Source organism: Hypanus sabinus, chromosome 2 (assembly GCF_030144855.1).
Source record: "Hypanus sabinus isolate sHypSab1 chromosome 2, sHypSab1.hap1, whole genome shotgun sequence".
NCBI classification, from domain to species: domain Eukaryota; kingdom Metazoa; phylum Chordata; class Chondrichthyes; order Myliobatiformes; family Dasyatidae; genus Hypanus; species Hypanus sabinus.
The window spans coordinates 6468514-6540602 of NC_082707.1; the positions used below are offsets into that span (position 1 = coordinate 6468514).

Below are 72089 nucleotides of genomic sequence, written 5' to 3' on the forward strand. Positions count from 1 at the left end.
ATAAAAATATTTACAAACAGTTAAGAGACTTTTAGATAGGTACATGCAGCTTAGTAAAATAAAGGGATATAGGTACGCATAGTAATTTCTAAGGTGGAGACATGTTCGCCACATCTTTGTGAGCTGAAGGGCTTGTATTCTGCTGTAGACGTTCTATGTTTCTATGTGTTCGGCAGCATGAGCGCTAGGGGCTCTGGAGATCGGCGTATCGAGGGTCGGTGTCACTGCCGGAGACTCGTGAGCCATTGGGGAGCCCTGAAAATCCTTCGCTGAGGGCCCGAAGACCCGAGGTCGTTGCTATCTGCGGAGCTCGAAAAAGGAGACAAAACGGACTTTTGTGACCATATACCAATGGGTTGTGTTTATGTCTCCTGCTCGCTGTGGAAATAGGGGGATAACCTCCACTCTTTTGCCAGGCAGAGGGAGAACCTGTGATTATCGAATTCCGGATGAAATGCAATGCTTTTGGGGTAACTTCGGTCTGTGTTTTTTTGTTATTGCTTACACACGCTTGAGATCGATGTTTGGACCGATGCGCGTTTATGCTTGCTGGTGACGGGAAGGGGGTACTTTGCTTGCTGCCACTTACGCGCGAGAGGGGTAGCTGGGGGAACTTTGGGGTTATCAAGTTTTACTGTCGTTCATTCTTCGGGGAACTTCTCTGTTTTCGTGAATGTTTTGGAAAGGGACAGCAAAATGTATACATTGCTCTGACATTAACCTTGACCTTCGAAATTTTGAACCTTTGAAATGCATGTTCATGCACTTTGGTAGCAGAAATAAACGTGTGGACTATTTTCTATCCAATGAAAAAATCCAAAAATCTGAGATAGGAAATGACTTCGGGGTCCTTGTGCAGAACACCGTGAAAGTTAACTTGCAGATTGAGTCGGGGGTGAGAAAGGGAAATACCATGTTAGCATTCATTTGGGATGTCGAGAAATAACCAGCAAGGATGCGATGTAGAGGCACTAGAAGGTACTGGTGAGGCCTTACCTTGACTATTGTGAACAGTCACTGGCCCCGCATCTCAGATCAGATTTGCTGACACTGAAGAGAGCCCAAAAGAGGTTTAACAAGGATAGTTCCAGGAATGATTGGTTTACCATACGAGGAAAATCTGATGACTCTGGGGCTGTATTCGCAGAAACTCAGAAGGATGAGGAGAGAGCTGATCGAAACCTTTAGAATGTTGAACGGTCTGGACCAGGCATGGACAAACTACGGCCCGGGGGCCATATGCGGCCCGTTATGCTTTTTAATCCGGCCCGCAGAACTTGATGAAATTAAATTAATAAACCTTGTTAACGTTTTTCCCCGCAATTCTGGCGTTTTCCCAATAGATGACGCACTCTATATACATTTGTGGCGACCCATTTCCTGGCACATCCGAACCGACTCACAATTAGCCAGCTTTCCGGCTAAGGGACATAGCCTGTGGGGATTTGCGAGCACAGAGCTTTGGAGCCTCTGCGCCACGAGGGGCAGGTTGAGGGAGGCTTAAAAGTGAGGCTGGGGATTTCGAATAAAGTTTTTTTATTTGACTGCAGTTACCGACTCCGTGTCGTAATTTTAGCGCTGCATGTAGCACACCGCTACACATTGACTTTTGTTGAGGTGCAGCGTATTACTCCACATTTGCGCTTTACTCTTTGTTCGGCTCGACCTATTTGTGTGAACAGGCGTTCAGCATCATGAACATCAACAAAGCCAGCCACAGATCCAAGTTAACTGACCAACACCTCAGATCCATCCTGAGAATCGCCACAACAAAACTAAATCCAGACTTTGATGCGCTGGCTAAAAAGGGAGACCTACAACACTGTTCCCACTGAAATTAAAAATAGGATTCTTCGTTGTATTATGTAAAACATGCATTTGAAAATATTTTTTTCAATAAGCCTTACATGTTACATGTCATTTCTGTTAAGTGATGGACATGAGTAGTGCGCAGGTGCACGTACGTTCTCAAAATAAAAAATGCGCTCCAGATCAAATAACGCGCTCCGCATACTGGCGCGCTGTCACTGTTCTCTCCTTGTGCTGGTCCTTCTTGAGTTTCGGCACAGGGGAAAATTGAATAAGAAGGAGCAGGACAAGTCGACCTGTATCTCCTACCGTTTTTGAAATAAAGACAAGCAGGAGGAAAGTGACGATGATAATACCTTGAAGGATAACAGAATTTTCAGTGCTTTAAAATAATAACTGTTACTATTCAAAAAGCTGTATTTTATTCATTTAATTTTCAGTGTTTTAAAAGTCATTTCAATAAATAGCTAATACCATGGGACTTCAAAGACAGATATTTTGCTGTAATGCATTTGTTCATTTTTAATTGAAATTAAAGCACATGTTTTCTACATACCCATGATATTTTATTTTCTCTTATGAGGTGTATTACCAAAACACTCCGTCCATCTGCTCCTGGTCCGGCCCCCCTGTCAAATTTTAGAACCTTTTGTGGCCCACAACTCCAAAAGATTGCCCACCCCTGGTCTAGACAGAGGAGAGGTGGGAAAAATATTCGCCATGGTGGGAGAGTCTAGGACAAGAGGGCACAGCCCTGGTTTCAAAACAGATATACGCATGTAACCCTCAGGCTCGGCCAGCTCGTGTTCGTCTTGGACAAGGAGCCTCTGGCCCCGCCAAACTGAGAAATCACGTTTGTTTGGATGCTGTGTAATCAACCGGCAAGTTGCAAACCAACGACGCAAAATATCAGACAGTAAACCATATGCTATTGGTTTATGACTGAATGTTCAACGCAAATAATTGTACTTTATGAAGATAAGGTTAGTAATTAAAATATAAAACGTAATTAAAATATAAAATATATATTTTATTTGACATAAGGACGGATATAAGATAAAATATAAAATATAGAACTTTTCCATTTCAAGGAAACGTCAAAAGTGCACGATGGGGCTCATTCATTCGCCATTCTTGCACCATCGATCTCTTCCAAGCGTTGCCCGCTTGGGGCCTCAGATGCCATTCCACTCCTTTCGGTGTTCTACCAGCTCTCTTCACACGTGTCTTCCCACTTCATCTCTCCTCGACCAAAGACCGGGATTCACAGGACAGAGTAGCAATCTCTTCTTGGCTAACATGCATACACAGTCATGTTATCTCCAGCCATAACACAAACATTGCTGCTACAGAGAAACCGTTACTTCAGCAGTGAACATTACAGGGAAGTTATTACATTAGCAGTCAATCCTTACTGCGCGTTACACTCTCCCCACACCAAATTTAGTCATGTCCTCATGACGTTGAGATAATTCGCCAACCCATCCTGCAAAACACAAGTCCCAATCCATGTGCAAAAGGCAATGACATAGCTCCCAAAAGCGTTACAGATAACGCCTTATTCCCCACGCGCTACATAGGCCAAGCTATCCGGTGGTTTCCTAATTCTCTGAGAAAACAGTTCCTCTTCACCTAACATTTGAAGCTCAGACGGGACTGGGGATACTTCACTCTACCTGGTGATCCCTTCACAGACATATCACTCGTTCCTCCTGTAACTCGGAGCCCTCTGTCTGTGTCCTTGTCCTGCTTCCTCTCCTCATGGCCCTGCTGTAACCCAGGCTGCCCACAGATAACACACCCGTCCCCACTTCACCGGATTTAGTGGGAGAAGGGTCAGGAGGCACTTCCTTCTTCTACGGAGAAGTTAACGAAAGGCAGTATATGCCACACATCCAGATCCTCATTCTCCGAATCAGGATCCCACTCATGAGTGTGGCCGACCCAGCCTCTCCTGTTGTGGGCCCTCCAGTCGCCCTACGTTTTAGCAGATCCCTGTAAATAGGTGTAGGCTACGAGTTGGGCTCTGATTCTACCTGCACCTCTTGTCCGAGGGGCAGCAGGTGGATCCAATGAAGAAACCTGGCAGGCCCATTCCCATCCTCTGGTAGGTTTGGTATTTGACTCTCCAACACGTATGGTGTGCCACCCAGTGGTTAGCCCACTGTTCTTTCCAGCTTGCCCTAGATTCCTTATAGGAAGCCAATCCCCCGGCAGGAGCTGGGAGAACCTCACGTTTTGATAATTCCTCCTCTTATTTCCTCGATTCAGCTTGGTGGTTGCGACCCCAACCAATTCATAAGCCTTTTTCATTTCTCTCTTCATATCAGATACATACTTTAGATAGGTCTTCGGGGGGTAAGTTACCTTGGTCAATACCAAAACAAAAGCCAGTGGGCAACCTCGCCTGGCGCCGAAAGATCAGCTAATATAGCAAGAATCCAGAAGCTTCATTTTGTGTACTGTTGTAAGTGAACCTGATGCCAAATATGTTGACTCCATCTGGTTTTCAACTTGATCACCAGGATTCTGAGCATGTCTAGCACGGTCCGAATGAACCTCTCAGGCTGGTCATCGACTTGCGAGTGATAGGACGTGATCCTCGACGTCTGCTGTGCCTGCTGTGTTACTGGTGAATCCCAAATTGCAGGAGCCCGCGGTTGTAGAGGAGAATACGATGGCAGTGATTGTCAGGAAAATGACGAAGAGGGTGGTCACCATCAAGTTGGGGATACACCAAGCGCATCTATTCTTGGGGACAGTCATGTCTAGAGCCTTGTCAGACAAGCGAGGAATAAACTATCTGGAAAAGCGGGAATGTTGACCGCTGATTCATTCAACTTTGCGGCCTCCACTGTTCCTTGAGTTGGAAAGGAGGCTGAAAGAGAAGATATTGAAGTTGGAATCCGTTTTTTCATTCAGAAACTTGATATGGGTTGTTTGAAGAGGACTGTTCACACTTTCCGGATGACCGAGGCCACACTGTACAGATTAGTCGTGACAACTGGCCCCTGCAGAGGTGGAAGACTTTCGACAGCATTTCTGTAAGTTGAAGGATGCTCGGATCACCACTGCGTCCAGAAGCTCCTATGCGTCCCCAGTATTTGTAGCCAGGGAGAAGAATAGGAATGTACGGATGTGTGTGGGCTATACCACTCTGAATAGGCATATCATGTGCGACCAAAATACGGTAACAACGATCGAAGTTGCGCTGCTCTGTCTGAGTGGTGCGAAGTGGATCAGTGTGCTGGGCTTGAGGAGTGGATATTAATAGATACCCATGAGTGAGGCTGACAAAGAGAAGTCGGAATTTATATTTTCACCAGTGTTCTTCCATTTCGAAAGGATGTCCCAGGGAATACAAAGAGCCCTTGCGATCTCCGAATGTTTCTTGGAGAAAACGGTGAGGGATATAAACCTGCTGGAGGCATTAGTGCATCTGGGTGACGTCGTAGTATTTGGGTCCACATTGGAGGAACATGACGCATTGCTACTGCAGGTGTTAGGCCGCCTGAAAACGTTCGCTGGACAAGAGCCATTTCTGCAGGGCGTACGTCAGCTATTTTGAAGACATAGTCTTAACGGAAGGAGTAGCTAACATCTGTCTAAGATAGATAGGATGCCTTATGGCCAAGGCCCCTGACTGTGAAATCTTTGCGCTGGTTCCTTGACTTCTCTGGGTACAATCGGAAGTTCGTGAAGGGCTACGTGGAAGTGAGCCACAGTTTAAATCAGCTTCAGTGTGCTTACCCTCCCTTGCAGCAGAAAGAGAGGAGCACGAATGAAGAGGATGGTAAAGTGTATCCTAGCCCTTCGACGCTTTTGTACGGTGGTAAGACGCGAAATCTGTAGACTTTTCAACTACCGAAGGAGCTGCTGACCCAGGCGCCTGTGCTACCTTTTGCAGAGAGCCGATTGCCGTCAGTGCTGCATACAGATGGCAGCCGAGAGGGCTTAGAGTGTGTCGTGTGTGGAGTCAGGACACCCGGTTGAAACCTGTTCCGTTTGCCTGCCGGAGTCTGTTGCCGTGAGAAAAGAAGTCTCCTACAAACAAGCTGGAGTTCTTGACATTGGAACGGGCTGTGGAGGATAAGTTGAGTGAGTAGCACTATGGTGCCGAGTTTGAGATAAGGACGGATAACAATCCCCTAACTTATATCCTGAACTCAGCGAAATGCCACAAGCCAACAGTGGTTGGCGGTGTTTTCTGCCTATTATTTCAGCCTGAGAAAATGGCCGGCAAGGAGGAACATTAATGCTGATGCTCTGTCCCGCGTGCGCAGGAAGGGCTGGGCCGGGACGAAGAGTGGGAGAGTGTTCCTGCCCCAGGATTGAAACCCGTGTGCCAGTTTGCCATCACAGTGAAGCAGGGATAAGGCAAGAGCAGGATCGAGAGGTCGATCGATTAGGAGCTTCTGATGACGCCATTTCACAAGTTTACTGTAACCTGACTGCCGTAAAGAAAAAAACAGTTACTGGCATTCAGTTCTGGGGAAGTGACAGCTGCTCAGCGAGATAACCCGGTTATCGGTACCATTTGATCACCGGACGAAAAGGGATACCTGGTCCATCGAACTTTGTTGTGGGATTGGCGAGTAAGACCTACCACGGAAGACTTATCTAAAGTAGGTCTGATATGAGAAGGGAGCAGAAAAAGGCTTATGAATTAGCTGACGCCGCGGCTACCAGGCAGAATCAAGGAAATAAGAGGAGGTATGATCAAAAGGTTTGGTTCTACTAACTCATGCCCGGAAACCGAGTCATCATAAGGAACTTGGGGCTACCTGGAAAGCATAAGGTAGCATAATGTAGCTGATCGCTGGACTGCTACGCCCTGTGTGGCAGAGTGTCAGATGCCGAACATCTGACCAGAATGTGAACGGCTGATATCAGAGGTTCTGACAAGAAGCGGTCGGTCAATATTCTCCATCGAAACCACCTTCTGCATCTGTGACAGGAAGGACGGGTTGATCCAAAGCCCGACCTGGATCCTACACCTCGGAAGAAGACTCTGCGGAGTCGCGGGATGACTGAGGGACCAACAGCAGGGGGAATTCGACCGGACCACCCCCCCCCCCACAAATTGGATACTGAGTCAGAGAATGAGGAAATGGGTTCTGGTGTGTGCTGCCTTTTTCTAACTCCTCGCTGATTGAGGATGAGATTCCCAACCCTTATCATGCTGAGTCAGGTGAAATCATGGACAGACTAGGGATAGACGTGGTTTCAGCAGGACCCTGGAAGGGAGAAAGCGGGATTCATCCAAGGGACAGAGGAGTCCGGGTTGCAGGAAAGCACGAGTGATAGACCTGGGGAAGCCTCGCCATGTAGACCCTAAGTATCTCAAGGCGTGTCTGAACCGGAAGAAGTAGATGAGGGAGTAAGGAGATCCTAAAGAATCAGGAGACCACCTGAAAGGCTGGCCTATGTATCGCAGGGGTATCAGAGTGTGGCCAAATTATTTCTCTGTCATGAGGACATGAGTACATTTGGTGATGACAAAGTCAAACACCCTGGGAAAGGTCTCACTGCTAATGGAATAGCCTTTCTGTAGACGCTGTGATTGGGACATTGTTAGAGATAACAGAATGTGAGCGTCCAATGACCGGAGGGTGTTTTCGTGTCTTCTGCCTGACAGCAGGATGATCTGGGTCTTTGTGTCGCCGGCAGAGGAATAGAGAAGATACCGGAGCGGAGGCATTACCCGGCGAAGGCGGGGGAGACAGAAGGAGGATCGGGGAAGGTGAAACCGTGAATTCCAATTTGTGAATGTAACACTGTTTCATTTAAATAAGCCCTTTGATTTTCTTTGCCTTCTCTTCAATAACCCTGTAATTAAATTAGGAATTGTCAAGCTAAATCGTTTAATTGTATGGCGTCTCCTGTCTGTGATTTCGTGGTACTGATTCATAAGAGGGTGACAAATCACCAAGCATCCACAATAACTGGGGGTGGGGGGGGGTGGTTAGCTGTGCACTCGCAACACAGTCTCACCAGTTTGGCAGGGCCGGAGATTGCCTGCTCCAGACTCAACGCAGCTGACAGAGAACGTCAGTTAAATTCCACGCATTTAGATACACAGTTTGAGTACCGTATTGCTATCCTTCCGATTCTGTATCCTTGATGTCTTTATACTCAGCCGTTGGCTGTAACTAAATCCCATCAGTTGCCTGCCTTTCCTGACAATCTGACTGCACGCTATCATTACTTTTTTGCCATCCGTCCTGTCTTGAGGCCCTATACTTCTGTTCCAACTCCGCTGCCAAGTTAGCTTAAACACTCTCCAACAGCTCTAATGAACCTGCCCGTGGGTACATTTGTCCCCCCACCCCAACTCACCGCGTTCCCTTGCAAGCCGTAACATTTGAACAGGTTATACCGCAACCAGAAGGGATCCCAATTATCAAAGAATATGAAGCCCTGCCCGCTGACCTCGCTTCTCAGCCACACATGTATCTACCAATCATCATATTTCTACTCTAAAGGGCACAAGCAGCATTGCAGAAAATACTACCCGGGAGGTCCCGCTTCTCAGCTTTCTCAGCGAGCTCTCTAAATTATCTTTTCAGGACCTCATGCTTTTCATTCCCATGTCATTGTGCCAAGACATGTGGCGTTATCTGATACATCACAGACCCTGACACCTGGGAGACAAAGTACTATATATTTGTCCCATTCACGACCACATCATCCCCTGTCTATTACTCTCACTTTCGAGTCCCTTATCACTACTGCTCCCTTCTCTCTCTTTCACTTCTTCACCACGGACCCATACTCAGTGCCTGTAACCTGGTCGCGTGCCATTCTGCCCACAAAATTATCCAAAGCGGTATAATTGTTTTTGATGGGAATGGGCATAGGGGGCTCTGCTCTAACTGTCTATATATGTTTCTCTAGATAGAAGCCCAGCTGTTTGCCACCTGCGACCAGTTATATCGTCGATCTCCGGTATAAGCCGAAGTTCATAAGTTGCTTCTCCAGATAGCTAACACGATCTTCAAGGAGCTGCAGCCAGAGGCATTCCATGCAGACGAGTTTGAATGAGATAGGCATGCCGCAAATTCTTCTGAATTCAAGTGAGCACTGATCCAGGACTATCAAAAGCTTGTATTATGATAAGCCTCTGAATCTCGGAAAAATTCTCGTGAAAGTCATTTGAACTCAGTTCAAGATCAGGACATTGTTCCTTAGAAACAGGGAAAATGAAAACTGCTTGTATATCTCCAAGGCAGACTTCATTAGCGCTTAAATGTTGGTGAGTATCATCAGAGAGAATCTAATGGAGTCTTACCAGGATATTGTCGGGGATTAAGTGATTGATACACGAAGAGTGTTTGACAGAATTGGGTCTGTGCTCATTGGAATTTAGGAGAATGCGGGTTTCTGAATGTGTCCTACAGAATGTTGAAATGCTTATATAGGATATAGGATGGATATCGACAGGATGTTTCCTATAGTGAGGTATAGTGAACGAGAGGGCATTGCCTTTTAGAAAAGAAATATTCCACGGATAAGCTACTCTCTGGCAGAAAAAGAATATCTCTTTATTCTTTTTCTGCCAGAGAGTAGCTTATCCATGGAATATTCTTCCTCATACTGAGACGGAAGCGAAGTCTGCGGGACACATAAGGCATAATGTTTTCATTTCCTGATTAGCCAGACCATCACAAATTATGGAGAGAAGGTCGATGTAAGTGTTTGAGTGGGATCCGAGATTAGCGTTGATGGAATCGCGAAGCAGCCTAGATTGGTGAATGGCCTAATTCTTCTGCTATGATTTATTGTGCTGGTGATGTGCACTTATGCAAAATGCTCAGTTAATTGCCTCACTGTTGAATCTTATGATAAGAAAACAAAACAAAAAAGCAGAGGTAGCGGGAAGCCAGGCAGTTATGTTGAATTCATAGATGTATGAAGACCGGTTTAAAATTTATGGGTCTCTATTAATCCTAACTGTAAGATAGTGAAATCACTCTTTACGAGACATCACTGGAAATGCATCTCGTTAGATGCAACACAAAAAGCCATTGCATTCCACGGCCAGGAACCAAATTTCTTGGGTATATATGTCTTTGATCCCGCCAAATCTGTGAGGTTGGAATGACTCACTAACTCAAACCACGATGTGTGTGAATGCTGTGTCAATGACTAACTCATCGCCCTCCAACCCTGCAATCGCCGCCGACGGTAGACTGCATTTTTAATTGGGGGAGGGCAAATTATGAGCTTATAAGGCTAGAACTTGCAGGTGTGAATTTTGATGATGTTTTTGCAGGGAAATGTACTATTGACATGTGTTCGATGTTTAAGGATCTCTTGCAGGATGTGAGGGAAAAATTTGTCACAGTGAGGATGATAAAGAACGGTAGGATGACAAGTGAGTTGGAAAATCTAGTCAGGTGGAAGAAGGCAGCATACATGAGGTTTAGGAAGGAAGGATCAGATGGGTTTATTAAGGAATATAGGGTAGCAAGAAAGGAGTTTAAGAAGGGGCTGAGAAGAGCAAGAAGGGGGCATGAGAAGGCCTTGGCGAGCAGGGTAAAGGAAAACCCCAAGGCATTCTTCAATTCTGTGAATATTAACAATCAATTATTAAAGAAATAAAACATAAAGTTTACAACATGAGATGATCAACCAGGTAAATAATGCCAGAATGACGTGTCAATCAACTGGCAATTAGTAAATATGTTTTGCAATTGTCTCAAAAATCAACACTTTGGGTTGGTTGAAGCTCTTTGACTTGTACGTCGTCAGAACCCCACCAGGGAACATCCCAAACCAGGCGGCAAAACGGCAGTAATGGTTACCATGCTAGCAACCCTGTAAAAAGCATGAATAACAGCTCCAAAAATCTTATTCCTGGGAACAGTAACTTCCTTCAGAAGATGGGCTAATCTGGGTACAAATTGAAATAATTTTGCTGGAACGAGGACTCTGGCGTGCGGCTCTCTTGCCCCCTGTATATTTAATAGCCTCAGGTATGTGGTCCATTCAATACAATAATAAAGCGACGAGAAACATATTTCAGCAAATTTATTTCCTGGAAGCATGCACACGTTAAAAGAGCAATAGGACCAAAAGCTGCATCGTTAGTTGAATAAACCACACCGAATATAATGTGCTGGAATATAATTTGTGTATAAAAAAAGCTGGACATGTTGCATCTGTGCTAAATTCAACTGAGGTGATCTTACACATTGTACCACTGGCGTTTGCCGAACAGTTCAGGTGATATGTTCTGTTTTCCATACACGTGAGGATTGCACTGTAAATCACAGAAGCAGATGAATTCTATTTGAAACATTACATTAAATGATTTCCAAAACATTTGAGGAAATGGCGCGGTTTTTGTAGCGGTCCATAAAATGTTTAATCTAAATGATTCTAGTTCTCACATCTTCAAGTACAATTAGTCAACATCGTCATATACTTCTCCAAAAATGTTTTCAAGCGTCGAAGGGGATTCTGAAAAGTGAAGGAAAATTCCTGAGTGTATAGCAAGTATTTTATAAAGTGAAAGTTACTCCCAGTAAACAGTAATTTAACTATTGCGTATTCTCGACAAAATGTCTCTCAATATCGGCAGAGGTTTAAACTGCACAGTTGATGCGAATACGAAAGAAGCACATAAAAAAAAGTTTATAATCGTCAGCAAGTACATAGCAATGAGTGAGATACTACCACATTTAAAGTTGCCATAAGACATAAGAGCTGAATTTGATAATTCGGTCAATGAAATCTGTTCATCCATTCCATCGTGCCTGATGTATGATTCATCTCAATGCCATTATCATACCTCGTTAATAACTTATCAACCTCTGTTTAAAAATGTGGTATGTTTTGAACTCCACAGCCGCCTGTGGAATAGGAATCAACAGTGGCATTATCCTTTGGCCAAAAAAAAACAACTCCTTATCTTTCTTCTAAATTGACTTCATTCTCCTACGCATCCTCTCCACATACACATACGGCAGAGGCCACTCAGTATTCGACCGGTATCACTGAGATTCGACACTCCCCAATTCAATTGTCATGATGTCCCTTGCTCGTATAACTTTTCTCAATAATAAGCCTAGAACTTCTCTAATTCTAGCTAATGTTCATAAAGCTTTAGCATTACCCCCATGCACTTATACTCCTGTTCTTTCTAAATGACTATTAATATTATAATCCTTACTACCGACTCAAACTGCAAGTTATCCTTGAAGGTTGGTTGTCGTGTTGGAGCTTCTCATACAGTTTCAGGCACATGGAATTTATCCATATTGCTTACGATTCGTATATGATGGACAATCATCATGGATTTTCTTGTTGCAGATTTGTCAGTTTCCTTAATGCTCCGGTAGTCACACTGCATATGTGTAAAACAGCATGTGTAGTCCAGAGAGTAGGTGCAATAATATACCTTATTTTAGGAATGAGCATATTAGATGACTAACGATTCATTTGGAGACAGTAGATATAAAAATATCGAAACACCATAAATTTCAAGGTAGCCATGGATAAGGATGACCACGAACTCTGCCAGAGTCCATTAAGCAAGTCCTAGCTAACTACCAGAGGAATAGTCTGGAACTGTAAAGAATTAATTGAGAACAGTTAATTCGAGGCAAGTCCACACCGCAGATCGGGAGGATGTTTAAAGACAAAGTGCACTGAGAATACCTTTGTAAGATCTATGTTTAAGGCTGACAAGGTAACGGAACCCTAGATATCGAGACAGCTGGTAAATTTGGTCAAGTGGATAATAGAGTAAAATAACATGGATCTCTTCTAGACTAAAAGGAAGATAGTTTCCTTGGCTTGATAGGTTTTCTGCATTACTTTTATGTATTTGTTTCTGTATTTCATGGCTATCCGTAAAATGGCAACTATTACAGTTCTATACTGCGTACATACTTTGACAATAAAATGAACTTATGAACATTAAGAAAAGAAATGAACTAATTAAGGGGATGTGGAGACCTAGCAATTGTCAAGAAATGTCATTGGAAAACAGAATACTGAAAAGAAAAAAAAAACTTGTATTTACGTCAAGTGCAAAATGATAACTCGGGAGAGGATATTCAACGCAAGGATATGTTGGAAGTATGTGGGAAGTCAAGGGAAGCATATTTTTCCCTGATGACGACACCTGTAAAAGGTGCATCCAGCTGCAGCTCCTGACTAGCCGAGTTATGGAACTGGAAATGGAGCTGGAGCTTCATGAACTTCGGATCACTCTTGAGGCAGACACAGAAATAAATAGAAGTTTCAGGGAGATAGTAACCCTAAAAGTCAGGAGACAGGTAGCTGGATATCTGTCAGGAAGGGGAAAGGGAATAGAAAGGAAGAGCAGAGCAACCCTGTGGCCGTTCCAAACAATAATAGGTATACCGTTTTGGATACTGTAGTTGGGGACGAACTACCAGGGACAAATTGCAGTCTCTGGCACCGAGACTATATCCTCAACTTCGAAGGGAAGGAGGGAAAAGAGGAGAACAGTAGAGATAGGATATTCGATAGTTAGTCTGGCAGATATGACCTTCTGTGGGAGTGATCGAGAATCCTAGATGGTCTGTTGCTTGCCTGGGGCCAGGGTCCGCGATATCTAGGATCAGGTTCTGAGTATTCTCAAGAGGGAAGGTGAGCAGCCGGATGTCGTGGTCCATGTCGTGGTCTTATTAGATAGAAAGAAGGAGAAGGTCTTCCAAAGACAGATCAGGGAGTTAGGTGCAGAATTTAAGGACAGGACCTCCAGGGTTGCAATCTCAAGATTGCTCCCCGTGCCACGTGCTAGTGAGGCTAGAAATACCAAGATAAAGCACCTAAGTACGTGGCTAAGGAGTTGGTGCAGGACGGGGGGAATTCACGTTTCTGGATAATTGGGCCTTGTTCCAGGAAAGGTGGGACCCGTTCCGACGGGACGGGTAGCACCTGAACTGGAGGGGGACCAATAACCTTGCAAGGAGATTTCCTAATGCTGTTCCGCGGAGTTTAAACTAGACTTTCAGGGGGAGGGGATCCAGAGTGTTAAAGCAGATAGAGAGGTGGAGGAAGATAAATGTCATGTGAGAACTGCAAATATAGTGCATGGAGTAAAGCCAGATCTAACATATTAATGGGCTTTGAGGAAAGTGAAGCAGAATAAAGGGGACAAATGTAATAAGGTAGAAGGGCTAAAGTGAGTGTAGTTCAATTCAAGATGAAGCAGGAACAAACGTGATGAACTGAGAGCTTGGACACATTCATGGAATTATTATGTAGTGGCTGTTATAGAGATTTGACTGGTAGCAGGGCAGGAATGGATTCTCGATATTCCTGGATTTCAGTGCTTTAAAAGGGATAGTGAGTAGCGAAGTGTGGAGGAGGTGTGGCATTACTTGTATAGGTTAACATTATAGCTACAGAAAGAGTGGGTAATGCAGCATGATCCTCTTTGAGTCAGCAGGGGTGGAAGTCAGGAAGAGAAAGGGTGCAGTTGCTCTATTCGGAATATTCTACAGGCCACCTGATAGCAGCAGGGACACCGAGGAGCAAATTGCGAGGCTGATTTTGGAAAGGTGCAAAAATAATAGAATTGTTATGATGGGTGAGTTTAATATCTCTAATACTGATTGACACCTGATTAGTTCCAATGGTTTAGACGGGGCAGTGTTTGTTAAGAGTGTCCAGGACTGATTCCTACACAGTATGTTGACAGTCTGACTAGGGGGAATCCATACCAGATCTAGTAATAGATATCGAAACGGGACAGGTCACAGAACTCTCAGTAGGTGAGCATCTAGGAGACAGTGGTAACCGCTCCCTGGCCGTTAACATTATCATGGAAAATAATAGAATCAGAGAGGACAGGAAAATTTTTAATTGAGGAAGGACAAATTCTGAGATGTTAAAGCTACAACTTGCCGGTGTGAAATGCGATGATGTTTTTGAAGGGAAATGTACTATGGACATACGGTCGATGTTCGGGGATCTCTTGCAGGATGTTAAGGATAAATTTGTCCCATTGTGGAAGATAAAGATTGGTAGGGTGAAGGAACCATGGCTGACAAGTGAGGTGGAAAAAGTAGTCAGTTGGAAGAAGGCAGCAAGCATGAGGTTTAGGAAGCAAGGATCAGGTGGATCTATTAAGGAATACAAGGTAGAAGGAAAGGAGCTGAAGAAGGGGCTGAGGAGACCCAGAAAGGGGCATGAGAAGGCCTTGGAGAGTGGGGTAAATGAAAATCACAAGGAGTTATTCAATTATGTGAAGAACAAAAGAATGACAGGAAGGAATGTAGTACAAATCGAAGATAAAGGTGGGAAGATGTGCCTGTAGGATGTGGAAGTGAGCGAGGTCCTCAATGAGTACTTCTCGTGGGTATTCACCAATCAGAGGGAACTGGATGACGGTAAGGACAATATATGTGAGTACGATATTCTGGAGTATGTTGATATTAAGTGAGAGGAGGTGTTGAAGTTGTTAAAATACATGAAGACGATTCTGTCCCGGGGCCTGACGAAGAATCCCCAGGCTGCACCACGAGGCGAGGGAAGAGTTGTTTATATCCCTGTTGTCCATAGGAATGGTTCCGGAGGATTGGAGGGAGGCGGATGTTGTCTGCTTGTTCAAAAAAGGTAGTAGGAATACTCCGGGTAATAATAGACCAGTGAGCCTTACGTCTGTGTTGGGAAAGTTGTTGGAAATGTTTCTTAGACATAGGATCTATGGCCATTTAGGTCTGATCAGGAGCAGTCAACATGGCTTAGCGAAGGGAATATCGAGTCTGAAAAGCCTGATAGTTTGCTTTCAGGAACTGACCACGCATATAGATGAGGGTAGTGCAGTGCAAGTGAGATCATGGATTTTATTAAGGTATTTGACAATGTTCCGCGCGGTAGGCTTATTCAAAATGTTAGAGGTCATGGCATCCAGGGAATTTTGACCAGGTAGATTCAGAATTGGCTTGCCTGCGAAGGCAGGGGGGTGTGGTGAAGGGGGTACATTCGGATTGGAGGGTTGTGACTAATGGTGTCCTACAAGGATCGTTTCTGGGACCTCTACATTTCGTGGGTGTAGAAGGATGGGTTGGCAAGTTGGCAGCTGACACAAATGTTGATGGTTTTGTGGATAATGTAGAGGATTGCCGACGTTTGCAGAGAGAGATTAATACGATGCAGAAATGGTCTGAGAACTGGCAGATGGAGTTCAACCTGGAGAAGTGTGAGGTGGTACACTTTGGAAGTAAGAACTCCAAGGCAGAGTACAAAGTAAATGGCAGGATACTTGGTGGTGTGGAGGCGCAGAGCGATCTGGGGGGGGGGGTGGGTACATGTCCACAGATCCCTGAAAGATGCCTCACAGGAAAACAGGTTAGTTAAGAAAGCTTATGGGATGTTAACTTTCATAATCGATGGAGAGATTTTAAGATTAACGAGGTAATGATGCAGCTCCATCAGACTCTTGTTCGGCCACACTTGGATTACTGTGTCCAGTTCTGGTCGCCACGCTACAGGAAGGACGTGGAAGCATTAGAAAGTGTTCTGAGGAGATATACCAGGGTATGCCTGGATTAGAGAGTATGGATTAACGGATTAACGGATTAACGGAGCCAGGGCTTTACGCTTTGGAGAGAAGGAGGCTGAGAGGACACATGATAGACATATAAAAGATATTAAGAGGGATAAGTAGTGTGGACAGCCAGCGCCTCTTCCCAGGGCACCACTGCTAAATACAAGAGGGCATGGATTTAAGATAAGGCGTGGGAAGTTCAAGGGGGATATTAGATGAAGTTTCTTTTTACTCAGACAGTGCTCGTTGTGTTGAACGGAATGCCTGAGTCTATGGTGGAGGCAGCTAAGCTAGTGAAATTTAAGAGACTACTTGACAGGTATAAGGAGGAATTTAAGGTGTGTGGTTATATGGGAGGCAGGCCGGGTTTAAAGGTTAGCACAACATTGTGGGCCGAAGGACCTGTACTGTGTTGTAATATTCTATGTTCTATGCTCTATACAGGGGCATATACGTGCTTGGAAGTGGAGGAAGTGTCGTTGACTGATGTGCACTGGTATCTACCAAGCAGGAAGAGGTGAAACAGAAGTTCATTTCTAATATGCTATCGCATTTGGATTAAAACAGCAAGATAGTGACGGAACTTCTAAACAATATTAAGTTCGACATATCCCACTTTTTGAGAGCGGCAAGATGTACAAGACATTCATAGCCTATGTAACAGCAAATGATGTCTGAGCAAACTGAAACTAATTAATTTCCTGTTATTTAAAAGCTGTCACAGGAATAGTCATGGATACCATAGACCTGTTCCCGTCCCTTTAGTGATAGGGCGAATATTGAAGAAAAATCGTAGGGGTACGATTTATCAGCGTAGCCTAATTGAGGAGACTCATTATGTCATATTGCTGGGATGCTGTGTCTTAATTGACAGACTTCCGAATGGGTTAAAGCCTCTTTCTAATGCCCCCCTGAAAGACGTTAATGATGACATTCGAGGTCTTACATCTAAATCTCACACCCGTTGAAGTGGGTGATGGATTTAAAGTGTGTTTTTTTTTTCTTTTGCGGAAAGTATTTTCAATTTCAGACACTATTTTAAACTAACAGAGATCTATGTCCAACGAACGGTAATAGCGAATGCGTGAATCTTTCAAAGCAAGACATATTCTTAATGTGTGCCTACCAACCAGATCTATGTACAAAAATATCTGTTTTTGGTTGAGATATTCCTGACGTAAGCACTTCGATCTGATTTTAGTTTTTTTCTTGCCCGAGCTGATCTTCAAGGTTTTTTTTTTGTAGATATTAGGAGCCCGGAGGTAACTATATAGGACTTTGGTCAGACCCCACCTGGAGTACTGCACTCAGTTCTTGTCGCCTCACTATAAGAAAGATGCGGAAACTATAGAAAGGGTGCGAAGGAGATTTGCAAGGATGTTGCCTGGATAGGGGAGCATGCCTTATGAGAACAGGTTGAGGGAAATGGTCTTGGAACGACGGAGGATGGGAGGTGAACAGATAGATATGTATAAGATGATGAGAGTCATTGATCGTGTGCATAGTCAGAGGCTTATTACCAGGGCTGAAATGGTTGCCACAAGGGGACACAGGTTGAACTGCTGGGGTAGGTGTTTTACTCAGAGATTGGTGACTACGTGGTATGGGCTGCCGGCAACGCTAATTAAGGCGGATACGGTAATAGTTGGTCTTCTGAGAGACTTTCCGGTAGGTACATTGAGCCTAATAACATAGAGGGCTATAGGTAAGCCTGGTAATTTCTATGGTAGTGACACGTTCGGCACAAATTTGTGGGCCGAAGGGCCTGCATGGTGCTGTAGGTTTTCTATGGTTCTATGCTTCTATGTTTCTATATAGTCTGCCAAATGTTTTTTTCCCGATATCCTTCATGCCTCTTTTCGGAGCGGACGCGATGGGCAGAAAGGAAAAATTATAGTCCATTTCTTCAGGTCTTTTAAATTTCCCTTATCTGCATTTAACGGATTTTGTTTTAATTACTTTCATTGCTGTGCTGTAATGTGCTCGCCACTCATACTAAGACCTTAACATTTTTCGCTCTATTCTGAAGAGACCATCATTGGTTAAAACAGTACATCGAACTTACCTTCCATGTTTTCATCTTTGTGATCATGCAAATCACCGTCCAGGTAACATTCTTCTTTTTCTGTTGAGCTGAAGGATTGACAATCTGTTGATGCAAAAAGAACCTTGATTTAAATTACAAGTAATATATTTACGAACAAATATAACCCGTGAAACTCATGAAAATTACCTGATCTTGGCCCAGTGTCCTGAATGTCTATCTCCTCATAAGCAGGCTCAGGAAACTGGGGTGGAGAAGTTTGTGAATTCTTAATGCCTGAAAGACAAAAAATGGAAATGTATCAAGTGAACCAAACCAGACAGATATTTCGACTGTTATTATTCTCTGCTCCTGTAATCCAGCAGCATCGGTTCCCTCAGAGTCAGAAACAGTATTGTTTAATATCACCAGCATATATCGTGAAATGTGCTCTTTTGTGCAGTAATACCTTGCAATACCTGATGGTAAAATCTATAAGTTCCAATAAAAACTGATAGAAAAAAAATATTTCTGCGGAATAAGAATCAGAAGATCAAAATAAACCAGTGTCTCTGTGATGGCTAGGGCTATGTTGGGGGTATGATGCAGATCGCCCAAGATGCTTTCATTGGTTACCTGCTGAAAGATCGATATTATCTTGATATTTCATGTAGGAGTAAGTAACCTTACGGCTCACACGAAAAAATATGTTATTTTTTATTACATGTTTTCACTTCATCTCCTTTCCACCCAGCTACGAGGGGTGATTGATATTTCCGTGGCGTAAGGTGGAAGGCGATGTGTTAATAACTTCAAACTTTCTGCAAAATCACTCAAAGAGCTGAACTGCATTCGCTTGTTACGAGAGCTGTATAACTCATCTCCGTCTACCTTTGCCCACTAACGTATAAATCGTCCCTGCTGTGGACACCTTCTAGAGGTCCAAAATCCGTATGCTATACGAGAGCTGGACTATGTGTTTAAAAGCAGGAGTGGACTCTATTGAAAAAATAAATCCGCTAAGTTTTCTGAAAGTTACACCTTCTACCATAGGTTGAATTTATCAATCACCCACGTATGTTCTCCCCATTTGTCTTCAGCTCTCACTTGTAGGACTGTATGCTATCCAGTTCGTCACATGCCCATTCTAACAATTTCCAGCGAAATTTCCAGTCTGGATCAGGGGCCGCCGACGAAATCAAGCTGCTTGTACCTCTCTGTAAATGCTGCTTCTCCTCTTGGTTTCCAGCATCTGCCGAATCTCAGGTTATGTTCAATTCTGTCGCTGTTTCATCGCTTAATCAAAACTTTCACAATCCAGATAGAGCCAGCTGATTAGTAGTTACATATAATGAGAGGGGATAATTGTGTCACTACGCTGGGAAGGACACATCTGCTTACATGTACACACGGGTAGGAAGAAGAAGAAACAGGTGGTCCTCACACTCATCGACGCCCTGACATTTAGCAAGGCCTATTTGACTATAAGATCATAAGATATAGGAACACATTTAGACCGTTGACCAATCGTGTCAGCTCTACCAGTTCATCACGGCTGATCAAATTTTAGTCGCAATCCCAATCTTCCCCCTTTTTCCCCGAATTCATTTAATCCTTGACCAATGAAGAATCTATCTAACTCTGCTTTAAGTCTATATTGAGGGGTGCCCTGCACAGCATAATGTGGCAAAAAGTTCCAAAGATTCAGCACTCACCAGAAAAACAAAGTTTTCCTAACCTCGGTTCTAAAAGGACGCCACTCTCTTCTGAGCCACTGTCCTCTGGTATAGACTCCAACACAATAGGAAACATGCTCTCCGTACTCACGCTAGGCCTTTCACCATTCGATAAATTTCAATGAGGTCACTCCCTATTATTTTGAATTCTAGTGAATACAGGCTCAGGGTCATCAAACGCTCTTCATATGACAAGCTATTTAGTCCTGGGATTATATTCGTGAACATCCTTTCAGCCCTTTCCATGTTCAGCACGTCCTGTCTAAGAGGATGGGCCCAAGCCTGCTTACAATTCCAATTGTGGCCAAAACAGTGCTTTATAAAAGTCTCAACAATTCCGAGCGGCCACACAAACACAGACAAATACACACACGCACACACGCATATGCACGCAGGCGAACACACATACATGCATGCATATACAGATAGAAAGGAAGAGAGACTGTGAGTCTCAGGCAGTTCCGCAAACAATCCCAGATATTTAAAACTTTTCTCTTTATTCTCCTGCCTTAGAGCAATTTGTACTCTCCGCTTACAAATGCATATACTGATTTTCTGGAAGAAAATTTAAAAGCACTTAGGAACACCTGACCCTACACGTCCCTTCTCCTTCCCAAGGGGAGGTCGGTATATGAAATACTTCCATTACTTCCAAGTTCTAATCATTACCTTTAAACATAATCGTCAAAAATTATGTGACTGCAGAAAATTCGCAACAATCATCTTCAGACAAAACACCTGCTTCTTCGCAATCTCGAGCTAATATAACTTCACCCTGTCCAACATTAGATACTCAGCCCTTTGCACATCAGATCCCCGCCAGTTCTTAAAAATTAAAATCATTAAAATGACAATTTGACTTTCCCTCACAAATTACAACAAATTTGTAATTCCTTATCGTACACGCATTTACAGAATTCATAAGGTTGTCCTGAAACATGCTTTGGAACCAAGAATCGTTTCATGAAATTGAAAATAACCCAGTTGCACCATCTGCTCCTTCATCAGATGCATCGAGATAAGTTCCAAAGTCCAGAATCCACTCTCAGTTGCGCAGCATTGATTACATCATCTCAACTGTGAACGGAAATATTTACCTGCACTTACTTATTTCTGTTAAGCAGACAATCTTCAACGCACAACAGTAGCGAGATGTGTCTGCTTATCTCTGTAGCGAAGGACAATAAGAAGTAACGATAGAGGCAAGTTATGCAAAATGATAAGAAGCATAGACCAAATGGATAGACTGAGCATTTATCCCACGATGGGAATTGAAAACACGAGAGACCACATAACCTTAGATGTTTGGAGGAAAATATAGGGTACATTTTAAGTTGTGGTGAGTGCGTCTCACGACCTGGTACGGGGTGTAGAGGGAGATACATTAGGGGTACTTAAGAAAGTCTTAGATAAACATACAGATGATATAAAAATGAGAAATATGTCGGAAGGAAGGGGTGAATCGCAGTTAGAGAAGGTTAAAATGTCGGTTCAACATCGTTGCCGAAGTGTCTGTAATATTTTATAATGTCATTCGTTCGATAAATAATATCATCCTATTCGCATAACGTGTCCCTTTCTACCATAACCTTCGTGGTTCTTCCCTGAGCTGTTTACTCTGTCCATCTGAGGAGCAACTGGGCTCTGCAGCACTGTATCATCGTAAAGACTTTGCATCTGACAGTTCCCTCCAAGCTGCATTTAAACACCTGATTGTATTTTCCAGCACACCCTACTCTGGAATAATGCACTTACCACCACGAGACATGAGTATTCTAAACAGCCATTTATATCTATGCCTGTGACATTGGACGACCAATTCTTTGAGCATACAATCCAACAAGGAATTTCGCGCTATGCTTGGTAAATTACGTCACCAGTTATCAAAGCTTATGATAATAGATTTACCAACCTTTCTGGATTTTTTTTCGTACGACTTTGATCAGGTAAAGTGAAACGATGAACAGAAGAGAACAGAGAATGATAGGAATGGAGTATATGAATCCTCTGAGAGAACTAAAAGGAGTTGTATCCGGCTGGTGATCTGTAAAAGGAAGTAAACAGGAAATAACTATATCTATATCAATCTATTTATTTATATATTTATATAGATAAATAAGAATATCACACAGGCTTGTTCCCGGAATTTCGAAGCAGTAATAAGATTTCAAATCGACCAACAATCGCATAGATAGGATGAAATCCGGCAGGACGAAAAATAAATGGCAAACATGATATATAAAAAATACTTTAAGAGAAATGAATATTCAAACAAGAATGTTCAACCAATGCTAGGAAGGTAATTTTACAGTACGCATTCGAACCCATGAGGTTCCTTGCAGCGTTGCGGAACAGTGGTAGTGACAAATTTCGGCAATATGTATAACTGACAAAAATCAGAGGCATAATGACAATACAGACCAGAACATATCACACCGACGGTTTCTTTGTCCCCACAGTCATGATGACGCATTGAAGAAAACTGGCAATCCCACAGGAACCTCTCACTTCCTTTGCACTTAACCTCGTCCATCCAAATATTGCCGTTTCCATGGGGGAACAACATCGCTCCGAAAGCCAGGACTGGATCCCCACAGTTTAATTGGCGACAAACAACAGCAGCATCATTGCTGTCCCAGGAATCGTCGCACACCGTCCCCCAAGTCCCACTGAAGAAAACTTCGATTCTTCCTGAGCAATTATCGAACCCGGCCACGAGCCGCAGATCTGAAGGAAAAAATGCACAAGATCAGTTTTGAGAACTTGAACTTACATTGGATCTTGTATTTACCCTCTTCTCCATCTTAAACTACTGTGCTGAGTCATGTGTTTAATGCTGAGTGACGCTAACTCTTCCTGGTTACATTCGTGAAAATACGTTTACGATTAACATGTTCGGTGGAATATATTTCTCTGGAATTCAGAATAAATACGACACAACTTTTAACAGCGGATCCATACTTCGGTAAAGCCTGGCTCATGCATTTCTATCCTTCTGCAGTTGGACATGCCTATACTCTCCAGATACCTTGCATCTGGTACTTCTAACTACCAAGCTATCATCAGCATTGTTACATTGCTTTTGCTAAAGCAGTAGATCCGGCCTTTACATGGGATACAATGCATTTGAATTCCCCGTAATACTGACGCGACCAGTTGGGATGTGTCAGAAGAAAATCCACAGAGGAAATGATGGCGACCTTGTCAGACGAGAAAACTAAAACAAATGTCTTAAACAAGCTGCATGTAAAAAGAAAATGTTTTCATAAAATTTATTTTAATTATTAAACTACCATTAATTACCGGAATCTTTTGGAGATGGGTCTATTATCCTTGCCACCTTCACCATCTCAATCTGGGGTGTCGATGGCCATAATCCTGTAAAGGAAATTCAATTCAGAATTTCAGTGCAATATTCTGAATGCAGTTAATTACCGTTAAAGATAATTAATGTTACGGTTTAAAAGTAAAAGGTGAACTCTTAAAGGTGAACATGGGATGTTGTGGGGGGGGGGGGGGAGGGAGGTTGGAGGATGGTGGGGTGTAAGTGGAGAAACTCTTCACCAGAAGGGCACTTTGAGTATCGAACGAGTGGCTGGCCAAACTCTTGAAATCAGGTCCCATTTCAACATTCAAAAGAACGGTACAATGACAGAAGGTGTATGGAGGGTACAAGTCAGAGGTGCTGTGCTGGGCGGATTTTTGATTCGGCATGCAATAGGTGAGAAATGTCTAGGTGTTTCTGATGTGTAATGTTTTATAAGTATGATTCCAGAACTACCTGAACAAACGACTCCAACATCCTCCCTGTGTTGGCAGTTGTGTTGGCCCCATGGTGAAGATGGGCATTGCCATAATAGTGAGTCGCCCAACCGACATCTCACGTCATCCAACCAGATTGGTCCAGTGCCCTCTTCGAATGCCGCGCTGTTTTCTACTAATTTAGCTGTGCCGCAGTTGAGCTGGGAGCAAACGACTTGTGCATTCTCCATGCCAAACGAATCAGAGCAAACTGTTCCCCATGTTCCGTTAAAGAAAACCTCAAGTCTGCCTTCGCAGGGTCTCTTTCCATTTGCCAACCTTATCTCCTTGTGATCTAAAGAAGCAAGAATAAATCTGATTCTTGATTTTAACTTGCAATGTGGGCATATATTGTGTTCAGGGAAGGATAGCACATCCGATGGAGGATTTAGCCGTGTGCATTCTGGGGCAGCTCTCACGTATGGACACTCAGTCCTTAGCTATGACTCCAAGTAGTTATTTGTATGTGACAGCGCCAAAATACTGGCGTCCTGCTTCGGCCGGTAGGCTAAACTGTGTAGGCGGCGGGCCTCAGATCCTGGAATGATACTGATATGTCTGGGCTAGCAGGAAGAGTCAGCCGAGACAGCGTGGGCGGATATGATATGCAGTGAGATCCAAAGGGAAGGAAGGCGTTTTTTGGAACACCCTGTGCAGAGCGAAAGGCATTAAAGATACCACTATATAGTACATTGTTGAGCAGAATTGGGCAATTTAGGCCATCGAGTCTGCTCCACCGTTTTATCACGAGGCACAGAAGAGGTCACGCACTCTAGCTAAAGAGGACCCAGTTTGTGACGATTAATGGTATCACTGCACACCGACCTCCGATGTCTAAACTGGAAATATGACAGCGCAATGCCCTTTCCTTTAAAGTAATACTCTTCAGCACAGGTTTCATTGCTAGATACGAAGGGCAAACAACAGTCTTAGACTATAACGTGTTGTATGCTCAGAAGATTAAAACCATCAAAGCATTTAGTTTATTTCTGTGAACTTAAATTGTAAGGATTTGCTCAGTTGGTTTATATCTGTCTCTCAAGGTCACAGGCAATGTAGCGACAATTCGTCAATTATAATATATCCTTTCCAATGGAACCTTAACTGGATAATTTGCGTTACTGCTGCGTTATGGATGAATTCCCATTAAGCCATAACCTATACGAGCATAATTATAAACCAGGAGAAATGCTGTAGATGCTGGAAATCCAATTCAACACAGACAAACTGCCCGAAGAACTCAGCAGGTCAGGTAGCATGTATGGATAAGAATAAATACTTGATTTTTCGGGCCAACGTCATTCTTCAGAACTGGTAAGTGAGCGGGACGTCGAAATGACAAAAATGCGGGGTATGCGTCAAGGAGGATGTGTATAATTATTCCATTCGAACATTAGAACATCTTTCAACTCTTCTTCATAGTTTATTTTCCCTCTCCGTCACATTTTCCGATCTTCTCCCCGGAGCCTTTGCCGCCCATAATAATAAAGAAACTATCAACCTCTGCTTTAACTGTACCGAATGACTTGGACTACACGCAAATCCGTATCAGATAATTACACAGAATCAACCCTCTTTGGCAAAAGAAATTCCTGCAAATCACGTTTTGAAATAGTGAGTTGCTTCTTTGGACTACTCTCCCTCACAATAGCAAATATACACAAGACCATAAGACCTTAAGACATAGTAGCAGAATTAGGCCATTCTGCCCATCCAGTGAACTCTACAATTCCGTCATGTCTGACTCCAAATCCCACGAAACACCATACACATGTCTTCTCGCCATATCATTTGACTCCCTGACCAATCAGTAAGTATCAACTTCCACAATAAGTAAAAGCATTGACAGGCACACCACTGCAGTCTGTAGCAGAATACACCACCGATTTACTTTTCTCCGACTACAATAAACAACAAAAAATAAACTGCTCTCCTCTTTTCTAAAGAGTCGCCCCTCAATTTCTGCGCTATTGCTATCTAGGTCTGAATACAACCACCAGCGGAAACATCCTTTCCACATCCAATCAATCTAGCCCATTCGAAATTCGGTATGTTTCAATGAGACTCAGACGTAGTCTTCTAAGTTTCACCGAGCAGAGGACCAACGCTGCCAAACGGTTTTCATATGTTAAATGACACTTTCCCGGAATCATCCTCATGAAATTCCTCTGGACACTCTCCAAAGCCAATGCATCCTTTCTAAGATATAGGACCCAAAAATGTTAACAATACTCAAACTGCGAATTGACTAGTGTCTGAGAGAGGATTATATCTCTGCTTTTACAAACGGATATTCTATTCCCGTTGACATACATACCAAAATTCATTTGTCTTCTATACCACAGACACAATCTGTAAATTGTACTTCCTTGAAGTCTTACACGAGGACTCGCATGTTCCTCTGCACCTCTGATATTTGAACCTACACCCCGTTTATATAATGGTCCGCATTATTGTGCCTTTTACCAAAATAAATTACGATACATTTTGCAACACTATAGTCTATCTGCAACTTTTAACCCAATATTCCATTATGCCAAATGTCTGTTGCAATCGCATCGCTTCCTCAACAGTAGCTATGCCTCCCCTATCCTCGTACTGTCTTCAATATTTCACACAAAACCATCAATCCACCATTTAATATTGATAATCGATGTGAAATGCAGCGATCCCAATAAAGACCCAGGAAGAATATCACTTGTCACTAGCAAACAACAAGAAAAGGCTCCATTCATTCGCTTTCGTTGGCGCCTGCCTGTCGTCTTTACTGTCCATACAGAGTCTCTCCAGTAACTCCACAGGATTTGATCAAGTTCAGCAGTCCCATGTATGGAACCTTATAAAGTACCTTCGGAAGATCCAAATTAATGACATTATCCCCCTATCATTTGTCCACTCATTTTGTTACATTCTTGAGGAGCTCCAACAAATTTGTAACCCAAGATTTCTCTTCAGCGAAACCATGCTGACTTTGACTTATCTTATCTTGTCGTACTTGTCTTCAAGTACGTTGAATCCTTATCTTAATAATGGACATCAAAACTTTCCTAACAACTGAGGTTAGGATGTCTGGCCGATAAGTTTATTTATATTGCCTTCCTTCCTTCCTTCTTAAAGAGTGGAGTGACATTTGCAATCTTCTATTCCTGCGGGACTATGCCAAAATCACGAGAATTTTGAAAGGTCATGACCAATGCAACTGTTTTCTTTTTCCATAAATTCTCCTCGGTCTCTGGGATGTAGTCCATCGGGTCCAGGTGACTTATCCACATTAAGACATCTCAGATTGTCTGCCACGTTTTACTTTGTAATGGCAATGGCACTCATTCCTACTCTCTGACACTCACTTTCTGTGACTCTGACAGTTTCTTTCACAATGAAGTCAAATGCAAAGTACCCATTAAGTACATCAGTCATCATTGTATCCACCTGTATAACCTCACCAACAGAATTTCCATTGGTCCACTGTCAACACCCCTGTCCCGTTTACTCTTTGCAGGAAGGTAGAAACATAGACAGCACAATACAGGTCCTCCAGCCCACAATGCTTTGCCAAACATGAACTTACTCTATAAATTACCTAGGGTTACTCATAGCCCTCTATATTTCTAAGGTAAATGTACATATCCAGGAGTCTCTTAAAAGACCCTATTGCATCCGCCTTCACCACAGTCGCCGGCAGTCCATGCTACTCATTCACCAATCACTGCGGACAAACCATACCCCTGACGTCCGCTCTGTACTTGCTTCTAAGTAACTTAAAACTGTGTCATTTCGTGTTAGTCATTTTAGCCCTGGGAAAAAGCCTCTGACTATCCACACCATCAATGTCTCTCATCATCTTATACAACTCCATCAGTTCACCTCTCATCCTCCGTCGCTCCGAAGAGAAAAGGCCAATTTCAGTCAACCTATTTCCGGAAGGCATGCTCCCTAATACAGACAACAATATTGTAAATCTCCTCTGCACCCTTTCTATTGCTTTCACATGAGGGCACCAGAACTGAGCATAGTACTCTTAGTGTGATCTGACCAGTGTCCTATATAGCTGTAACATTACCTCTCGGTTCTTGAACGCAATCCCATGGTTTATGAAGGCCAAAACACGGTATGCCTTCTTAAACACACAATCAACTTGCACAGCAGCAATGAGTGTCATATGGACACTTAGCCCAAGCTCTGATCCTCGACTCCAAGAGTCTTACGATTAATACTATTCACCTACACCATATTTGACCTACCAAAATGAACAATCTCACACTTATCGGGATGAATTCCATTCAGTCTCATTTCAGCCCAGTTTTTCATCCTATAGATGTCCCCTGTAACGACCGACTGTCTTCAACACTACCTACAAAGCCCGCAACCTTTGTTCCATCAGCAAATATATTAACCCATCCCTGCGTATCCACATCCAGGTCATTTTGTAAAAATCACGAAGAGAAGAGATCCCAAAATAGATCCCTGAGGCTCACCACTGATCAGCAATCGCCATGGAAAAGATGAACCGTCTACAAACTTCCTTGCCTTCTGTGGACGAGACAATTCTGAATCAACAAAAATAAAGATTCCTTTGGATGCAATGCCTACTTACTTTCACAATAAGCCTTGCATGGCATGCCTTATCAAAGGCCTTGCTGAAATCTATGCACTCTATATTTACTGTTCTACGTTCATCAATGTGTTAAGTCACATCCTCAAAAAAAATCAATCAGGCTCGTAAAGCACGACATTCTTTTGACAAAGCCATGCAAACTATTCCTACTCATATGATTCCTCTCCAAATGTTCATAAATCCTGGCTCTCAGGATCTTCTCCATCAACCTAGCAACCACTGAGGTAATAATCACTGGTCTACAATTTCTTGGGCTATCCTTACTCCATATCTTGAATGTGAAAACGACATCTGCAAACCTCTAATCCTTCGGAACTTCGCCCATCCACATTGATAATGCACAAGTCATTACCAGAAGCTCAACAATCTCTCTCTCGCCTCCCACTGTAGCCTGGCTTATATCTCGTCCGGTGCAGCTGGCGTATTCAAACTGACGCTTTACAAAAGCATAAGCGCATCTTCATTCTCAAGGTCTATTTATCAAGCTTTTCAGTCCGCTGTATGTCATCCCTACAATCGCCAAGGTCCTTTTCCGTAGAAAATACTGAAGTAAAGAATTCAACAAGTACCTCTGTTGTCTCGTCCGGTTCCATACACACGTTTTCACTGTTGCACTTGATTGGTCCTCCTTTTCTCACGTTTTGGCCTCTTGCTCCTCACATACTTGCAGAATGCGTTGGGATTTCCCTTAATCCTGCAAGTCAAAGCCTTATCATGGCCCCTTATAACTCTTCTAATTACATGCTTAATGGCCTTCCTGCTAGCCTTAGAGTTTTCTAGATCTCTATCATGACCTCGTGCTTTTAACCTTTTGTAAGTTTTTCTTTTCTTCTTGATTGGATTTTCAACCGCATTTCTACACCATGGTTCCTGAACCGCACCACCCTTTCCCTGTCTCATTGGAATGAATCTAAGCAGAACACCACGCAAATATGCCGGAACATCTGGCATATTTCTGCTGTACATTTCCCTGAGAGAAGCCTTTCCATATTTATTCTTCCACGTTCATGCCGGATAGCCTGCTATTTCCCTTTACTCCAATTAAACGTTCTGAAAATGTGTCTGTTTCCTTCCGTCTTTAATGCTGTGATAGAGAAGGTAGAATTGTGATCACTATCTCCAAAATGCTCTCTCACTGAGCGACCTGTCACCTGACCAAGTTAGTTTCCCAATACCGCATCAAGTACAGCCTCTCCGCTTGTAGACCCAATTACATATTGTGTCAGAGAAACGTTAGGGCAGAAAATGCTGGTAGGAGTTGTGTACAGGTCACCTAACAGCAGTAGTTAGTTTGGGAATGACATTAAACAGGAAATTAGAAATGTGTGCAATGAAGGACCAGTAGTTGTAATGGGTGACTTCAATCTACATATAGATTGGGTGAACCACATTGGTAAGGGTGCCGAGGAAGAGGATTTCTTGGAATATATGCGGGATGGTTTTCTGAACCAACATGTCGAAGAACCAACTTGAGAGCAGGCCATTCTAGATTGGTTATTGAGCAATGAGGAAGGGTTAGTTGGCAATCTTGTCGTGCGAGACACCTTGGGTAAGAGTGACGATAACATGGTGGAATTCTACATTAAGATGGAGAGTGACATAGTTAATTCAGAAGCAAAGGTTCTGAACTTAAAGAAGGGTAACTTTGAAGGTATGAGACGTGAATTAGCTAAGGTAGACTGGAAAATGTTACTTAAACCGTTGATGGTGGATATGCAATAGCAAGCATTTAAAGATCGCATGGATGAACTGCAACAATTGTTCATCCCAGTTTGGCAAAAGAATAAACCTGGGACGGTAGTGCACCCATGGCTGACAAGGGAAATTAGGGATAGTATCAAGTCCAAAGAAGACACATATAAATAAGTCAGAAAAAGCGGCACACCTGAGGACTGGGAGAAATTCAGAGTCCAGCAGAGGAGGAGAAAGGGCTTAATTAGGAAAGGGAAAAAAAAAAGATTATGAGAGAAAGCTGGCAGGGAACTTAAAAACTGACGGTAATTTTTTTAATAGATATGTGAAAAGAAAAAGATTGGTTAAGACAAATGTAGGTACCTTACAGTCACAAGCAGGTGAATTGAACATAGGGAACAAGGACATTGCAGACCAATTGAATAACTACTTTGGTTCTGTCTTCACCAAGGAGAACATAAATAATCTTCAGAAAATAGTAAGGGACCGATGGTCTAGTGAGATGGAGGAAGCGAGGAAAATGCATGTTAGTAGGGAAGTGCTGTTAGGTAAAATGATGAGATTAAATGCAGATAAATTCCCAGGGCCGGATGGTCTCCATCCCAGAGTGCTTAAGGAAGTAGCCCAAGAAATAGTGGATGCATTAGCGATAATTTTTCAAAACTCCTTAGATTCTTGATTAATTCCTGAGGATTGGAGGGTGGCTAATGTAACCCCACTTTTTAAAAAAAGAGGGAGAGAAAAACTGGGGAATTATACACAGGTTAGTCTGACATCAGTGGTGGGGAAAATGCTAGAGTCGGTTATCAAAAAATGATAACAGCACATTTCGACAGATTTGAAGTCATCGGACAAAGTCAGCATGGATTTGTGAAATGAAATCATGTCTGACAATTCTTATAGAATTTTTTGGAGATTTAACTATTAGAGTGGATAGGAGAGAGCCAGTGGATGTGCTATATTTAGATTTTCAAAAGGCTTTTGACAAGGAGATTAGAGTGCAAACTTAAAGCACACGGTATTGGGGGTATGGCATTGATGTAGATAGAGAATTGGTTGGCAGACAGGAAGCAAAGAGTGGGAGTAAAATGGGCCTTTTCAGAATGGCAGGCAGTGACTAGTGTGGTCCCGCAAGGCTCAGTGCACGGACCCCAGTTGTTTACAATATATATTCATGATTTAGACGAGGGAATTAAATACAGCATCTCCAAGTTGGCGGATGACACGAAGCTGGGCGGCGGTGTTCGCTGTGAGGAGGATGCTAAGAGGATTCAGGATGACTTGAATAGGTTAGGTGAGTGGGCAAAACCATGGCAGATGCAGTTTAATGTGGATAAATGTGAGGTTATCCCCTTTGGTTGCAGATACAGGAAAACATGTTATTACTTGAATGGTGGCCGATTAGGAAAAGGGAAGGTGCAACGAGCCCTGGGTATCATTGTACACCAATCATTGAGGGTGCGCATGCAGGTAGAGCAGGCAGTGAAAAAGGCTAATGGTATGTTGTCATTCATAGCAAAAGGATTTAAGTACAGGAGCAGGGAGGTTCCACTGCAGTTGTACAAGGCTTTGGTGAGACCGCACCTGGAGTATTGTGTGCAGTTTTCATCCCCTAATCTGAGGAAAGACATTCTTGCCATAGTGAGAGTACAGAGAAGGTTCACCAGATGATTCCTGGGATGGCAGGACTTTCATATGAAGAAAGACAGGATCGACCAGGCTTCTACTCACAGGAATTTAGAATATTGAGGGTGGATCTTATTGAGACGTATAAAATTCTAAAGGGATTGGACAGGCTAGATGCAGGAAGATTGGTTACGATGTGGGGAAACACGAGAACGAGAGTTCACAGTTTAAAGATAAAGGGGAAGCCTTTTTAGGATCGAGATGAGGAAAAACTTCTTCACACAGAGAGTGGTGAATCTGTGGAATTCTCTGCCACAGGAAACAGTTGAGGCCGGTTCATGGGCTATATTTAAGAGGAAGTTAGAAATGTGCCTAGCGGCTAAAGGGATAGTGGGACATGGAGAGAAAGCAGGTACAGGATTCTGAGTTGGATGGTCGGCCATGATCACACTGAATGGCGGTGCAGGCTCGAAGGGCCGAATGGCCTACCCCTGCGTCTATTTTCTATGTTTCTATCTATGTTTCTGAATATATATAACATAATCCACCTCATCTAGACTCCTCGTTCTAGGGACATGCCAATGGATATTTGAGAGTTTACCATCTCCCACATCTATAACTCTGTCATTATTGCATCTTTCCTGAATCAGTCTCCTGAACTGCATCTCGATGTCCTTGTTACTATTGTATGGTCTATAAAAAACACTCAGTAGAGTTTGTGTCCCTTTCCTGTTCCTAAACTCCACCCATAGAGACTCAGTAGACATTCCCTCCATGCCTTCTTCGTTTACTGCATCCGTGACGATATCTCTGATCAGCAGAGCCACACCCACACTTCTTTTGCTTCCTCCCTGTCCTTTCTGAAACATCTAAAGCCAGCTAAAGGTAGGGAAAGGTAGGAGTGTCTGAAAAAGTGATTACCGGGAATTTGGAAGGTAGTTGTGAAGCAGGACTGCAAAGGTAGTAATCTAGTAATTAATGCCTGTTCCACGCGATAATGAGAATAAGAATAGAATGATGTGGCGGAGAAATAGGTGGCTGAAGGACTGGAGCTGGGGGCTGTGATTCAGATTTCTGGATTAATGGGACCTCTTTTGGGCCAGTTGAGACCTGTACAAAAAGGACGGGTTGCACCTGACTCGCAGGTGGACCAATATCCTGGCGGGGAGGTTTGGTAACGCTAGTGGAGAGAATTTCCACTAGAAATGTTGGGTGGAGGGACTGGAAGTGAAGGTACTGGAAAAGAGGAGGGTAGCTGACAAATATTGTGGACAGTGCGAGAGGAAGGATAGGCAGGTGATAACAGAAGGGAAGCGTTCAGACCGAAAGCTTGAAAAGGGTCTATTTTAACGCAAGGTGTGCTGTGAAAAAAGCGGATGAGCTTCCATCGTGGATCAATACCTGGCGATATGATGTGATGGCGATTACAGAGACTTGGATGGCTCACGGACAGGAATAGTTTCTTCAAGTGCCGGGTTTTAGAAGTTTCTGAAAGAACAGAAAAGGAAGCAAAAGAGGTGGAGGCGTGGCATTGTTGATCAGAGATAGTGTTATGGCTGCAGAAAAGACGACCGCCCTGGTAGAATTATCAACGGAGTCTCCTTGGGTGGAGGTTGGGAACAGAACGGGGTCAATAACTTTACTGGGCATTATTTTAGGCCGCCATTTAGTAACAGAGATATCGAGGAGAAGATAGGAAAACAGATGCCGGAATGACATTGTTGCTGTGATGGGAGATTTTAATTTCCCAAATATTGATTGGCATCTCCCCAGACTAAAGGTTTCAGATTGTGTGGAGTTTGTTATGTCTGCTCAAGAAGGATTATTGATAGAGAATGTAGATAAGCCTACAAGAGGAGTGGCTGTACTTGATTTGGTATTAGGTAATGAATCTGGTCAGTTGTCAGATCACACAGTGAGAGCACTTTCAAGATCGTGATCATAAATCTAACTCCTTTACAATACCATTGGACAGAGATAGGAACAGACAAGTTCAAAAACTGGTTAATTGGAGTAAGGGGAATTAAGACGCTATCAGACAAGAAATTAGAGGCATAAATTGGAAACAGATGTTTTCAGGGAAAAGTACGGAAGAAATGTGACAAACATTTAGGGGATAATTTTGTAGAGTTCTGTATAGGTACGTTCGAATGAGACATGGAAGTTTGGTAGGGTACAGGAATCATGGTTTACAAAGGCTGTAATTAATCTATTCAAGAAGAAAAAAACATACAAAAGGTTCATAGAGCTAGAAAATTTTAGAGATCTAGAAGATTATTAGTCTACTAGGAATGAGATAAAGAATGAAATTAGGAGACCCAGAAAGGCCCGGAGAATCCTTGGCGGGCAGAATTAAGGAAAACACCAAGGAACTCTACAAGTATGTGAAGAGCAAGAGGACAGGACGTGAAGGAACAAGACATAGCAAGCGTGACAGTGAGAAAGTGTTCATGGATCCGGAGGAATTAGCACAAGTTCTTAATGAATACATTGCTTCCATATTCACTCTGCAAAGAAAGATCTTTGTGATTGTAGTGATGACTTGCAGCAGAGTGAAAAGCTTTAGAGAGTAGCTATTAAGAAAAAGAATGAGCGGAAGCTTTTGGAATGCATCAACTTGGATAAGTCCCCGGGACCGGCCGAAATGTACCGCCGGTTAATGTGGGAGGCGACGGAGAGATTTCTGTCCCTCTGGCGATAACCTTTGCATCATCAATAGTGACGCTAGAGGTTCGGGGGATTGGAGAGTTGTCGATGTTGGCCCTTTATTCAAAAAAGGGAGTTGAGAAAGCCCAGCAAATTACAGAAAAGTTTCTTACCTCAGTGGTTGGTCAGTTGATGAAGCAGATCCTTAGAGACCATTTTAAGGATGTGATTACACATTGATGAAGAAAGAGCAATAGATGTCGTGTATATGCATTTTAGTAAGGCATTTAACGAGGTATCGCATGCTAGGCTTATTCAGAAAGTTAGGAGGCATGGGATTCAAGGGGCATTGCTTTGTGGATACAGGACTGGTTTGCACATAGAAGGGATAGAGTGGTTGTCGACATGTCATATTCTGCATGGCGGTCGGTCCCCAGTGGAGTGACTCAGGAACTTTTTTCTGTCACTTACTCTTCGTGATTTTTATAAATGACCGTTTATAAAGTAGTAGAGGGATGGCTTAGTACGTTCGCTGATGACAGAAATAAATAGAGGTATTGTGGATAATGTAGAGGGGTGTCAGAAGTTACAGTGGGGCATTAATAGAATGCAAAACTTCATTTTGGTAGTTCAAATCTGATGGCAGAGTATAGTATTAATGGTCAGACTCTTGGCTGTGTGGAGGATCAATAGCCAATAGACTATCAGGGGGATCTTGGGGTCTGAATCCATAGGACACTGAAAATAGCTGTGCATATTTACTCTGTGGTTAAGAAAGCGTGTGGTGTATTGGCCTTCATCAATCGTGGAATTGAATTTAGGAGCCGAGAGGTAACATTGCAGTTACACAGGACCCTGGTCAGATCCCTCTTGGAGTACTCTGCTGATTTCTGCTCGCCTCACTGCATGAAGCATGTGAAAGCCAGAGAAATGGTGCAGAGGAGAGTTACAAGGATGTTACCTGCATTGGGTAGTGTGCCTTATGAGAACAGGTTGAGTGAACTCGGCCTTTTCTACTTGGAGCGAAGGAGGATGAGAGGTGACGTGATAGAGGTATATAAGATGATGATAGTCATTGATCGCATGGATAGTCAGAGGTTTTATTGCAGGGCTATAATGGTTGCGACAAGAGGACACAAGTTTAAGATGCAGGAAAATAGCTACAGAGGAAATGTCAGAGGTATTTTGTTTTAACTCAGTCAGTGGTGAGTGCGTGGAAAAGGCTGCCAGCAACGATGGTAGAGGTGGATACAATAGTGTCTTTAAAAAGGATTTTGGATAGGTACATGGAGCTCCATAAAATAGAGGGCCATAGATTAGCCTAGTAAATTCTATTGTGGGGTTATGTTCTGCACAACTCATTGGGCCGAAGGGCCTATATTGTGATGTGAGATTTCTAGGATTCTAAAGGCCTAACCTCTAAATAGCTATTTCTGCCCCTGGGCCCTACAAGTCTCTGTAGAGGCCATCTCCAAGTACCGATATATGCTCCGAGCTCATCTGCTTTGTTCATGCTACTCCTTGGATTAAAATAGACATACATGGTTTAGATTTTGTTTTAAAATCTCCCCAAAACTCTTAATAAAATTATAGGCCACGATATTAATTTTCCTGGGATTTAAGTGCATCCCGTCATTTTTGTGCAGGTGATGGCTGCTACAAAGGCGGTCTCAATGATAAAGAAATCTACATCCCTGCCGCCTGCTGCAATTCCTTCGCAAAGCATTTAACCTCCAGCTCACTCTATTACTACACTCACTGTCGCATGAGTGAGGAACAGCCCTGATGGAAAATGTGGTACAGAGTTAAACGTCCCCCGCCCCTTAAGAACCACAAACTATTACTGTTGCTATGCTGCTCATGAGAGAGAGAGAGATGAAAACACAGAGAGACGAACATCTGCTACAGATAAGAGGGAGAGAGAGACTGTTGATTTATTGTATTTTGACACTTCCTCGATTATTTTCCTTTCACTACAAGGACTTTACTTTGCTCGTTAACATTCAGGAGACAGCAGGAGTGGACTGATTTGATGGACACTGTCATTTAGAAGTGATTGATGGCTGAGACCCCGTTAGTAGGGATAAAAGACAGATCTAGAGAGACACTTCTCAGACACACCAGTGGACACTGACTGATTGTGGTGGACCCACAGGAAAGTGGGGGCTTCGGAGACCGAATCAAGAGATCGGTCAATAAAGCTCACAGACGGCAGAGCCGGTGGGGACTTGTGTGTGCGTCCACTCATGCCAGAATGACGAGTCCCCCACAGAAGAAAGGTCTTGCCGAAGAACAGAGGGGGCATAGCTGAATGACCACAACGACACGCCGGATTAAGAAAACAGCAGAAGGTTAGCCTGCTGCAGCTGCCTAATCTCTTGCTCTCACTCTCTCCAACGATTACAACACAACAACCAAATCTGCCTCAGCACGCATGAACTGAACTGAATTTTACATTCTAAGACAATTCATTTACCCCTTGACATCGATAGAGCGTGTTTATTGTTGATAATTATTGTTCCTACACTTTTAGGTCTATTATTGCTAACCTGTTTTATATGTATATTTGCATTTCTCATACTGTATTGTGTATTTTACTAATAAACACCTTTGAAAATAGTACCACCAGACTCCAACGGATACTTCTATTTCTGCTGGTCTGACACCCAGTTACGGGCTACGTAACACATGGTATAGGTAATAATCCCAAGTTTTCTACCTTTGAAATCCTGCTTCTCAACTTTCTTCCAAAATGTCTGTAGGGCTTTCTCCCATTCCTACCTATACTGTAGGGACCAATATGTACCACGACCTCTGGCTGTTCACCTTCCCACTTTAGGATATTGTAGACGCGATTAGAAACTTCCCGGACTCTGGCACCTGGGAGGATAATTACCATTCCTGTATCTTGCGTGCGTAAGCAGAATCTCCTGTCTGACCCCCTAACTATAGAGTCCCCTATTCTTGCAGCAATCCCCTTCTTGTCCCTACACTTCTGAACTACAAAGCCAGACGCGTGGCCACAGTAGTTTCCCAATGGTAGGTCACTTCTCTCCCACCCTGGAACAATTCTCAAACAAGAGTACTTATTGTTAAGGGGGGCATCCACAGGAGTACTCTATATTATCTGACTCGTGCCTTTCCCTCTCCTGACAGTTACACACTTATCTGCCTCCCGAGGAACCAATATAACTACTTGCCTATAGCTTCAATCTATAACCTCGTTACTTTCCTTGACCAGACGAATGACATCGAGCTGAATCATCAGGACATGCAGCTGGGAGTGTCCTGGGCATCCCACATCTGACACCTCGTACAGAACACTTGCCTCACAGACATATTTCCTGTTCGTATACTTCGCAAGCAATTTTCCTCGCCTCGACCATTATCGCCAAAGCTGCGTTGAGCCAATGACTTCGTATTCTAACTCCCTCAACCCCCCCCCCCTTATATAAAAGAATAAATATATTTGGTATCCTGTTTCATATTATTGGCAGATCTGCCCTCATGTTTCATCTTTTCCCATCTTGTAGCATTTTGGTTGTCTTCGTTGAATTTTAAAAGTTTCCAATCCTCAAATTCTCTCTTAGCTTGTTTTTTATGTAATCTGTCACATTCTTTGTGAACCAGGTTTGCTACTAGTGAAAGCTGAAAACTTCTTCTTCTGTGCGATACATCTATCCTGCATCTGGAGAACTATTCTAGAATTGTCAGCCATTTCTGCTCTGCCGTCATTCCCGACAGTATCATAGTCCAATCCACCTCGGCAATCTCCGGTCTCATGTCTTTGAAATTCCATGTATTTCATTGTGAAATGATACACGTCTCTTATGCTTCTCACTGTCAAATCACAGTATGTATTCAATCACTGCTTCCTAAAGTTCTTTTACGTTAAGCTCCCTAATAATATTATAGGATAACGCCCAATCTATGATAACCTTTCCCCGAGTAAGCTCCAGCACAAGCTGCTGCAAAAAGCCATATCATTGGCATTCAACGAATTCCCTCTCTTGCGATCCACCATGCAGACCGAATTTCCCATTCCGCTTGCATATTGAAATCTCCCACTGCAATTCTGTCGTTACCCTAGTTGCGTTTGAATCCTAAACCACACAGCGTGCAACTATTTTGAAGTCCATAATGGGTTTTTCACTCTTGCAATTTCTTAACTCCACCCACAAAGAATCAACCCTCTCTGACCCTATGTCACATCATTCAAAAGATTTAACTCCATCTCTTATGAACAGAAGCACACCGCGGCCTATACCTTCCGGTCTGTCCTGTCGATACGTAGTATATTTATTGATGTTCAGTTCCTAGTCATGACCGTCTTTCAGCTATGACTCAGTGAGGCCCACAACCAATTGCGCCACGAGTTCGTCACCAGATTCTGAATGCAATGCACAATTACATACAGTACCTTAACTCCTGACTTCTTCGCCCTTTTGAATTTAACAGTTCACTCTGTCTGTATTTGTACCCAGTCACTGGCTTGTCCTTCCTTGCATTTCTTTTTTTTGCACTCATCCTCTACTTGAAAACCTGATGGCTTATCCTCAACTCTATCATCTTGGCTCCCATTCCCTGCCATATTTGTTTAAAACACTCACAAATGCTCTAGTATATCTCCCTTCAAGATTATTGTTCCGACTCCGATGGAAGAATGTGTAGGTCCCTCATCTTGCAGAGGAGGTCACAGTTATCCAGGAGTCCGAATCCTTTCATCCTGTTCCAATTCATTTGACACGCATTTATCTTCCGCCTCATTTTATTCCTACCCTAACTGTCCCGAGCTACAGGAAGTAATGTTGACATTACGACATTTGAGATCACGCTACTTTCGTACTTCCCTATATTCTATTTACAGGTCCACCTCTCTTTTTGTACTTCTGTTGTTCCGTTGTTGGTAGCAATATGTACCACGATTTCTGGCTGCTCACTCCTCATTTTCAGGATATTCTGGATGCTTCAAAAAACATCGCAGACCTTTGCACCTGGGCGGCAAACTGCATTCCGTCTTTCTCTTTTGCTTCCACCGAATCGTCGATCTGACTCCTGACTGTACACACCCCTAATCCAGCCCGTTGGTATGAACATCCAATGCTCCAACTTCCGGTAATTCCCTCCCTCTCCTTTCCCCCATTCCACTTTCACTCTGTCTCCTCTTCTAGCTGCCTATCACCTCTTTCATGATTCTGCCTTCTTCTACTTCCCATAGTGCTTTTCCCTTAAATTCCTTCTTCACCTCTCCTGCCTATACCGTCCTTGCATCCCCTCCCTCACAACTTGATTTTCCTCTGATTGGTTTTCCACCCTCCCTCCACCTTTATGGGGCTTCTGCCCTCTCCTTCTTCAGTCCTGACGAAGGACGTCGGCATGAAACGTTCACTGCTTATTTCAACGGATGCTGTTGGACCAGCTGAGTTCATCCAGCTTGTTTGTACGTGTTGATTTGACCAGAGAATCTACAGTGTACTTTGTGCCAAGATCGGATTACTTCAATATATATTCTCATATGTTTGTACCGTCCCCTATAACCTATTGAATTCGTCCAGAGGGAACATGAAGCTTCCCATGCTTTACAACTCATCACGTCCCAGAGTAATAATTGAGCCAAAGTGGTTACTGCAACATTCCATCAGAAATAAGGAAAGAACTGACTTTGATAGATCATTTGTATACACTAAGACTTGTAACACAAAGTTTTTTTTTATATAAAACAATATAGTGTCAGCTTGGAGAGTGTTGTTGCCCTTCGACCTTACAGACCACTGGTTTCATTCTTATGCTGAGCGCACGTAGTTCAGATTAGACACAATTTCAGAATTTAATCGGTACAGATCTGCTACCTCTATTTCACACTTCCGGCTCGATAACCATCAGACCATAAGACTCAGTGGAATCAAACCACTTGGTCCGGGTCTGCTCTGCCAGTGCATCTCTCTCAACCTCGTTCTCCTTTCTTTTCTCCGTTCGCATTGACCCCTTGAGAAATGCAGTAACTATCAACCTCTGCTTAAAATATAGTCAACGACTTTGCCTCCACAGCCATTTCGGCAATGAATTCCACAGATTGCCATCCTCTGGCTAAAGGAATCCCTCCTCAAATCTGATCTTACCGGATGCTCATCTATTCTCAGTATTGCTATTTAGTCGAACATTCCGCTACTAATGGAGGCATCCTTCCAAATTTACAGAGTACACCTTTCAACATTCGAAAGATGTTGAGTAAATCGAAAGAGACCCTTCATTCTTCTAAATTCGATCAAGGATTGGCAGTACTAAAACGCATTTATTATAAACGATGGAAGTATTATAGAACTCTGACATCTGTATTCCCGCAGAAACTAACCAAAATATTTTGTTTAACTCCATGGGCTTCGTTCAGAGAAAACTTCAAATACCCAATGCGCAAACTGAAATAAATTGCGTGAACGGTGAAAAACCACAACAAATAAATAAAACACAGAGCATTAAACATTAAAATGCGGAGACCAAAAAAATTTCCGGTTTAGACAATAGACAATAGGTGCAAAAGTAGACCATTCGTCCCCTCGAGTCTGCACCGCCATTCTGAGATCATGGCTGATCATTCACTATCAATACCCAGTCCCTGCCTTGTCCCCATATCCCTTGATTCCCCTATCCATCAGATATCTATCTAGCTCCTTCTTGAAAGCATCCAGAGAATTGGCCTCCACCGTCTTCCGAGGCAGTGCATTCCACACCTCCACAACTCTCTGGGAGAAGAAGTTTTTCCTCAAATCTGTTTTAAATAACTGACCTCTTATTCTCAATACATGCCCTCTGGTACTGGACTCTCCCAACATCTGGAACATATTTCCAGCCTGAATCCTATCAAATCATTTAATTATCTTAAACGTTTCAATCAGATCCTCTCTCAGTCTCCTCAATTCCAGCGTGTACAAGCCCAATCTCTCCAATCTCTCTGCGTAAGACAGTCCTGCCATCCCAGGAATCAACCTAGTGAATCTACGGTGCACTTCCTCAATTGCCAGAATGTCCTTCCTTAAACCTGGAGACCAAAACTGTACACAATATTCCAGGTCTGGTCTCACCAGGGCCCTGTACAAATGCAAAAGGACATCCTTGGTCTTGTACTCAATTCCCCTTGTAACAACGGCCAAAATTCCATTTGCCCTCTTCACTGCCTGTTGCACTTGCTCATTCACCTTCATTGACTGGTGAACTAGGACTCCTAGGTCTCTTTGCATTTCTCCCTTACCTAACTCGACACCGTTCAGACAATACTCTGCCCTCTTGTTCCTGCTTCCAAAGTGGATAACTTCACATTTATTCACAATGAATGACATCTTCCAAGTATCTGCCCACTCACCCAGCCTATCCAAGTCTCCCTGTATTCTCCCAACGTCCTCTTCGCATGTCACACTGCCACCCAGTTTAGTATCGTCAGCAAACTTGCTGATATAGTTTTCAATGCCCTCATCTAAATCATTGACATAAATCGTAAAGAGTTGTGGTCCCAATACAGAGCCCTGTGGTACCCCACTACTCACCTCCAGTCAGACCGAGTAACACTCATTCTGTGGATGTTGTGTACCTAGATTTTCAGAAGGAATTCGATAAGGTGCCACATAGGAGACTGGTGAGTAAAATCAGAGCTCAGGGCATTGGGGGCAGGGTTTCAACATGGATAGAAAACTGGTTGGCAGATGGAAAGCAAAGGGTAGCAGTGAATGGGTGTTACTCGGTCTGGCTGGAGGTGACTAGTGGGATCCTTGTTACACCCTCAAAGAACTCCAACAGAATAGTCAAGCATGATTTGCCCTTGGTAAATCCATGCTGGCTCAGCGTAATTCTATTTCTGCCATTAAGATGTGCCACTATTTCGTCCGTAATAATGGACTCAAGCATCTTCCCCACGACTGACGTTAGGCTAACAGGGCGATATTTCTCCGTTTTCTCCTTCCCTCCCTTCTTGAAAAGTGGGATAACATTAGTCACTCTCCAATCTTCAGGAACTGATCCTGAATCTAAGGAACATTGGAAAATGATTACCAATGCATCCATAATTTCCTGAGCCACATCTTTTAGAACCCTCGGATGCAGACCATCTTGATCCGGGGATTTATTAGCCTTCAGTCCTACCAGTCTACTCATCACAGTTTCTTTCCTAATGTCAATCTGTCTCAATTCCTCTGATATCTTATGACCCTGACCCATCCATACATCTGGGAGATTGCTTGTGTCCTCCCTGGTGAAGACAGATCTAAAGTACGCGTTAAATTCTGTTGCCATTTCCCTGTTTCCCTTAACAATTTCTCCCAATTCATTCTTCAAGGGGCCAACATTGTTCTTAACTATCTTCTTTCTCTTCACATAGCTAAAAAGGCTTTTGCTATTCCCTTTTATATTCCTGGCTAGACTGAGCTCATACCTGATTTTTTCTCTCCGTATTGCTTTTTTAGTTAAGATCTGCTGTTCCTTAAAAATTTCCCAATCATCTGTATTCCCACTCATCTTAGCCCTGTCATACTTTTTTTTCTTTAAAGCTGTACAATCTCTGACTTCCTTTGTCAACCACTGTGGCCCCTTCCCCCCCCCCCTTTGAATCCTTCCTTCTCATTGGAAGGAACTGCTTTTGCATCTTTTGTATTATCCCCAAGAATATCTGCCACTGCTGATCCACTGTCTTTCCTGCCAGTGCATCCGCCCATTTAACTTTGGCCAGCTCTTCCCTCATGGCTCCGTAGTCTCCTTTGTTTGATTGCAACACTGACACCTCTGATCTGCCCTTATCCCTCTCAAATTGTAGATAAAAACTTATCATGTTATGATCACTACATCCTAATGGCTCCTTTACTTCAAGATCACTTATCAATTCCTGTTCATTACACATCACCAAGTCCAAAGTAGCCTCGTTCCAAGTTGGCTCAAGCACAAGCTGTTCCAAAAATACATCCCTCAGACACTCCACATACTCCCTGTCCTGGTGTCCAGCACCTACCTGATTCTCCCAGTTCACCTGCATGTTGAAATCTCCCATAACGACTGCATTACCTTTAGCTCATGCCAATGTTAACTCCCTAATCAATGTGTACCCAATATCCACGCTACTGTTTGGGGGCCTGTACACAACACCCATTAGGGTCTTTTTACCCTTACTGTTCCTCAGCTCAATCCACACAAACTCTACTTCCCCTGCTCCAAAGTCACCTCTTGCTAAGGACTGAATCTCATTCCTCACCAACAGGGCCACCCCACCCCCTCTTCCCATATTTCTTTCTCTACGATAGCACGTATACCCTGGTACACTCAATTCCCAGGCCTGATCCCCTTGCAGCCATGTCTCCGTTATCCCAACAATATCGTAGTTCCCCATTTTCATCTGAGCTTCAAGCTCGTCTGTCTTATTTCTGACACTACGCGCATTCAAGTATAGAATTCCTAGCCCATTCCTCCTCTCTTTGCTTAAAACACTGTCTACTGTACCTAACCCAGCTCCTTGAACTTCCATCGGGCTAATTGCACCCTGAATTTTGATGACCTTCTCAAGATCACCCAAACCTTGTACACATTTAACCCCATGCTCCTTCTGACCAACCTTCTGGATCTGGATCTCTGCCCCCTGCACATCTAGTTTAACCCCCCCCCCACCCCCGAGCAGCATTGGCAAACACTCCTGCAAGGATGTTAGTACCCCTCCGGTTCAGATGTAGACCGTCCCTTCGAAACAGATCCCAATGTCCCTGGAACAAAGACCAATTATCCAAAAACCTGAACCCTTCCTTCCTGCACCATGCTCTCAGCCTCGTATTAGTGTGCATAATCATTCTATTCTTCGCCTCACTCGCACGAGGCACAGGTAGCAATCCCGAGATCATCACCCTGGAGGTCCTGCCTTTCAGCTTTACTCCTAACTCCCTGAACTCTCTAAGCAGGACCCCCTCACTCACCTTACCTACATCGTTGGTCCCTACATGGACCACTACATCTGGGTTCATGCCCTCGTTCTACAGAATAGTCTGCACCCGATCTGAGATGTCCCGGACCCTGGCACCATGGAGGCAACATACCATCCGAGACTCCCGATCTGCCCCACAAAATCTCCTATCTGCCCCCCTGACTACAGAATCCCCTAAAACTATCGCTCACTTCTCTTCCCTCCTCCCCTTTCTAGTTGAGGGTTCAACCTCTGTGCCAGAGGCAGGACCACTACAACTCATTCCTGGTAGGTCATCCCCATCAACAGTATCCGGTACGGTATACCTATTGTTAATGGGAATGGCCGCAGGGGTGCTCTGCTCTCTCTGCCTGCTCCCCCTGCCTCTCTGGACCGTCACCCATCTGCCTACTTCATGGTTTTTTGGTGAGACTACCTCCTGATAACTCCTATCTATCTCTGCCTCCCGAATGATCCGTAGTTCATCCAGCTCCAGCTCCCTAACTCGGGCTGATAGGAGCTGCAGCTGTGGTCATCAGGGACAACTGTGTTGACCCTGACTTCGCACATACTGCATACGGAGCACACCACTGCTATGACTGTCTCCCCCATACCTGAACTGAATTAATAGAATAAGTCTAAAAAGCACCTAGCGACCTTACCTTCTACCCCTCAGCGAGCAATCACACAGGCTTACCGAAGTCCCCTTACGCCGAAGCCCACTTAGCCAAAGCCCAGGACTCTGCTTCCACGGACTCCACTGCCCGCTCTGAAAAGAAATCCTGCCTTTTAAAGTGCGCGCTTGACGCTGACGTCACTTGCGCCTGCGCAGTTCCTCCTCCTCCACAGGTATTGACCAGGTAGGCTTAAATCCTACCTACACGGTCGAATTCTCTGAGCTCCCAGCTGAATCACAAGCTGTAACTTGCTCCCGATTCAAATGACCACTCTGAAAAGAAGTTTAGATCACTTCAGATCAGTTTAATTTATTTCTGTGTCGGGCATTGACTGGAAGCCAGCGAGTCATTTTGCCCAGAACTAAACACAGACTTTAGTATTTAAAAAAAACAGTAACCAGCAGATATTAGCACATATAACGTGAACTTCAAAGTCCTCTAAAAAGAATACAATCTCAAATATGTGTCGATCAAACGTTGCCTAAAGCCCACGATTCCTGCACCTTCCTCCAGCGAATTAAGCGACAGGCAGAGAGGCCTCACTCAAACGTAGAAAGACGGTGCGGAACCCGCAGTTATCGCAGTCGCTGCTTTCAATCTCGCTCGAACCCTGAAAAGGGGAGTTAGTCGACAATAGGAGCCGATAATGGGTTTATGGTGTGTCACCCGGCCGGATGCTCCATTCTAAACTTCGTTGTCCGCAGGTCGAATTGTATCGGGGACGACAAAAGCAACAGATCGCTCAGTTATTTCTTAACCCTTCCATTCCCGGGTTACTTTGCCTGAGTCTACTCTACATGCTTTCCAATGTCAGGGCAAATGTTCTTAGATAATTGGCCCGAAACTGCTCACATTACGGCATGCGTCTTATCAAGCCTCAACATTGACCTAAGGTTGTCAAACAGTTATCGACCTTAATGTTCTAAAAAGTGGTAAAGTTTTACCACTACGACCACGCGAACTATTGTATATTCTGATGGAGAGAGAGAGAGAGAGAGAATTATTATCAGTTATTATTTGTGTATTTTGCAACGACATTGTTTGATTGAATTATTTTACAGCTTATTTGTAGTTACCGTTCGAATCATTGTTGTTTTTAACGGTAACCTTACTGATGCTGGTGATTAATCATTAAGAAGACATGATATGAATTTTAACGATATAAGCTCTACGACACAGGTATGTCAAAGACAGACTTGATCACATTCAAGGAAAACAAAACGGCATGTCTTAAGGGAGCACTCACCGGAACAGATTACTCCAGCATCTTCTTTGTGAATACAATCGTTCTCGCCCCATGGACTCTCCAGACATTTCCATAAGGCCGAATTATTCGCTGAACACTTGAGGTTGTCCATCCAAATAGGACCAGAACCTTGGCCATACCAACTGGACTTCGTGGCATTAACAGCATACCCACAATTCAGTTCTTTGCAGGCAACATGTGCATCTATTAAGTCCCAATCATCATCGCAGACGGTCCCCCAGATTCCGTTGTAATAAACTTCTACCCTTCCAGCACAACGACTTTTGCCATTCACCAGCCTTACCGGAATATTATCTGCAGTACGAAATAATATCAGTAAATGCATTAGATTTTTGAAAACAACTGCTTAACGTTTGCAAACAAGCTGTCTGAAATGAAAATTGTCAATTGTAACTTCATTACTCTGCGTAATGTAAATTCGCAAAAGGAAGGAGAGGGAAGACAATTGCTGATTGCAATCTTTAAGCTCAAGTTCAGGTTGAAGTTCAAGATATCTATAATTTAATTTGCAATATACAGTTGAAAGGGGAACGCAATAATTGTTACTCTATATCAGATGCAGTAAAAATACAATCAGATAAACTGCACAGAAATAAAACTACACAATAGATATAATTGTCTCTCCATGAAGTGAAGCTAAGCCCAAGAGTGTCTGCTTATAAAGTGAATCTGGCCTGGCAGGAAATCATACAATTGTGGTCTTTTGTTGTGTGGAGTGCTGAGTTGGCGACTGGAGGTTTTGATCATTTTACAGTTTGGAGAGGATACTACGTAGCTGCCTCCCGAATGGGACTGGAGCAAGGTCTATGAGCAACCACGTGCAAAGCATTCCGAATTGAGGATATTAGTGATGGAGTACATATTGTGCACATCCATTCAACATTTCCCTGTACTTCCTGGTATTGCAATTACTCTTGATTCCTTCCAATATGTGTTATTTTTGAAACAAGCTGACATCTCAGAAGTACACGCCTCCTTTCTTTATTTAGCAGGGAATACCCGTACGCTTACAATGTGATTGTGAACTTGAATTAGATCACCTTAGTTCCCCCCAAATGGCGATAATGTATTGTTTCATTAAGTCACTAGATAATGTGATTCGAGAATGTGTTATATACAAGATGTTCTAGAGTTGTTGGAAATGCAGAATAACACATCACAAAACGCTGGAGGAACTCAGTAGGCCAGGAAACAACCAACGGGAGGTATACAGTGCCCAGCATTCGGACCAACACACTTCATCGCGACTGCATTGTGCAAAGTTGAACAGTAATAGTGATAACGAGATAATAGCTTCCTTTGTCAATATATTAACCTTCTTTATTGTGCGGAAAATATTCCGTCTTATAAGCTTGATTGTATTTTTCATAAGACAACAGCAAATGGGATACATTTCAAGTCGATGTATGGCATGATATACGATGATTCTCTAACTGTACAACAAGAATACTTTATGAAGGAATGAAATGTTCTTACCAGAACAAAACACACCAACATCATCACCGATAGGTAAATGGTTCGCCTGTGTAAAAGTGCAGTTCCAGAGGTGGGACTCATTCCCAATGCAACTGATGTTATTTATTATCACCGGCCCTTTCCCGATTCCATACTTGCTGTGGTTGTAAACGTTTACTGCGGAGCCGCACTTCAGCTGTCTGCATACTACATCTGCGTCTTTGAAATCCCACAAATCATCAGTAACTCTGCCCCAGACACCGCTGTGATAAACCTCCACTCGACCATCACATCGGCCCTCTCCATTGACAAGCCGTAAATGCCAGTTATCCACTGTAAAATACAAGTCGGAAATCGCCGTCATTCAACATTTCACATTAGTATATTGTACACAACATTTGCACATTCATATCATCGGTGACCAAGTTGGCCATAATCGATTAAATTATAAACTCTTGCAAATATGCACTGCGGCTGTTATCAGAAAGGAAAAGTAAAAACAATAAATGCAGTGTACTGCAATTTAGTGTCCGAACTGCGTTGGTCAGAGGACACCTGGCAGACTCTAAGGAATATGATGACTCAGACCACCTTGAAGTATCTGAAATAGATTGCATCAATTACGTAATTAATAATGAATAAGGGGTGAACGATTCAAGGATGGACCGATCACATCTTTGTTTTAATATGCATGTACACTATTACTGAATGTTGGGGATTCGTGAGTTAATTTCAATATTTTGTTCGTGACACAGCGTGTTCCATGCAGTAAATACACAAACACAATATGATGTGAACCTTAAAGCCGAGAACACTTCGGTGGACTTGTTCAGAGATATGCTTCAAGTTGCATTCTTGTAAATATATCCTACTGAGGGAAATTCAAAGTTGAACATCTTGAACCTTGTTTGAAGTATTCAAAATTGCATAGACCTGCTCTGCTCCTTTGTAATTTCATTCAATGCACCAGTGATATTAAGTTTTATTCTAACATCACGGAACATACTATCTATTATCATTGCAGTCTAAAGTATTCATGAAATCATATAACATAAAATATAATTTAATTGACTGTTACTTTCAATCGTTCATTTTGAAGTATTTATAAAGTATACCATGCTGCTGCATATTTCCGTGGCGAGTCCGAATAATAGAAACCGGTTGGCCTTCACTTCAGTACACATAATAATCCAATTCCAGCACATGGCCGTTATACAGTTAAACAGCTGAACTGAAAACATTTTATTTCTATTCTGTCTGCTAGTGCAGACGATCCACAGTGGTTCACGATCACAAACAGGACCCATTTCTGCAGTCAACAGGCCATTTTGAATTATTTTCCTCTGTTATTTCTGATGATGTCATGCCATGGCCTCGGTATTTCAGGCCCCTGTGGTGCTAAATAAGACTCATGACAATTTCAGTACTCTCCGTTACTCAAGATTTCCAGTAAATGTCGCTTGTCCAACTCACTGCTACAGAATGCTGTATTCATTCATTCCAATTGACATATTTCACGTGCTTCAGCAATTACATTCAGATTTATAGTAGACATATTTATTTATCACATTTACGCTGAAAGATACCTGACTGGCATAGCAAGGCATACTGAAAGCTCAATTGCTAGAAAGTTTTACAATATGTTAGTGACATTTTGTTGTTGTTTTTTTCTGTTGACTTTCTGGAGATTTATAAAAATAGAAACATAGAAAACCTACAGAACTGTACAGTCCCTTTGGCACACAATGCTGTGCCCACTTGGACATACTTTATGAAATACTTAGGGTTACACGTAGCCCTCTATTTTTCCCTGACATTCCTTCTGCACATACTTTCAAGCACCATAAATCTGTACCCCCTCCTGCTAGCCATGTCATTCCTCGGAAAAAAAAGCCACTGACTATCCACGCAATCAATGCCTCTCATCGTCTTATACATTTGTAGCAGGACATCTCAATCAGACCTCCGTGTGCCAAGGTCAAACGCCGATTTCATTCAACCTATTATCATAAGGCATACCCTGCACCCTTTCTGAGGTTTCCACATTCTTCCTGTAGTTAAGCTACCAAAACAGAGACAGTACTCTGAGTGGGGTCTGACTAGATTCCTTTAAACCTGCGGCCGTACTTCTTGACTCCTACAGAATGGACCAGAATGAACCACTTCACTCTTATCTGGATGTAACTCTATCTGCCTCTACTCAGCCCGGCTTTACATCCTATCAATGTCTGCTGTAACCTCTGACTCTCCTACACACAATCGGGAACACACCCAACCTTTGTGTCATCAGGCAGTTTACTGGCCCATACCTCCGCTTCCTCAGTAATGTCACTTATGCCAATCACTAAGAGTGGAGGTCACAGAACAGATCCCTGAGGCACACCACTGGTAACCGACCTCCGTACAGAATATGACCCGTTTACAACCATTCTTTGCTTTCTGTGAGTAAGCAAGATCTGGATCCACAAAGCAATGTCCCGTTGGATCCCATGCCTCTTTACTTTCTGAATAAGCCTTGCATGCTGTACCTTATTAAATGCCTTGCTGATATCCATGTACACCACATCTATCGCTCTACCTTCATCAATGATATTAATTGCATCCTCAAAAAGATCAATCAGTCTCGTCAGGGACGATCTTCCTTTGACAAAGCCACGCTGATTATTCCTAATTATATGGTGCCTCTACAAATTTATATATGTTGTCACTCACGATCTACTCAATGGACATACCAACCACTGAATTAAGACTCACTGGCCTAGGCCCTGTCTTGAATAAGGAATCATCAACCCTCCTGTTCTCCGGCAACTCTCCTGTTCCCATTGATCATGCAAATATCATCGCCATTTCTCAGTAATCCCCTCCCTCTCCTTCCACGCTAGCCAGTGTTATATCTCGTTAGGTCCCTGTGCCTTATCCAACTTGATGCCTTGCAAAAGCTCCAGCACATCCGCTTTCTTAATATTTAAATGCTCAAGCCTTTTTTTCTGGCCGCTGCAAGTTATCCCTACAATTGCCAACGTCGTTTTCCGTTGTAAAAACAGAAGCAACGTATTTATTAAGTACCTCTGCTAACTCCTCAGGTTAGATACTCACTTTTCCACAGCCAGATTTGATTGGTCCCCTTCTCTGACGTCATATCCTCTTGCTCCGCACTTAATTGTACAATCCCTTGGGGCTGTCCTTAGTCCTGACCGCCAAGGCTTTGTCATGGCCACTTCTGACACTCCTAAATTCATCCTCAGTATCCTTCCTACCAGCCTTTTAATCTTCTCGATATTATTATTACCTTGTTTTTTCAACCTTTCGTAATGTTTTCGCACTGACTTCGTTAGCCCTATTTTGGAGGAGGCGAGTCCATGTGTGACTGTCAAGAGGATCTGAAATGTGAATATGCAATTACCGCAGAACAACCCTGGGAACATTCCTCTATATAGAAAGTATCCTGCTTTGGATATTGTTGTGGGGGATGGACCTCAGGGGAAAGCGTCAGAGACTGGGTTATTCGCACTGATCATTGGTCTTCGATAGAGTGAAAGAGGGAGATAATAATGATTGGTTACCCAGGGAAGCAGACGTCAGATTCTGTGGACTTCAGTGGGACAACCGAATGATATTTTCCTCCCCGGTGCCAGGGTCAGGGACGTCTCAGATGGCGTGCACGGCATTTCGGACAATAGCCAGATGTCTTGTTACATGTTGGTCTCAATGACATAGGAAGACAAAGCTAAGAAGTCAATCAAATAAAATTTAGAAAGCTTGCAAGAAAGGAGAACCGGGCTTTCCAGGGAGGTAATTTTTGGTTTGCTGCCATGCTACCCACCAAACAGGGAAGAAACTGGATGATTTGATAGATTAATGCATGGCTGAGAATCTGGTGAAGGGGGCCGGGATTCGGTATCCTGGATCATTGTAATCTCTTCTGGAGAAAATATCACCTGAGCAAAAACAAACGGTTGCACCTGAACTCGACGAGGACCGATATTCTAGCGGACAGGTGTTCTAGAGCTGTAATTTCGCAGGTGTATGCGATCCGGAATGAAGGGACTTAGGACGCAACGGGTGGTAGAAAATACTAGCGTGCAATCAGACTGTCAGGAATCGCCAGCCCAAATATAGGCAGATTGGAAGGAAAGGCATTACTGGTAAAAATGGCATAAAATCAGGAAAGAGATCTGGCAGAGGATTGGGAAGATGTTGAGGCATTCTGAGTTGAGTTAAGAAACTGCATGTGCAAATTTATCTTATTGGCAGTTATATACAATCTTTCCAGCAACAGCTGGCATGCGGACCGCAGATTGCAACGGGATATAGAAAAGTTGAATCAGAAGGGCAATGCTATATTAGTAATGGGATATTTCAACATGCATATCCGTTGGGATAGGTAGGTTGGAAATGGATCCGAAGAGAGTGAGATTGTCGAATGCAAACGAAATGGCTTTTTAGAGCAGTTTATTGTTGAGTCTTCTGGGGCTCACGTACACTTGATTGGGTGTCATGCCATGAACAGGCGGTGATTAGTAATGATCACAATATGATTGTTTTCAACGACATTTCACAGTGAGTAGGTAAAGTAGCATAATTTCATTGAGCTAAGGAAATATCTGTGGCATAAGAGAGGAGTTGGCCAAATTACATTGAAAAGAGCTGCTGCCAGTGGCGACAGCATGGTTGCGATGATATGAGTTTCTGGGGCAAAAATATTTCAGGAAGATGCAGGATAACTGCATTCCAGAAACAACGATGTACGCAAAAATGTGAGCAGGTGATAGGTCGGATTCCAGCTGAGCGCGGACGCCACTCTATTTACAGCTCGGATACAACTGCAAGCAAGGCCGATACTTGAGGACTAGTCCTTGTTCCATCTGGGGCTCACATTCAACCAGCCCAACCAAAAGACAAATGTAACAGGTATGTGCAACTTATATTATTACTCTCTAACAGAGACTTGCGATCGTAAGTGAAATGTCTGAGACAACCTCCCACGGTTATACTGCGGTTATTCGTTATTTACAGGCAGTAGGCAGCAACATGGATTACATCCAGCTGAGCTCATCCGTAACCAATCCTGCTCCTCCGACGACTCTTCTTGGCACAAACAGGAGAAAATCCGCAGATGCATCAGTCGAAGCAACAGTCACAAACTGCTCGAGGAACTCAGCAGGGAGATCAGCACCTATGGAAATCAGACACTTCATCAGGATCCTCCGACATCCCGTCTAGCTGCCTCCAGTATATCCCAGTCCTCGTCTTCGGCATCTTGGCCGGCTCCTTTACCGAAATCCTGGCCAGCCCCTTCGACTTCTCGAGGGCCTCGTTCTACAACATCCCAACCGTCTCCATCGACTCCTGAGCCGGCTTCGCAGCTGACACAAGTCTAGCACTCCGATCAACGGGTAGCTTACTGATAGAGAAGACCTGCAGTACTCGATCTTCATGGAGTTGAATTGCCTTTGGATGGTAAAGAAAAAAAACACCAAAAAAGTTCTGTTTATCTCCCAGAGCTGCTGCATTTGCAGGCCCTGCCATTTCCCGGATGCAATTAACTCACCAATAATTTTTTGTAATAATTGTTATGAAAAAATATCACTGTCTGTACCCTTCAGCTGTGGGCAATTTTGCAACCTCTAAGTTGGAGGAAGCGAGTAGCTGTGTGACAGTCAAGAGGAATTGTAATCTGAATAGGCAATTAGCGCAGAACACCTCTGCGAACATTCCTCTAAATAGTAAGTATAATATTTTTCAAAATATTCAGCATCATTAATTGTATGACTATTGCAAAATTTATTGTTTATACTATTTTTTATATGATAAGCATACCCGGTAACGGCAAATCACTTACCGGAACAGATAACGCCGGCGTCATTTTTGTGTGTACACTTGTATTGTCCCCATGATGAAATGAGGCAGTGATTCAAACGCAACTCATTCCCTCGACATTCATTGACGTCTTTCCAAATCGAGACATTTCCTTCACCAAAAAACGCTCCCACGGGCGCTGATAACACAATTCCACAATGGAGATGATTGCAGACGACAGCCGCATCTTCTAAATCCCAGAAGACATCGCAGACTGTTCCCCATGTTTCGCCTCTTAACACTTCCACACGACCTGAACAGCTGTCCATGCCACCAGTTAAACGGAGTCCTTTTTGACCTTTTAAACAAAAACAATCGGGGAAATCTGTTTTACTGTTGAACACATCCACCTGCGCATCGACCCTACAAACACATTGCAACCACGATTTTATGATTCTCATAAGACTATAAGATATAGCAGGAGAATTAGACTATTTGGATTCGGCTCTACAATAACTTGGCGTACACAGCAGCTTGTGGCAAAGATTTCCACAGATTCTCCATTCTCAGGCTAAACAAATCACTCCTAATGTTCTTCCAAAAAGGCCGGACCACTTAGTCAAGCCAACTCCCCCTCCTCCCCTCTTTAGATTCTTCCCTATTCTATACGGTGCTGTGCATCTTTGCATCTTCCCGAATACAGAGAAGCTCCACTGTCCTGTGGATTGCGCCTAGGGAAGGATGCACTGTTACAAACACGGACTCGGCAGCGCAGCAGTTTCGACAGTTATGCACTTGTCAGCTAGTTATTATTTACTATTGCGGCATGTAACTCTCTTCTTTTCATTGTTATATCGAGTGTGAAGACCTGGACAAAATGCAAAAACGTAACGCTGCCTGCTTGCTTTCGGCCTTAACTGATGAAGCAGACTATCAAATCGACTGAGGTTCAAATCAAGATCTTGTATTTAGAAATTACCCTTCAGGGCGGTATTGGCTTCTGCTGCTTCGTTTCAGAGTTTTAGTCAACAATACTGTTTGTCTTTGCATTCTGAGATCCGTCAACCTGCTGGGAGAGAGCGTCGGCCTGAGTATACATGCTGCCCAGGTGATTGATGAGGATGAGATTAAACCAGGTGAAGAAGACAACACAACTGTCTTAAAAGTGTTGCGTCTCTTTGCGACCTGAATGTCGGAGTGATTTTTTTGTGACCTGCCCAGACCAAAAATGATTTTCTGCCCCTTCCACCCATTGTCCCCATCACTCGAAGGGCCTCCCTTGCAACCAGATGTTCGCGACTCCCAACATCGTGGTTACTCTCAGCCGTAGTCAACCGATGGGAAAGGAAGCCCAGGGGTGCAGCCAGCCATTAGTAGTAGCGCACTGACGGAGGATAGCTTCAAACCCGACATCAGATGCTCCAACTCTTCTTTGCATGGGTGTGATGGGTTTGGGTTTTCCAGAATAGGAAATGCTGCGAAACGTTGCTTCCACTTTGGAAATGCTTAGTCGGCACCGTCTGTCGAATTGAATCCGGCCGAGGTCTTCCTAGTGAGTACACTTATGGGAGCCGTATTCCTGATAAACTGGGTTAAAGTTAGCAAACCCAAAGAAATGCCGTAACTGCCTGACTGTAGACGGTTTGAGCCACTCTTTAACCGTCTGAACTTTATATGGTACATTTGAACACTGAATCTGGTAAATATATGGCCCCAAAACTGGCCTTCGTGGGACAAGCATTTCTCGGGCTTGGAATACAGGTTATTTTCGAGGAGCTGTCTGAGAAACCTCCGGGAATTCTGGATGTATTCCTGATCAAAGCCGAAATAGATAAGGTTGTCGTCTAAATAAACAAAAGCAAACTGTTTCAACATGTTCATCAGTACATCGTTAGCAAAGGCCTGGAAAACAGCGGGGGCGTTGTGAAGACGAAAAAGCAGTCCAATGCACTCATACTGGCTATTAGAGCTATTGAAAGTTCTCTTCTACTCATCACTTCCTGTCCTACGGAGCAGATTATAAGCGTTGAGCAAATCATTGTTGGAAAATATGGTACTCCATTGAGACGTACGAAGGTACGCGCCAGAATGGGAAGGGGTTAGAGTTTCCTCACAGTGATGTTATTCAGGGGATGATAATTGATGCTGGGACAGAAAATGCTCCTGCCGGCGAGGATGACGGTCAAATAAATCCCATGCCAATTGCGTCCCTGATGTATTCCTCCATATTACCGTTTCAGAAGGAGAGAGGAAAAAGTGACGGCCCTAAGAAGTGTTAGAGCCAGTTGGGATTTTTAAGGTGAAGTTGTCCGTTTGGTATGGAGGCAAGGATGTGGAATTACTTCCATTTTTATCTCAAGAAGATTCGCGTATTCGGCCGGAATTCAGGAGACGCCCACATTCATAGATGGCACAGGAGAAGATCCAACTCCAGCAGAGACCAGACTGTGAGACAACCAGGCCCGCCCCCATTCATTAAGTGCTTTCAGAAACCTAATAATGAGTGGGTTATGTTGCGATATCCAGGGAAAAAAACAAGCAAATTAACATTTCAAGCGAATCAAACAGATAGAATGAGAGTTCTGCACTATGGTTGCCTTGGAGCTCAAGTTTATCGGGTTCGTTAGAAAGAGGAATCTGGCCGATGCCCAGAGGTCTACCGCCCGGGGCCTTGCCGTTGACCTTCTCTGCCCATTCCTGAGATAGAACTCTCCAGTTTGAGCTAAAGCGATGTCCATGAGATTCCTGGCTGCACCAGAGTCAATAAACGATTTAGGTTCATGAGTTCTGGACCTCCATGAAAAGGAAGCTGCGAGCATAACACGACCAGAGGGAAATGACGGCAGAGAGAACAGATTCTACAGGGTTTCACCGTCCTTCGGCCTTGGGCAGGTCCAGGAGTTATTGGTCAGCCGCCTGATCGCATAATGGTGTAACACTTACCCACAGGCTGGTATATGTCTAGGGGAAAAAGGGATCCAGCCACTCTCCAACCCACCTCCCGTACACGCAGGTGCTGTGAGAATCGAGTTTACGCCTCAAGGCCGCCAACAGTATCAAATCCACAACAAATACCGTTATGAAATACACTTTAAAGAGTTTACTAAAATTAAAAAGAGTAGTAAGCAATACAATATATATACACAAGGAAAAAAAAACAAAAGGCGCCACTTATCAAAGTTCAGTCTGTTTAGTGCACTCGTTGGAGCTCAATCAACGAACCAATCGACCCATCCGGCCGTCGCACCTGGGACCACCCCGGTGGTCTTACGAGCAGTCCAGCACACGTCCACCTTCTTCCATGTCGTCCTCGGCCTCCCCCAAAAAACCCGCGAAAACCCCTCCCCCAAGTTCCCAGCATCACAAGACACAATGACATTCCCCATTGATTAACAAATGAATACAATTACCATATCAGCCATTCTAAAGTGAAACAACGGCTAGAGAAACACTTATCCGACAAAGAAACATTCCTACTTGTAACAAACCAAAGAGGCCATTTTGAGTAACATACCCAGGACATTGTACATTCTCTCCCCACCAGCAAATGTCATGCCCTCATGGCATTACTAGAGGTCCCCAAAGCTTCTGGCAACACACAAAACCCAACCCAGGTGCAGAAGGCAATGACATAACTACCCAGAGCAGTAGAAATCACACTCGGTTCTCCCGGTACCACATATGTCAACCGCTCCGGGGGGCGCCTAATCCTCTGAGATCTCCATACCCCTTCTGCCCCACTGGGCTCCCTGGTCACCTGCGAACCCACTGTCTCGGACACCCCAGGTCTACCTGACAGACCCGCACCCCCTTCCTCACAGGGGTCCTCCCTCACCCGAGATCTCTCCGGCTCACGCTCAGATTCCACCCTCTCTCCCACCAATGTAGGCTGCCTCTCCATCTGACCCTCAAGACCTTCCCTACACTCACCCAATTCAGTATGGGAAGGGCCAGGAGCCTCCTCTCCTGGTACTGGAGCACTAGCGAATGGGAACAGGACCCACTCATCTGAGTCGTCCTCCTCTGAATCGGTAGCCATTCCCGAGTGAGGGACCCGTCCCCGCTCTTCAGCAGCGGGCTCTTCCCGTTCTCCTCTCCCTCGCAGAGTCCTTGTACTGGGCGTAACCTCCCACTCGGGCTCCTTATCCACCTGCACCGCTTGACCCAGTGGCAGCAGGTGATTCCTATGGAGTACCTTGATAGGCCCTTTTCCATCCTCGGGTTTCACCCGGTAAACTGGCAGGTTCGGCATCTGGCTCTCTATTACATAGGGGCTGGCCGCCCATCGATCTGCCAACTTGTGCTTACCAGGGAGTCCCAAATTCCGTAAAAGGACCCGGTCGCCCGGTAATAATTGTACAAACTTCACCTTTCGATCATACCGCATCTTATTCCGCTGATTTTGTTTGGTAGCCGCCGCCTCGGCCAACTCGTACGCCCGCTGTAACTCCCTCTGCATGTCGGACACGTACTTTAGATAGGACTTCCCGGGAAATTCACCCACTCCACCTCCAAAACACACGTCAATGGGCAACCTCGCTTCCCGCCCAAACATCAGATAATAGGGTGAATACCCTGTAGCCTCATTGCGAGTACAATTGTAACAGTGAACCAATTGTCCAATATGACGACTCCACCTGCTTTTCTGCCCAATCTCCAGCGTCCCAAGCATATCCAACAGGGTCCTGTTGAATCTCTCTGGCTGAGGATCTCCCTGTGGGTGGTAAGGGGTAGTCCTGGATTTCTCAACCCCAAGCATAGTCAGTAATTCCTGGATAAGGCGGCTCTCAAAGTCCCGCCCCTGATCACTATGGATTCGCCTGGGAAGGCCGTAATGCACAAAGTACTTCTCCCATAGCACCTTCGCCACTGTCGTCGCCTTCTGATCCTTGGTGGGAAATGCCTGAGCATAGCGAGTGTAATGATCGGTGATGACTAATACATTCGCGGTGTTGCTGGTGTCAGGCTCAATCGACAGGAAATCCATACATACCAGGTCCAGAGGTCCCGCACTCTGCAAGTGCGACAGTGGAGCCGCCAACGCTGGCAGGGTCTTCCTCTGGATGCAACGACGGCATCCCCTACAGTATTCTTCGACGTCCCCCCTCATCCGGGGCCAGTAGAACCGGTCTTTGAGTAATCCATATGTCTTTTCCACCCCCAAATGTCCAGAATCATCATGTAAGGCCTGGAGTACAGTCTGGTGATACTCCTCTGGCAGGACCAGTTGCCAACAGCGGGGTTGGTCCGGAGGCGTTGTTACCCGGTACAAGATTTTGTTCTTTAACTTCAACCGAGACCACTCCTTCAACAACAGAGGCACGTATGGGTGTTTCGCCTTCTCAGCCAACGCCCCATCCCCCTTCTCGACCGCTCTCCACACTGTGCCAATGCCCGGGTCATTTTGCTGAGCAGTTGCCACTTCCCCCGGACTCAGTTCCGGCAACTGTTTAGTCCCCAGAGCGGTCAGGTCACAGTAAACTAGGGGTATGGCGTCGTCAAAAACCCCCAAATGGTCCACGGCTCGTTCCAGCCTCCCTCTTCCCTCGGCCTTCACGGTGATAACAAACTGACACATCGCCTTCACTCCAGGGGCAGGGACACTCTCCCACTCCTCGTCCTTCTCCTCCTCCCCCGGCTCCCGACGAGACAATGCATCCGCATCGATATTCTTGCTTCCGGGGCGGTACCTCAGGCTGAAATCATATACCGACAATGCCGCCAGCCACCGATGTCCTGTGGCATCCAGCTTCGCCGAAGTCAAAATATAAGTGAGAGGATTGTTATCCGTTCTCACCTCAAACTTGGCTCCGTAAAGGTAATCGCCCAGCTTGTCCACCACCGCCCACTTCAGCGCCAGGAACTCCAACTTGTGAGTGGGATAGTTTCTCTCCGATGGCGACAAGCTTCGGCTGACAAAGGCTACCAGCCTCAATGCTTTGCCATGCTCCTGGTACAGAACAGCCCCGAGACCCTCTCGGCTGGCATCCGTGTGCAGCACATATGGCTTCTGGGGATCGGCAAAAGCCAACACCGGGGCCTGGGTCAGTGCCCTTTTCAAAGATCGGAACGCCTCTTCACATTGATCATCCCATCTCGAGCCAAAAGGTTCCGCCGGGTTCCAGTATCCTCCAGCATCCTGCCTCTGGTTCCCCGTCCTCTTCTTCCCCACCGGGGGATAGCCACACAACAGCTGAGTTAACGGGTGACACACTTTGGCGTATCCTTTCACAAATCGCCGGTAATACCCACAGAACCCCAAAAATGAGCGCAGAGCACCCACTTTCTGGGGTCTCGGCCAGGTGGTCACAGCCCCTATCTTGGTTGGATCAGTAGCCACTCCCTCTCGCGAAATGATATGGCCAATGTAGTTAACCGACGACTTGCAGAACTGGCATTTGTCCAGGGAAAGCTTCAACCCTTCTTCATTAAGCCGGCCCAACACCTTCAACAGTCTCTCCTCATGTTCCTCCAAAGACGATCCAAACACTATCAAATCGTCCAGGTACACCAGCACCTCCAACAGATTCATATCCCCCAAGTTCTCTCCATGAGCCTCTGGAAGGTGGCTGGGGCTCCGGATATGCCTTGGGGCATTCGTTCGAACTGAAAGAACCCCAGTGGGCAGATAAAAGCGGTCTTCTCTTTATCGGCCGCACTCATCGGGATCTGGTAATACCCACTTCTTAAATCCAGCACCCTGAACCACCTTGCACCGCTCAGGCAGGCCAACGCATCCTCGACTCTTGGGACAGTATATTGATCAGGGACAGTTCGCCGATTCAACGTCCTGTAGTCAACACACATGCGCACTCGCCCATTCTTCTTCCGTGCCACCACTATTGGGGACGCATAAGGACTTCGAGACTCAGCTATGATTCCGGCCTCCTTCAACTTGCACAAGTGCTGTCGCACGTCCTCAACATCTGCCGGAGCCAGCCCTTGGGAGGCAACCCCTTCTGCGAACACTGCTCGAAACACTGGATGCACCGAGAGGGTCTCCAGAAAGTCTTCCCCCCCTTTCTCCTTACAAGCTCCCAGGAGCCGTCGCACAACTGGGGAGTTAGTCCCCACCAGGAGGGCAGCACCACCGGTTTCCACCGGGTCAGGACACACCAACACCAACGTCTCAATAGCTTCCGACACTCCCACATCGCCCTCCGAGAACTCCAATCTCACCGATAGGTACCCATCGTACGGGTAGTCACCCTCGCTCACACCCCAAATCTGCAGGGCGACAAATGGTGTTACGGGCAAATGCTTTAGATGTTGATTGTAGAAAGACCGGTACAATAAGGTCACCTGCGATCCACTATCAAGAACGGCTTTTGCGTAAACTCCCTCTATCCGTAGACCCACACTGGCACGGGGTCCTACCAGCCCATCCGGAACAGAGGCGTGGGCACCCGGTGGTCTTCCGGCTGATCTCTGGGAACGTGTTCCTCCAGAGGCTCCAGTCCATTCCCTCACTGAGCCTCTCCTAAGTTTCCCCGACACCTCTCCCTTCTTAGTCGCAGGGGGGCTTGTCCTCCGCGGGACTCCTTGTCTCTCACAATCCCACCTAAAGTGACCCTCCTCTCCACAGCTATAGCACACCCTTGGCCTTCCACAGTCCCACCTGAAATGCCCCTCTTTCCCACAGTTAAAGCACACACTGCCGGCTGCCCCTCCTCTCCCAGGACGGCTCCTGCTCCCAATCCACTGCACTGATCGCCCCTGTGAGTAGGTACCTCCCCTGTCCCTCCCCTCCAAAGGGGGTTCCCTACTCCCCGGGGGTTTGTCATCCCTCCACTCAGCCACCACTTCCTGTATCGCTGAGGATCGCTCCCGTAGGCCCGTGCCCCTTTTCCGCCCCAATGCTCTCTCTTCCTCTCGCACCTCTCTAATCAGTTGCCCGAAGGATGGAGGGGGACCTTTCCTATAAGCCTGCCGGATAGTCCACGCCACCTTGTCCTCCTCCAGAGAGCCACTGAATAGCTGACTCATCCTCACGCTAGCCACGTCAGTCGCCTTCACTACCCCTCGGCGCCGCAGCCCCGAGAGCATCCCCCCCATCCTAAATATGTACTCGGAGAGCTTTTCCCCTCTCCATTGTTCCAGGCGTTGAAACTCTGCTAAAAGCAGCCAGGGTTCCCCTGACAACCCAAACGCTCCCTCCAAAACTTCTAGGCAGTCCTCCACTGAGGCCCCAGGCTTCTCAGCTTTCAACTCCCGGATGGTTGTGGCTGCTAAACCCCTCAAACTTCCCAGCAATCGCTGCCTCTTCTCCTCCTCTGAACCTGGCCACTCCTCTAACATCAAAGACGTATGCTCGATCCAGGTCTCATAGTCCACCTCCCCATCCGGAGTAGGCTTGGCTCCGGAGAACACCCCCAGCTTCAGCCGTGGCCTCTCGGCCACCCCCACCAGGGAATAAAGTGCGGCTGCCAGCTCCGAGACTTCCACCCTACCTGGCGAGCGGGGCTTAGTCACGACTCCCTCCTCCCACCTCCCTTTACTAGTGCCGGGCACCTCTCTGGGGTCCACCTCTAGCTCTAACTCTTCCCCCGATGTCTCCTCAGCCTCATCCTTGTAGAAGTGGAGCCCCCACGGGCCCGCCTCCCCCGGTACACTGACCGTCGCCGGCAGTTCCACCGTCCTGACTTCAGCACTCGTACGAACCAACACCCAGCTAGAATCTACCTCTTTACCACACCGTCTAGCTACCAATTCTACCTGCCCAATACCCTTCACCGAACTTAAACCCCTCACTATCACGTCTCCTGAAACTCTAAAATCCACTCCGCTCACTACGCATGCGTACTGTACCGGTACATCTTCAAACTGGCACCAACAAACAAACTTATCTCTGTCCATCTTCCTCTGCTGCCTGCGCGACTCCACAGCCCCTGACAATCCAATCCGGGACGAGCACCCCACAAATGTAACACTTACCCACAGGCTGGTATATGTCTAGGGGAAAAAGGGATCCAGCCACTCTCCAACCCAACTCCCGTACACTCAGGTGCTGTGAGAATCGAGTTTACGCCTCGAGGCCGCCAACAGTATCAAATCCACAACAAATACCGTTATGAAATACACTTTAAAGAGTTTACTAAAATTAAAAAGAGTAGTAAGCAATACAATATATATACACAAGGAAAAAAAAAACAAAAGGCGCCACTTATCAAAGTTCAGTCTGTTTAGTGCACTCGTTGGAGCTCAATCAACGAACCAATCGACCCATCCGGCCGTCGCACCTGGGACCACCCCGGTGGTCTTACGAGCAGTCCAGCACACGTCCACCTTCTTCCATGTCGTCCTCGGCCTCTCCCAAAAAACCAGCGAAAACCCCTCCCCCAAGTTCCCAGCATCACAAGACACAATGACATTCCCCATTGATTAACAAATGAATACAATTACCATATCAGCCATTCTAAAGTGAAACAACGGCTAGAGAAACACTTATCCGACAAAGAAACATTCCTACTTGTAATAAACCAAAGAGGCCATTTTGAGTAACATACCCAGGACATTGTACAATGGAAAGGGAGAATTCCTCCTTGACTCTGTAACGAAATGCCGGAACGGCTGGGAAGCAGTGTATCCTTGATTTAATAAGGCATTGAACAGATTGAGTGGAGGTGCAGATATGAGATCGACCACGACCAGAGCCGACTTAGAGTCTCTATCCCTAATAAGGGAGAAGGATGTGTCTCTGTTTACACAGCGCACAGCGAGGGGGAGACATACCAATATGTGTATGTATATATATATATATATATATATTTATTTTATCATTATTATTATTTTTAATATGTATTGGTATGTCTCCCGTTGTAGTGTAAATAGAGACACCTCCTTCTCCCTTATTAGGGACAGAGACACAAAGTCAGATCTGGTCATCGCCAAGTCTCTCTCATGGTGACAGCAACAGAATGTAATTGTAGGATAATCCTTAGGATACTTAATACCAAGTATAGGAGTTTATATTTAGTCCTTTGGAGAATAAACTCTCTAAGGTTTTGTCCATATTATTGCCGGTCAGTTACTAGTCCTTGCTTAAGTGAAGTCGAGCTGGAGCTGAAGCTGAAGGCTGGAGCAGACTTGCGAATCGGGAGACCATAAGTCCTAAAATGGAAAGCACTATATCACATTTCCACGCATGGCAACTTTTTGTGAAAAGGGGCATAAATAGCAGCAACTCAGAAATTCTTTGAAATAATAGACGTGGTGCAGAGAAAGTTGTTAATGTAGTCAGCGTACGTTACTAAAATGAAAGTACGGGTGCCGTCGGGAAATTATACAGAACTTGTTTGATATACTCTGCAGACAGCAAGGTATCTTCGTACTATATTCCAATATGTGCAAGGAAGCGATCTTTATTGATCGGAAGTGAGTGGTTTGAAAAGAAACTAACTGAAAAATAAAGAATTATTACATGCAGGCGAGTAAAGCTGAGAACGTATCAATATTATAAATAATCTAGGTAGATTGCGAGGACAGTCTCGCCTACCTTGTCGGGACTGTGGGTCGAATATAATGTAAATCGAATTCGTTCATGATGACCAGAGTGTGTACAAACGGGGAGAAATAAGTCCGTTTGTACAAGTTGAATTTGGTGTGAATTTCCCTATAGATTTTTTTTTCTTATATTATATGTAATATCTTTCACTGACTTCAATGCCGACCTGATCACTGAACTTGCACTCACTGAGGACAACACATATTTATTTATTTTATTTGTCTGCCTATCTATTCAAATATCTGTATGTCTATGTATGCATGCCTTTATTTATTTGAATATGCAACATAGAAGTTTACAGCACATTCCAGGCCCTTCGGCCCACAATGTTGTGCCGACAATGTTACCTACTCTAAAAACTGCAGAGAATTTCACTACCGCATGGCTCTCAACTTTTCGATACTCCGTCTGCATATCAACCCCTGTGGCTGTCCCCCTTAACAATAAGTACTGTTGTTTGAGTACTATTGGGAGTGGCGACCTTACTAGGGGAAGAAACAGAGGCCACGCCTCTCGTACACTGTCTGGCCCTGTGGCTCAGAAGGGTAAGGAAAATAAGAAGGCACCAGTAATATGCGACTATATAGTTAGGTGGTCAGATTGGCGATTCTGTGGAAGCAGGAAAGAAACACAGATGGTAATTTGCCTCCTAGTTGCCAGGATCCGAGGTGTTTCTATTCATGTCCACGATATCCAGAAGTAGGAAGTTCAACAGCCAAAGGTCGTATAGATATAGACACCAAAGACATAGGTCGGAAAATGGAGGTGGTCTTGATAAGAGATTAGAGAGACTTGGGTAGGATGTTGATAAGCAGAATCTCAGAGGTAGTAATCTCGGGTTGACTGTCTGTGACACTTGACAGAGATTATAGGAATAGAGTGAGGTGGAGAATAAAAGCGTGACAGAGGGATAGGAGATGGGATTACAGCAAGGATATTAATAAGGTTGAAAGATTGCAGAGATGGTTTACAATGATGTTGCCTGGACTTGAGAAACTGAGTAACCGAGTAAGGTTGAAAAGGTTAGGACTTTATTCCCTGGAGCGTAGATGAATGAGGTGAGACTTGATAGAGGTATATAAAATTATGAGGGGTATTGATAGAATGATTGCAAGCAGGCTTTTTCCACTGAGGCTAGGGGAGAAAAAAGAGACAGAGGACATGGGTTAAGCGTGGAGGGGAGAATGTTTAAAGGGAATATGAGGGGGCGTTTCTTCACACAGAGAGTGGAAGAAGTGTGGAATGAGATGATAGTTGAAGTTGTAAATGCGGGATCACTTTTAATATTTAGGGAAAACTTGGACAGGTACATGGATGAGCGGTGTATGGGGGGATATGGGCCAGGTGCAGGTCACTGGGACTTTGCAGAAAAATCTTTCGGCACAGCCAGGAAGGGTCAGGAGTCCTGTTTCTTTGCTGTAATGTTATATGGTTCTATGGGAGCAGGGATTCAGATATCTAACTCATTGGGACATTTTCTGGGGCGTGACCTGTAGAAAAAGGATGGATTGTACTTGAGTCCCCGGGGACCAACATCCTGGCAGGGAGTTTTGCTGAGACTGTTGGGAGAGTTTAAACGAGAATTGTTGGTGAGGACGGGGGACAGAACTGAATAGAGGAAGGGGCGGTTGGCTTGCATATAGAGAAAAGTTGGAAACACTCTGACAGGGAGGGTGTGCAGGAGATAGAGAAGGGATACGTTCAGACGGATCGTTTGAGGTGTGTCTATTTTAATGCAAGAAGCATCATATACAAAGCGGATGAGCTTAGCGCGTCGATCAGTACTGGGAGCTGTGATGTTGTAGCTATTACAGAGACTTGAATGGCTCAGGGGCAGAAATGGTTATTTAGACTGCCAGGTTTTAGATAGTTCAGAAAGCGCAGGAAGGGAGGCAAAAGAGGTGGGAGCGTGGCACTTCTGATTAGATATAACGTCACGTCTGCAGAAAAGGACGAAGTAATGGAGGGACTGTCTACTGAGTCTCTGTGGGTGGAAGTTAGGAACAGAAAGGGGTTAATAACACCACTGGCAGTTTTGGATAGACCACCCAATATTAACAGGGACATCGAGGAGCAGAGAGGGAGACAGATTCTGGAAAAGTGTAATAATAGCAGGGTTGTCGTTGAGGGATTTGATGGGGTGTCGTTTGTTAGGTGTGGTCAGGGAGGTTTACTGACACAACATGTATATAAGCCTACAGGAGGAGAGGCTCTAAATGGCTGGTATTGGGAAATGAACCTAATCAGGAGTCATGTTTCTCAGTGGGAGGGCGTTTTGAAGTTGGCGATCACAATTGTACCTCATTAACTATAGCCTCGGACCGGGCAGGAACAGACAAGTTAGGACAAAGTTAAATTGCAGCAAGGTGAAGTATGAAGCTATCAGGCAGGAACTTCGAAGCATAATTTGGAAACCTATGTTCTCGGGGAAATATACGGCAAAAATGTGACGAATGTTCAGGGGATATATGTTCGGCGTTCTGCATAGGTACGTTCCATATGAGGCAAGGAGAGAATGGTAGGGTACAGGTGCCATGGTGTAACTTAGTCAAGAAGAAAATAAAAGCTTACGAAAGGTTCAAAAACTAGGTAATGATAGAGATCGAAAAGATTAAAAGGCTGTAAGGAGGGAACATAAGAATAGCTTGTAGGAAACCCCAAGGCATTCGGCAATTAAGGGCAAGGAGATACGTCGAGAGAGAACAGGTCCAATCAAGTGTATCAGTGGAAAAGTGTGTACGGAACCGGAGGAGATAGCAGAAGTACTTAATGAATTATTTGTTTCAGTATTCAGTACGAAAGGATCTTGGCGATTGTAGGGATGACTTATAACTAATTGCAGAGCTTGAGCATACAAACATAAAGGAAGAGGATATGCTTGAGCTTTTGAAAAGCATCAGGTTGGATAAGTCTCTGGGACCGGACGGGGTGTTCCCCAGCTACTGTGGGAGTCATGGGAGGCGATTGCTGAGCCTCTGGCCATGAACTTTATCATTGAACACTTATTCAATCACTTAATATTGATCACTTATTCAAGAAAAAAAGTAGAGATAGCCAATGAATTATAGCCCAGAGAATGTTACTTACGTGGTTAGTAACATAATGGGAAAAAATACTCAGAGGCAGTAGTTCAACATTTGGAGAAGCATAATATTATTAGGAAGAGTCAGCATGGATTTGTCACAGGCACATCATACCTGACAGGTGTGATTGCATTTTTTGAGGTTGTAACTGAACACGTAGATTAATTTAGAACACTAGGTGTAGTAAATATGGATTTCAGCAAGGCATTTGATAAGCTTCCCCATGCAAGACTTACTCCATGAAAGGAGGCATCGGATCCAAGGGGAATTTGTTTTCTGGATCCAGAATTGGGGAAGACTGAATGTAGACGTGTCATATTCTGCATGGCAGTCGGTGACCAGTTGTGTGCCTTAGGGATCTGTTCTAGGACCCCTTCCCTTCGCTATTTTTATAAATGACCTGGATGAGGAAGTGCGGGGATGGGTTAGTACATTTGCAGATGACACAACGTTTGGAGGTGTTGTGGACAGTGTGGATGGCTGTCAGAGTTTACAGCGGGCCATTGATTGGATGGAAAACTGGGCTGAGTATTGGCAGATGGAGTTCAACCCAGATAAGTGTGAGGTTATTCATTTTGGTAGGCAAATATGATGACTTGGCAGTCTGGAGATTCAGAGGAATATTGGGGTCCTAACCCATGGGAGACACACAGATGCTGAACAGTTGACTCTGTGGTTAAGACATACGGTGCATTAGTCTTCATCAACCTTAAGACTGAGTATAAGAGCTGAAAGATAATGTTACAGCTGTGTAGAACCATGGTGAGACATCACTACAAGAAGGATGTGGAAATATAGAAAGGGTACAGAGGAGATTTACCAGGACGCTGCATGGATTGCAGAGCATGCTTTATGAAAATAGGTGGTGGGAACTCTACACTTTTAGCTTGGAGTGGCTCAGGATAGGAAGTGAACTGATACAGTCGTATAGGACGATGAGAGTGATGATCGTGTGAATAGTAAAAAGGTTTTCCCCAGGGCTGAAATGGCTAAAACGAGGGGGCACTCTTTTAAGTTTTTTTTTTAATTTATTTTAACCGGGAGAGTGGCGACTGCGTGGAATATACTGCCGGCGACATTAGTGGAGGCGGACAAGATATAGACTTTTGAGAGATTGCTAGATAAGTACATAGAGCTTACGAAATAGTGGGCTATGGGTAAATCGAGGTAATTTCTAAAGTAAGTACATGTCCGGCACAGCATTGAGTGCCGGAGGCGTGTATTCTGCTGTAGGTTCTCTATGTTTATATCTAAGAGGCCCTTTGAAGATTTTATTGCATGCATTTGCCCCAACTTCGCCGGCAGTGCATTACACGCACCTACAACTCACTCAGTGACAAACGTGCTCTTGGCATCCCCTCTGTGCCTATTTCCAAGCATCTTAAAACTTTGCCCCCTCGTAGAAGCCATTTCAGCCCTGGAAACAGCCACTGGCTATCCAAATGTTCAATATCCCTCAACATCTTTAACAGGTCACCTCTCATCTGTCGTCGCCCCAAGGAGAAAAGGCCAAATATACTACACCTATTCTCATAAGTACGCTCTCGAATTCAAGCAACAGGCAAAATACTTGCAAATCTCCTCTGAAGTCTGCCCATCGTATCCACAGCCTTCATGTAGTGAGGTGACCGGAACTGAACACAGTACTCCAAGTGGGGTCTAACCAAGGTTTTAATAGTGGTAGCATTACCTCACGGCTCTTCAACACAATCCTGTGGTTGGTGAATGCCAACACACGCTATTCCTTCATAACAACACTGTTAACCTGCGCAACAACTCTGAGTGGGCTATCGACACCGACCCCAAGATTTCTCAGATTCTCCACCCTGCTAGAAGTCTTAACATTTATATTATATTCTGCCTTCAAATTATACCTAACAAAAGGAACCATTTCATACTTTTCTGGGTTGAAGTCTATCTGCCTCCTCTCAGCCCAGTTCTGCATCCTATCGATGTCACGCTGTAATCAGCCAGACCATTGATATTACCCCTAACCTTTGTATCATCAGCAAACCTGCTATTCCACCCTTCTACCTCTTCGTCCAGGACTCCTCTAAAGATCTCAGAGAGGATGGTCCCAGAACGGATACCTGCGGAACATCACTGGTCTCCGACCTCCATGTAGAACCATCTATATCACCTTTTGCCTTCTATTGACAAGCCAATTCAACATCCACAAAGCAATGTCTTTTTTTAGCTGCTGCGGTGACAGGTCGGTGCTTGCTGCCGCTTAAGAGCGGGAGGGAGGTGAGCTGGGGATCTTTGAGATTCCAACATTTAACTATCATCCATTCTTTGGGACACACCTGTGTTTTCCTGAATAGTTGCGAATAAAGAAAACATTTCAGAACGTATATTGTATACAGTTCTCTGACATTATGTGTACTTTTGGAACCTTGGAAACCTTTGAATACACATAAAAAACACCACTACTCAGATACACCTTGATCTAAAGACATGCCAACCAATATGAGGGAAGTTAAAATCTCTCATCTCAATAACATAATTATTATTGCACATTTCCCGAAGCTGACGTCCTATCTGCTCCTCAACATCCCAGTTACAACCGGGGACATAGGTTAAAATGCCCATTAGATTTATTGTCACTTGCTGTTTATGACTTCCACCCACACTGTCACAGACCATCCCTCCATGACTTCATCCTTTACTATAGCCGTGACTATATACCTAATTAGCCACGCCACGCCACGCCACTTCTTCTTCATCTCTGTTCTTTTTGAAATATTTGTTTGCTTGGTTGGTTGTATTTTTTTTCGTTATTACTATTTTTTTTTACTTTTACAGTTTGCTTTCTTTTGAATATTGCTTCCTGGGCATTGCGTGTACATTTTGCAAGATTTGCAACACTCTTTGTACATATTGTGCATACACACAAAAACATTAATCACAGTAGTAAGGGCTGTATTGAAAGGAGATTCACTTGATCTTTGAAATCCAGAATTCCAATATACCTTGTGTCTTCTGATATTTACTTATCTGTGTAAGAGTTAGCAGTTATCAATCTAAAGACTGAGGGCTGATCCGTTGTTTATTCCTACAGTCAATTCTCTCCACTGTGTAAATCCTGCTATATAAATAACTGAAGCACTCACCTGAACAAATTACGCTTACAGCACTTCGACGTGAGCAGTTTTGTCCCTTTCCTGGTGTGGTAGAACATTCCCATATAATGGTCTCATTGCCTTGGCATTCATAGGAATCCTGCCACATGGGACCACTGCCGTCTCCAAAGTATGCACCTCCGATAACTGATATCACTTCCCCACATTTCAACGATCTACACACCACTCGCGCGTCCTGTAAATCCAAATTCGACTCGCACACAGTGCCCCACGTCTCTCCATGTTGGATCTCCAATCTTCCAGAGCATTCGTCGTATCCACCAATCAGTCTAGGCTCTCTATGTCCTGTGGTATATCAGATTAAAGTAAAAATCTAGATTCAAGCGATGTTTCACAGTTAAAGACACTGCAGTAGCGAATATCATTAGGACACTGAGGAGAATCAGTATTAATATACGACTCACGCATATATCTACATATATACCGTGGAGAACATTTTCAGTGATTGCATTAATTTGTGGTGTAGAGCATCCGCTGCACAGTATTTGAAAATGCTGTAAAATGCTGCAAACCTTGCCAGCACCACTATGGACACTAGCCTGTCCATCACGAGGGAACTCTTCAAAGTGCGATGCCTTAAAGAGGTAGTGTCTGTCCTTAAGGAAGCCAACACTCAGGATATGCCCTCTTCGCATTACTACCATCAAGGAGGAGATAGAGGAGCCGAAAGACACACAAACAATATTTTGAGAACATCTTCTTTCATTCCACATTTGATTTCTGAGTGGACAAGCAATACATGTACACAAATTTTTTCAAGTTCTGCTATCTTTTTAATTTTTTCTTTATATATTTTCTTACTATAATTAATATACTGTTTATTATCGTGTTCTGCGCTGGACTGCTGCAGCAGAACAACAGCAAAAAAAAAAGAAAAATGAAATTCCATATACCAGTGATATTAACCCTGATCCGAAGATCATCGGCCGACCAAACTCAAGGATCCATTTGGAATCTCCCAGCGAAGCTGCGGTCAGGCCTACCCAGTAAAGCCAACAGATCCAATCCTGTTAACTTTGGTAAATGATAGCACCAGGCTGTGTCCTTGTCTATGTATACAAACAGAAGTTGAAATAGGAGGACTTATTACAGCACACTAATGTGCTGATTCGTCGAAACAAATGAATCTTCTACGTGCCTGCGAGTGTATTCTAGCCCATGTTTAGTAGCGCAACTGTCAGCCCAGATGAATTTGTCACCAACATCACCGGATGTATCAGCCAGTGTATTGACTACTGTGCATTGAATTGGATAATCCTTCTGCGAAACTGGGCGACCAGGCCAATTGGGTCTTAAAGGTGGATTATGCGCTGTGTCGCTAAATAAGTAAAAAAAAACTCTTCCCTTTTTTGTATTTACTACCTGGTTAACCCCATTGCTAGGTGGACCTCTGCTTTCTATGCTCGGATTAAATATTTACTTTTCCTCTGCTTTGTCTTCTGATATGTTTTACACTCAATTGAAAATTAGAAAATTGTGTAAGGATTCAGTTTTTAATCGCGTATTTACAGTAAAATGGTCACAGAAAGCTGCTCGCCATCATTCAGATTAGAAGAATGTTTGATAATTTAAATGCATCAGTCCTTGTCCAGTTAAGTCCCTCGGTACTTTTGGAGGCGTGCTTTGATATTCAAATTTTGAGCGGACTACAATAGAAAGGAGTTTACCGGAACAAATAACGCCAGCTGTTTCGTTTTCCTTAAAACAATTACGGCGAGGTAACAGTCTCCTTTCACATCGCCATGGGTCCCCTTC

At 44.2% G+C, this 72089-nt stretch overlaps 1 protein-coding gene across 1 annotated transcript; it reads right to left on the minus strand.

Annotated features, from left to right (window-relative positions):
• Positions 1-22406: 22406 nt before the first annotated feature.
• Positions 22407-48169, minus strand: LOC132390633 (deleted in malignant brain tumors 1 protein-like). The gene is made up of 5 exons (XM_059963231.1): positions 47827-48169; positions 46330-46644; positions 23883-24197; positions 23405-23479; positions 22407-22828 (listed from the first exon to the last, which is right to left on the minus strand). The coding sequence occupies exons 1-5, from the start codon at positions 48167-48169 to the stop codon at positions 22407-22409; spliced, it is 1470 nt and encodes a 489-aa protein (XP_059819214.1).
• Between the last annotated feature and the right edge of the window lie 23920 nt (positions 48170-72089).

Bases quoted from the DNA above. Each gene is read 5' to 3' on its own strand.
- LOC132390633 (XM_059963231.1), bottom strand. From the start codon at position 48,169: ATGACGGCGATTTCCGACTTGTATTTTACAGTGGATAACTGGCATTTA. The intron at 24,198-46,329 runs GTGAGTGCTCCC...TTGCTTCTTTAG, and splicing joins TGCTGGAGTAATCTGTTCCG to ATCACAAGGAGATAAGGTTG. The intron at 23,480-23,882 runs GTAGTTCTGGAA...TTTCCTTTACAG, and splicing joins TGTTGGAGTCGTTTGTTCAG to GATTATGGCCATCGACACCC.